Below are 69,562 nucleotides of genomic sequence, written 5' to 3'. Positions count from 1 at the left end.
ATCAAGAATAATATAGTCCCAGACAAACTCTCGTCCACTAAGGCTAGAAAGCTGCTGCCAGTTATTGATCAGCATTTGATATGTTGTGATCACTATGCCATTCTTTCTTTGGATTCTCTCTAGTTTTCTGTTACGCTCAGTCTTGCTGGTGCCATGAAAGTCTTTCACCCTCAGTCCTGGAGTCCACTTGGCAAACTCTCTCATCCAGTTGCTAACAAGGGTGGTTGGCATGACTAGCAGTACAAACTGTATGAGTTCAGCATCAAACATCCCAGAAAGGAATGCAATGATCTGGATAGTCTTTCCCAAACCCATGTCATCTGCCAATATACCTCCTTGCTTTCCATCACGGTAGAGGCTGTATAGGAAGGCCACACCTTCTCTCTGATACTCAAAGAGTTTGTTGTGCATCTCTCCATAGATCATTAGACCACTGTTACATACATCCACAAATCCCTCCTCTTCCTCTGTGGCAAGTGCCAGCTCTGCAAGCGTTTCCTCAAGCCTTTTGATTCTGCTCCTCAGCTTTTCACTGGGATGAATTTCATTTGCAAGATTGAAGAGTTTAAGAGACTCTTCCAGATTTCCATTCCTGGCCTCTTCTTTTGCCTGAGTCACATACCTGTAGAACACAAAACAAAGGAGCAATGTTTGCAGGAGTCAAACAATTAACACAAACATGCACAAGTCCATTTGTTTTAACATTATTAAGTCTGTTGTTTGTACAGCACTTTGAATATATTAACTGTCCAAGAACTTCATTATAGCAGAACAGCTGCTCTGCCATAGTTAAGGTGAAGACCAGCTTTCTGTTTAAAAGATTGACTGTTCTAAGTGCTCTAAACGCTATACAGTTAATCAGATTGCCTTGAAATTTAGTTTTCCTCATGGTGGGCACAGGATACAGTCAGTGATCCAAATTTGGGGGCATTTGACCCAGAGGTTGCTAAGGGAAAATAAAAACAAAACCGCTTTTTTTAAAGTTGACACGATCTGGCAACTTTTTTTGCCCACAGCTAGAGATCAAACCAGGGCTCAGATTATCACACCAGGGTCAAAAACACTTGAGAGTACCCCAACAGAGCACATGGCACCCAACAGCCCTTTGGGGGGGGGGGAGTCAAACTAAAACATTATTTGAAAAAGAGTTTGTCTCTCCACTCTTTGCACACTACAGCTCACATGCCCATTTACACACCTACAGAATTACAGTGAACATGTGCAGAGAGGGGCTAACCATCTGGAAAACCACTTCCATATCACAGGACCTGGGTGTCTGTGAGGATATGTTATAGTAATCAAATCCGTGCACCAACCCATGCACTGTTCTTCAAATCCAACCCAGAGTAATATCTGAAGTAAAAAAGCAGGCATGCTGCTCCAGTTTGCCTCCATCAAAGGGGGATTTCTATTTTTGGGAAATGTAATCTAAGTACAGCAGAATATTCAGCAGATGCTGAAATTGTTTTTGAAAGAAAATAAATTACACATGCAAATGGTCACTGGGAGGGGAAGGTGATTAGGGATGCAAGAGTATGTGGGAAGAGAGGTTTGGGTCTCCAGTGAGCAATGGGAGTATTATGGCAGGTAGATAAATGAGAATGGGTGGGAGAGGAGGGAAGGAGTTGGGGGGCTCAGGTGAAGGATTGGGGAAGTAGGAGGGGAGAAGACAGGAGAGGTTGGGGAATATGAGATGTAGCAGAGGAAGTTGGGGGTTTAGGGGTGGGGCTGTCAGTCTTGAATTCTCCCCTTCCTTGTGTGTGCTGGGATTGGGGGAGCCCTACCCCTCTGCAGGGGGACTGAGCCCCCTACCTGTTATATGTTCTAAAGTCTGGGGGACCCTGCTCCCCCTGGAATGTCTGAGTCCCTCTCCCTACCCCTCCACGTGAGCTGGGATCTGGGGTGCAGGGAATGAAGGTAACAAATTTAAACATCTGAAATCCAGAAAATAAATAGTTAAGATACATGTTCCCCCTGTGTGGGGTGGAGGGAGGCAGGCGGGGAGCTAGGGAACCCTGGCTGAAGCAGGGGAAGGAGTCCCAGCTGGGGGTGAGGAGAGGGAGTGAGGGGCCCAGCTGAGTGCTCAGCTTGGGCTACATAACCAGGTAGAGCAAGGCCCTCCAGTAATAGTCTGTGACAGACATGTGTGTACAGTAGCGCAGGTCAGGAGACAGCAAGGAGCAACTTCAGACATGTCCCTGGTTTCTGCAGGGCCAGCTCATGGCTTAGTGCAGTGGTTCTCCAACTTTTGTACTGGCGACCCCTTTCACACAGCAAGCCTGAGTATGACCCCCCCCCCTCTTATAAATTAAAAAAACATTTTTATATATTTAACACCATTATAAATGCTGGATGCAAAGCAGGGTTTGGGGTGGAGGCTGACAACTCACGACCCCCCATGTAATAACCTCGTGACCCCCTGAGGGGTCCCAACCCCCAGTTTGAGACCCCCCTGGCTTAGTGGGACGGGGAGGCGGAGGCGGAAGTGTTGGAGGGGAGGGGCGGGCAGGGGGTGGAGGAGATACACCAGCCTGCTTTCACCTGCTGATAGTTACTGTAACAAGCCTGCCATAAAGCTGTCAGGATTTGGGACATAGAACACGGATGAGATTTCTATGAGCAATCACAGACCAGCCCCGCCTCCCAGCGGAAGGAGCACTGAGCTAGGACCATGCCAGGTTCTGCGGCTGGGTGGCCTCGGGCAAGTAGCCTCTCCGTGCCTCAGTTTCCTCTCTGTACAACGGGAGAAGGCAGTAGAGCTCCGTGAGCCCCACTGCGGACCCAGGGGGCCCCCAGCCCTGCCCCTGCTCACACGCGAGGGAGCGAAGGCACACGCCAGGCTGAGGCAGAGCGATGGAAACGGGCAGCCCGCGGCGCTGACGCCAGAGCCCCGCCTGCCGGCGCCCCGGCCTCACCTCTCGTAGAGCCCCGCCGGGCCGGGCCCCGTCATAGCGCGCTGCTGAGGGGAGACAGCTGCCCGCCGGTCGCCGCACGATCTTTCAAAATGCCCGCCGCCTTCCCGACCTGCCCTGCGCGCGGCCGCCCCGTCAGCCTATCATCCGCGGCATGCAAATGAAAGCCGGTAACATCAGCCAATCGGCGATTCCCGGCCGCCGCAAGGGGAAGAGCCACGATGAGTCCTGGCAAGGGAGTGGGAGGAAGAGCGCGGGGGCAGAGGACGCGGGAAGAAGGAGAAGGTGGGGGTCAGAGGGGGCTGTGTGGACTGCGATTGATATTTTCTGTGGGTCAATGGAGCGTGATAGAAAAAGGTTCCCCACCCATGTCCTTAGGTTTTCAGTCAGAAACCAATGGGAGTTAGGAGCCTACGGACCTTTGAGTATCTGGACCAGATTGTTCCTTTCAGTGTGTTCTCTAATGTCACTCAGACTAGCTCTCAAGGTCTCCCAGCACACACCTGGATCTGATCCCAAAAGAGTGATCCCAAAAGAGGGAAATTATGTCGGTCAGTGGTTTTCAAACTGTGGATCGCAACCCAGTACTAGGTTGTGGAATGTAAGGCACTGGGTCGTGGCAGCTTTGGTCAGCACCGCCGACTGGGCAGTTGAAAGTCCCGTCGGAGGTGCTGCCCGGTTAAGGCAGGCTAGTTTCTACCTGTTCTGACACTGCGCTGCACCCCGGAAGTAGCCAGCAACAAGTCCGGCTCCTAGGCAAGGGAGCCACAGGACTCCATGTGCTGCCCCAAGCGCTGGCTCTGCACTCCGATTGGCCAGGAACCCGCCAATGGGAGCTGGGGGGTGTGGGGGGTGCCTGCAGGTGAAAGCCGCTTGCACACCTCTGCCTAGGAGCTAGACCTGCTGCTGGCCACTTCCAGGGTGCAGCGTGGTCTGCGGTGTCAAGACAGGCAGGAAACCTGCCTTAGCACCCCCACTGTGCCGCTGACCGGGAGCTACCTGAGGTAAGTCTATGCCCCAATACCCTGCCCCAGCCCTGAGCCCCCCCCCCAGGGCCGGCTCTAGGATTTTTGCCACCCCAAGCAAAAACAATTTTGGCCGCCCCCCCCCCTCCGGTTTTTTAATTACCCTACCCCCGGCCCCACCTCAACTCCTCCCCTTCCCCAAATCCCCAGCCCTGCCTCCTCCCCCCAGGCTCTCAAGCCTAGGAGGGAGGGAGGGAGGGAGGGGGAGAAGCGGCGCCCGCGCCGCGGCCACTCGGAGTCTCCCCCTCCCTCCCAGGTTTGAGAGCCTGGGAGTGAGGGGGAGACTCCGAGTGGCCGCGGTGCGGGCGCTGCTTCTCCCCCTCCCTCCCAGGCTCTCAAGTCTGGGAGGGGGAGCAGCGGCGCGCGAAACAGCCGCTCGGGATCTCCCCCCCCCCCCCCAGGTTTGAGAGCCTGGGAGGGAGGGGGAGACTCCGAGTGGCCGCGGCGCGGGCGCCGCTTCTCCCCCTCCCTCCCAGGCTCTCAAGTCTGGGAGGGAGGGGGAGCAGCGGCGCGCGAAACAGCCACAGGGCGCTGCTTCTCCCCCTCCCTCCCAGGCTCTCAAGTCTGGGAGGGGGAGCAGCGGCGCGCGAAACAGCCGCTCGGGATCTCCCCCCTCCCAGGTTTGAGAGCCTGGGAGGGAGGGGGAGACTCCGAGTGGCCGCGGCGCGGGCGCTGCTTCTCCCCCTCCCTCCCAGGCTCCCAAGGGCGCGAAACGGCCGCTCGGGATCTCCCCCTCCCTCCCAGGTTTGAGAGCCTGGGAGGGAGGGGGAGACCCCGAGCCGCCGTGGCACGCGAAACAGGTGATTCGCGCGCCGCTGCTCCCCCTCCCTCCCAGGCTCTCAAGCCTCGGAGGGAGGGGGAGCAGCGGCGCGCGAATCAGCTGTTTCGCGCGCCGTGGCAGCAGCAGCGGAGGTGAGCTAGGGCGTCCGGGGCACATTTTTAGGGGTGGCATTCTGGTGCCGGCCATGCCGCCCCTAAAAATGTGCCGCCCCAAGCACCAGCTTGTTTTGCTGGTGCCTAGAGCCGGCTCTGCCCCCCCCCCCCCAAACCTGGAGCCCTTTCCTACACCCCAACCCCCTGCCCCAGCCCAGAGCCCCCTCCCACATCCTGAGCCCCTCATTCCTGGCCCCACCCTGCAGCCCTCACCCCTGCACCCCAACCCTCTACCCCAGCCCTGAGTCCCTCCCACACCCCAAACCCCTCATCCCCAGCTCCATTGGGTCATGGGCATCAATAATTTTCTTCAACTGGGTCGCCAGAAAAAAAGTTTGAAAACCACTGGTGTAGGTGATCTGGATAGGAGGGCAGGGTTAAAAGGAGAAAGCTACAGTGTTGCCATGTTTCAGAGTAGCAGCCCTGTTAGTCTGTATCCGCAAAAAGAACAGGAGTACTTGTGGCACCTTAGAGACTAACAAATTTATTTGAGCATAAGCTTTAGTGTTGCCATGGTCATTTTTGGAAAAGTCCCAGGATGGCCATGGTACAAAAGGCAATAGTAACTGAAATAGAGGATTTTTTGGCCCTAGGAACCAGAATGCTAGAAAGTTGTGAATATAGTCATTAGTCCTTCGAGCGATTACATATATCCATTCTACTTCAGGTACGTGCACACCCAGTGCACCAGAGTCGGAGATTTTTCCCTTAGCGATACCCGTTGGGGTGGTGCATTTGTCCTCTGCATCCTTGTGCTGCTGCACAATCAAGAAAAGGACCGAGCCATCCCCGACCCCCCATCAATTCCTTCTTACTGCTCGAGATTGGTAGTCAGGGCTGTGACGTTGCACTCCATATGTTTTATGAAAATACGCTTATGAATGTGACTATGATGTAACTGGAATATGCTTTATGCAAAAGGTCTCTTGTAAGGTATCATTACAAAGCTTATCTACGAGTGTGTTCATCCTATTTGTTTGCATGTATTATTTCTATGTCTGGAGTTAGGAGAATAAGATATAAACTTGTATTACTGATGTAAACATATTAAGTGGAAGCCATTAAGGGTGCTTCAGAATCAATGAACTGTAAATGGCTCTGTTTACTTGCAAACTTTCCTGTGTACATGTAGGCCAGCCCAGGAAGAATGGAAGCTGGGATCTCACTGTGACATGTGACTGTGTCACATGATGCTGGAATCCATCTTAATCCTTGTCCTTTTCCATTGATGAGGTGGGGATGGGGACAAGCACAGACAAAAGATTCCCACCTTGTGCCAAAGCTATAAAAGGGGGTGGAGCAGGACAAAGGGGGCTGCCAGTCATGAGAAAACCCCTGCTTACCACCTGAGATGTCTGCTGGAACTAACAAGGACTGTAACGGGGGAAAGGATTGGGCCCAGACTAGGAAGGAGTCTAGCCTGTGAAAGAAGCTTATTGGAACATCTCTGAGGGTGAGATATTACCTGTAATCAGTTTCTTAATGTGTTAGGCTTAGACTTGCATGTTTTTGCTTTATTTTGCTTGGTGACTTACTTTGTTCTGTCTGTTATTACTTGAAACCACTTAAATCCTACTTTTTATACTTAATATCACTTTTGTTTATTAATAAACCCAGAGTAAGTGATTAATACCTGGGGGAGCAAACAGCTGTGCATATCTCTCTATCAGTGTTATAGAGGGCAGACAATTTATGAATTTACCCCGTATAAGCTTTATACAGAGTAAAACAGATTTATTTGGAGTTCAGGCTCCCAGAAAGGCTGAACACTGGGAAAGTCCCTGTTAACTGAGAAGCCCCTGGGCTGAGTGAATCTCAGCTTCAGTGAACTGCAGAGAGGCGTGGCCCAACCTCTGGGTCTGTGCTGGAGCTGACTGGAGTGTCTAACTCAGCAAGACAGGAGTGGAGGGGCACCTGTTCTGGCAGGAGGGTTGTTCTCAGTGGTATCCCAGCTCATCGAGTGACAGTCTTGAGGGGAGTCTCTGTGACCGAACCCTCACAAGAGCATGTCAGCTTGCTACTGTGAATTTTCTCCTTCCAGAGGGCTTATCTCCTGTCTGTAAATAGTTAGTAGTACTCAGTGCAGGTTTTCTTTATTTTTTCTTTATCAGTTTTGGACATCGGATCCCTACTATACAAGGAGTACCGTTGACCAGTACTGGGGCATGTCTCAATCTCTGCACTTTAAACTTGTGCTGGTTGTAAAAAATTTATGCCGATGAGTTACCCTCATTCCAGGTACTTAAAGTGTCTTGATGAGGGTCACAGCTGAGACCGTTGCCTGATATGCAGGGACTTCCAACCCCTGATGAAGCAAGATAGGGGGTGAGACTGTGTCACCTTCTTATGGAGGCTGTCCTGCATCCACCTTCTGAACCTTCTGTCACGCTGTCTGGAATGGCTCACAACTGTGAGTGCCGACCTCAGGGCATACTGTCAGAAAACAGGGCAGATACCTCCAGCTGGTGGTGTATTCTATAATTAGATTTCACCAAGCCAGTAACAGATATAAACTCCTGGAACTTTATACCAGTCTTACCATGGAGTCACAGACAGTCCCCTGAGACTCTCAGTGGTTTTCGACCTATTTACCATTGTGGGTCGCATATGCTGTCCACAATGTGTTATGTAGTCCACATCTAATATTACCTGTATGACCCTGAGGATGTCACATGGGCCGCAGCTGTGTGCTGATTGGGCTTCAAGCAGGCCACAGGTTGAGAACTGATAAAAGGTCACTTAAACCAAAAATCACACCAAATAAGGTTGTTCCCAGTCCCAAGAGACCAGTGATTTACCCCAGATCAATTGGTACTCTAGATCTTACGCTAGAAACAATGCTGATAGCCAGTTCTATAGTAAACTAACTAAAGGTTTATTAGCTAAGAAAAGGAAATGAGTGAGAGGTTAAAGCAGGTAAAATATATGTATAGGTAAGTCACTGTAATGCCAAATGGTGGCAGTGATGTAATAAACTGTGAGTTTCCAAAAAGTCCTTTCAGGGTTCCCAGATTGTCTCTGAGGATATCAGTTTTGCATTTGGTACACTTTCCTGTAAAAGTCCAAACAGTCCAGAGATGAAGGGTCTTTCCCTGAATTCATACTTCGAGCTTCTTCTCACAGAAAACAAGCTGACAGGCTCATTACCCACATGGGCTTTTCCTTTGATGACAGTGAATGAGGAACACATTTTGAGTCTTTAACCTCCAATCATCACAAACAATGACCACTTGCTTTGAAATTAGCTCTTTTCTGTTCTTCATTTGCATTCCACAAGGCATAGGTGCCCACTTCCCCTCTGCCCCGTGGGTGCTCCACCCCCCCGCATAGTCCCATCCCTGTCCCACCCTCGCCCTGCCCCAGTTCCACCCATTTCCCCCAAGTCCCCGTCCCTGCTACGCCTCCTCCACGGAGCGTGCCGCTTCCCCCCTCCCTCCTGGAAAGTCCTAAGCACCGCCAAACAGCTGTTAGGTGGCAGGTGGGAAGTGCTGGGAGGGGGGGGAGGAGCGGGGATGCGGTGCGCTCTGGGGAGAAGGAGGAAGGGGTGGGGGTGGGGGGAGCTTGGCTGCCGGTGGGTGCAGAGTACCCGCTAATTTTTCCCCATGGGTGCTGCAGCCCCGCCGGACCCACGGAGTCGGCACCTATGCCACAAGGTCTCTTCCTGTTTCATGGGTTGTTTAGTTACAGTGGTATACACAACGTAAATGTTTGCTACTACATTATAACAGGATACAGATAAGTAAAAACAATGCAAGTAACATCCCGTTTGTTTTCATGAAGTTTAAACACCAACTACACTCTTATACATTTAACAATTACTTTGACCTATATTAATACACAAGTGAGTAGGCTTGGGGCTTTGGCCTGAGCTGGCACCTGGTCTGCCAGCGTCACACCTTCCTGCTTGGGGAAGGTACTGAGTACTTCTAGCTCAGTTAGGAGTGCCCCTCCAGACATTGCGGAGAGTCAGCACTGAGCCCCTTGTCCAGTGCAGAGAAAGAAACACAGACCACATTCCTCAAAGGAGCCAAGCCACTCTAGGAGGTCAAGGTCCCTTGTACTGTCCATCAGGAAACAAGCAGGAACACAAGGCAAAGCATCCCCTGTGAAGAGACTCTGCCCAGAACCCTAGTCAAGGGTTATCGACCTGGTACTGGTGCCTGGGCCATTAAGGCTGACCCCTGCTGTGGTATCGATCCCTTCAATGATATAACAGCAGCAGCAGGGAAATCTCTCAGTACCAGGCAGTGGCATTGGAACAATTTGTATAGTGGGGGTGCTGAAAGCTATTAAACAAACCTGTAAACCCAGGATATCAGAAAACCACTTCAAGCCAGGGGTGCTGCTGCACCCCTAGTTCCAAGAAACGTCCGAGGCCTATGCAGCAGCATGGCATCTGCTCGGTCTCTTGATGCTGGATTCTCCAGTAGTGTAGGAGACAAACCGGCTGGAATTGCTTGATCCTTGGGCTTCTGTGATCCCAGGAACCCCTCAATGCCAACTAGCAGAGGGTTCCCCATACCGTAACTCACCTCAAACCTGATACATTCATTGCCTCAACACACTCTTATCATAAATATATCACAAAGGTGTCATGTAAGGTATGATATGTAAACTGGTGACACACTGATCCCAAAATCATTGCATGATGTACGTATGGGTTGTGCATGAGTTATAGATGTGTGCTGGAAATATGTTCTTAATAAAACTAACCTGCCCTAGATAAATGAACGTGTATTTACCTGTCTGACAGGCTTGGTTACAGGCAAAGAACAATTAAAATGTGATTACGTATAAGGTAAACAAAGCCATCAAACTAAACGAGTGGGGGAGAAAACTATTCAACAGAATTTGCACCCCAGGAAGACTTCCTGGCTCTTCAGGCAAAGACCATGGACTTTGAGTAATATAAGAGACGCAAAAAAGACTCAGTGGCAGGGAGAGCACAGCAGGCTGGGAGTCAGAGGCACTGGGAGACATTTGTGAGGCCCCATGAAAGGAGCTGTAAGTCAGGATTGAGATACGTTAGCAAAGGTTTGTGGGGACCTGGCCTAAATCAAAGGTGCTGTTGGATTTTGAGGCCCTGACGCAGTTGCTTCTGGGGTAAGACCAGGGAGCTGATCTGCTCATCCACTACCCAGTGACCCAGCTTCTCCCTTAAGAAGTAGGCAAGCCTTCTTATCTTGCCTAATGTAGGGTTACCATACGTCTGGTTTTTCCCGGACATGTCCGGCTTTTTGGTAATCAAACCCCCGTCCGGGGGAATTGCCAAAAAGCCGAACATGTCCGGGAAAAATACCGCCGGCCGGGCACTTCCCCTCCCGCGGCTGCTGTGCTCCTCCCCTGACTCTTCGGCTCTGTTTAAGAGCCGAGCTGCCCGAGCGCTACCGGCTTCGGGCAGCCCCCTTGCCTCCGGACCCTGAGCTGCCGGCCGGGCACTTCCCCTCCCGGGCTCTGGGGGCGCAGGGTCCAGAGGCATGGGGGCTGCCCGAAGCCGGTAGCGCTCGGGCAGCTCGGCTCTTAAACAGAGCCGAAGAGTCAGGGGAGGAGCACAGCAGCCGGAGCCCGGGAGGGGAAGTGCCCGGCCGGGGGCGCAGGGTCCGGAGGCATGGGGGCTGCCCGAAGCCCGAGCGCTACCGGCTTCACGGTTTGCCGGGCAGCCTCCAGACCCTGCGCCCCCGGCTGGGCGCTTCCCCTCCCGGGCTCCAGCTGCGCTAGGGAAGCGCCGGCCGGGGGCACAGGGTCTGGGGGCTGCCCGGCAAACCGTGAAGCCGGTAGCGCTGGGGCAGCCCTTTTCACGTGGCTGGGAGGGAGGAGGGGGAGTTAGGGCGGGGACTTTGGGGAAGGGGCGGGGCCAGGGCCCCGTGGAGTGTCCTCTTTTTTTATTTTTTAAATATGGTAACCCTACCTAATGGGTCCTGATTGGCTACTGCTTCCTCCCAGCCCTTTCAGCCACCAGAGGACCAAGTGTTGTTAGTTCTGCCAGTACCAGAGCTTGGAGTTCTGAACTCACTGCCCCTCTTTCCTACGTGACAATTCTCTGTGGGTGGGTGTGTCAGGGCAGAGATGCCTCCAGCAGGGGCAGAGAAGGCCTGGTACACCACGTCACAGGACCAAGATGGAAACAGCAGGGAGTGCTGTGGCCCTGGACAGTGTTTGCACTGGCAGCAGTTTGGAGGACATACACACTGCTGTATCTCAGGACAGATGTGAGGGCAGAGCTTTTCTGGGAGCCCAAGACTGCACTTACAGGGATGCTATGAGGCCAGGATTCAGGTGCACTGAGCTGCATGCATAGCACCCTCCTGTGGTACATCCTGTAACTGTCTCTAGTCCATGCTATTAGCCCCTCACTCTTGCAATCATAAATAACTAACTTTCCACAACTATTTAGAGAGAGAGACTGTAACATTTCAAACAGGACAGTGAAAAACTTCAGAACCTGGCAGTGATGTGCACATACACATGTCCATGTAACACGAGGTGTGTGTGTGTGTGTGTGTGTGTGTGTGTGTGTGTGTACACCAGGGTGTCCCAGATCAGTGTAGTATCAGCAGGCACCTAGCTGCAGGATGTGACCTGCTGGGCAGCAGTGATTTGTCCCATGCTCTCAGTGCCAGAGCTATCTCCTGCATTTGTACATCTTCAGCCACTAACACGGTCCCGTTGGGGTTGTTCACTGACTGGTCACTGCGGGAGAACCTTGTTTTACTGAGTAAGCTGCATGTCAGGACCCTGTTTGATCATTTTCCTCAGGGGCCTGAGTCAATTTGCAATGAAAGGCTCTGCCATTTCTTCACCAGCTTGGGTGTGGACGGCGCGGTGATCACAAGCCAGTGATCTGGGGTGGTTCAGTATGGCTTCAGGCTTCGGATTCACAATTCACGGCCAGTCACAAACAACAGCTCTGCTTCTTGAGCAAGGGCCAGCCTCTCTGCCGAGTACCTGTGACCTCAGTATCCTGCCAGTCATCAATAAGTAACAGGCAGGGGAAGGGGGGGGGGCGGAGGAGAGGGGAAAGGGGAACTTCTTGTGACCTCACAGTCCCACCAAGCCATGACTTCCTCATGGGCACAAGCCATTGACCATGTAACTACGAGGGACAGGAACCGTCCCACTCATCCAAATGGCATGGGGATGATTTATTTCAGGCCAGCCCTTCTGCCTGTCCACTTCTGCCAGCACATCGACTCATGTGACACCACTGGGCTTCCCACCAGTTTATCTTCCTAAAACAATGTGCCTTCCAACTGTCATCAGGATCCCTGGACGTACAGGATGCAGCTCCATCCGGAATGAGCACTCAGCAAGGGAATGGCAGTGGCATTAGGAGATAGACATTAGGAGGCCAAGAGCTTAGCAGTGTTCAAAGCAGTGTTGCATAGCAAGACTATCTAAAATTAGAGTGGTGAGGGTCCCAAATAATCAAATAATGCAGTGGTTCGGAAGGGAGTTAAACTCTTGTGAATCAGGGCATAAGCCAACCTCTAAACCATTTTTTTGCAGGGGGAGATTTGAGGTTTTCAGCCACATTACAAAATTGCTATAGAAACAGACCAAGATGGTTCATTAATTTTAATACCAGGAGGGACCACTATAGTCATCTAGTTTGTCCTTCTACATAACACAGGCTATAGAAATTCCTCCATCAGCTCCCACAACTAGTGGTTGTATTAGAGTACATGTTTTGGAAAGATAGTCACTCTCCAAATGCTTGGAGAATCCCTCAGGAAGCTGTTCCAATAGTTAACTACCTACCTCTTGTTAAAAATCTGCATCTCAAACCCAGCACAGTACTCCCCTAGGCACAGTGACAAAGATAAGGGCAACCTGGAGAGGCAGAAGTACTGGCTGCAGCTTAAGGAAAGGAAACTATCATAGAGCAGGAGCTGATGCAACAGCAGGAAAAGAAGCAGCCAAAGAGAGCGGGGTGAAGATCCGGCTACGTGTTTGCAAAGTCTCAACACCAGGAAGAGCTTCCCTAAAATACCTGTCCATTCTTTCACCTTTTACATCTTCTCACATAATAATAATAAAAAAACAAAACAACACCTTCGGGGGTTGGTGGTTCCAGGAACACTTTAACCTACAATGATAAAAACTAGTTTCACTCCTTCATACTTACTTGAATGACACAGAGATGATTTTGTGACTGAACCAGGGAATAATTTGTCGGGAGTCTCTGGATAGGATGTAGCAGTGTTTTTATTTGGTAATAATTGCAAATATTTCCACAAGTCATCACCAGGGCTGCCTAGGGTTTGAACAGCTGAGCCAATATCTGCAATTTGATTCTCATTTCAGAGCAGGCTTACCAAGCTTTTCATCCCTATTAACTACGGAAACCCAAAAGAGACACACGTCATTATCATTGCTGTAGGTGGCATGGCAGGCTCATTGGGAGAGTTCTAGAGCCTCCATGTTTGTAGCAGGGCTTTGCAACCAGTCCTGGTGAGGTGAGGGTCTTGTGGCAGCAGCCTGTGCCTGGGGTCTCACCCAGCGGGCCTGTGCGGCCCTGATGTGAGCCAGCATGTTCCTGGCAGCTCTGTGGCAGGGGGTATCGCCTGGCGGACCGGTGGCTGGGTCGCCCTGCTCTGAGCCCCCGTGCGACGCCCCGTGCCAAGGACATCAGAGCTGCGGGCCCAGACCTGAGTGAGGCTGGGGCGGCGGGGCGGGGCGGGAGGAGCCGGCGCGGTGCAGTGAGCTCCTCCGGCCGGCAGGGGGCAGCGGCCACCGCCGGCCCGGCTGGCGCCGCTCTGTCCGGCCCCGCTAGCTGCGCGCTCGGTTCGGGAGTGAGTCGCCGGGAGACGGGGCCGCGGGGAGTGGCCTGGCCCGGATCCCTTCGCTCTTCATGGAGCCGCCGCCACCGTCCGCGGCCTGGAGCCTCCATGTATCCGCCGGCCGGGAAGGGAAACCCGAGGGGACCCCGGCGTCTGGGGGAAGGATACGGGACTGGCTGAGGGGACCCCGGCGTCTGGGGGAAGGGTGCGAGGGACCCCGGCGTCTGGGGGAAGGGTGCGGGGCTAGCTGGGGGGATCCCGGCGTCTGGGGGAAGGGTGCGGGGGAAGGGGCTGACTGGCTGGGGGGACACTAGTGCCCGTGGCATTGCTGAGTTCCTTAGCTGTGTGCCTATGCTGTGGAGGTGAAAGCAGGACGGAAGGAGCCCTGTGTCCTGAGCCTCTCCCAACGCCACGGGCAGTGCGAGTGAGTAGCACACACGGGTGCCCCGGCTCCGCAGGGAGGTTGCCTGCCCACCGTGACTCTTGCTCACAGGCGCAGGGCACATTGGCAGAGTGAAGCACAGGAATTATTCAGTCTTCACCTGGGCTGTGTTGGCAGGGGCGGCTGTGTAGAGAGTCCCACCAGGGGTTAGTGTATTGGGAGAAGGTTGGCATGTCCCATGCTATTGTAGGGGGTGAGTAGGCTTTGGTGGGACTGTGTTCCTCTCCTCTATTGTTTGAGCATCTCTGCCCTTGCTCTGATTCCATTAGTATCCCTTGCTTCCAGTGTGTGGGCCTGGGTGATTGGTTAGTTCAATGATGTCTTTCTGGAATAGACTCAGCAGCATTATGTGAATATTGTTTTCTGAAGAGACGTCTTCTGGAGTATTGCTCTCTGGGAGATGGGGTACATCAGGGAAATCCCCATGGTGTCACCCCCAGGGTGATGTCATACTGGAGGTTACAGGAAACATTTCATTATTTGTTTTGGTTTTTATCTTTTTATAGTAAAGAAAAGAAAATTCAGATGGATTTTTTTCCCCCTACTTGCTGTTAGTGGGTAGGCAACTATCTGGAAAGTTTGCAGTGACTCTTGGGGATGCTTTGCTCTGGGTAGCTGAACTCCTGTCTTGCATTTGGAATTAAAATCAGATCATCCCTATGCTCTTGAGTGCTGAGGTGGAACTCTTAATGTCAGACTGACAACTATTGTTGTGAGCCTATTACAATTAATAGTTAAAGCTTTAACGTTCATGAAACCAAATTAAAATCCATGTGAAAAGAGAAAATCACTCGCGTGTCTGAAAAGGCGATTGAAGGTTTTTTGACTTTTTTTCTTTGAGGAACATAAAGAGGAGAAAATAGGAACTTATATTGGAGCTTCCCAGGAAACGCCCTTTCCATGCAGGACTTAAGGGTAGATCTTCCCTGCACCACATACAAGTAGATGGAACAGCACTGAGGCCTGCTCTACAAACAGATTTTTGTGCCAATTTAACTAGTTCACTTAACAAAGTGATTTTTTTTTAACTAAAGTCGTTATTCTGCTATAACTGCTAGTGTGGATACAGCCATAGTGTTATACTGGTACCTTGTGTCCATATAACTTATTCCCATCCAGGAATAGCTTTACCAGTGTAAAGGCCCTTTATGCCGATATAACTGCCTCCACAGTAGAGGGGTTGTATCACTAGAAGAGTTAAAGCTATACAACTTTTGTGGGTAGCAAAGGCCTGAGAAATGGAATGGCCCCTCCACTGCCATCAGCACATTTGTTCTTGGAGTCTTCCCTCTCACTTTGGAGTGCTGTCCTCTAAACCAGGGGTTCTCAAACTTCATTGTACCATGACTCCCTTCTGACAACAAAAATTACTACACTACCCTAGGAGGAGGGGACTTCTGAAGCCTGAGCCCCGCTATCCAGGGCTGGAGGGCCAATTCCAAAGCTTGGTGGGGCCGGAACTGAAGCCTAAGGGCTTATGCCCCAGGTGGGGGGCCTGTAACCTGAACCCCGCCACCCAGGGCTGAAGCCCTTGGGCTTTGGCTTTGGCCCCGGGCCCCAGCAAATCTAATGCCAGTCCTGGCAACCCCATTGAAACGGGGTCCCGACCCACAGTTTGAGAACCGCTGCTCTAAACAGACAGAAAAGTGTCCCTGCTTCCTGGTGCCCAGTCAACTCCCCAACTCCTCTGGTATAGTCTGTGGACCCATGGCCAGGGAGTTTAGCATGCTTCCTTTATCATGTGCGGATCAGGGAGCATCTTTGGGAGCGGTTCCTCCATATGCATATTTTTGCATGCATCTCCCCGTATGTCAGGGGTCGGCAACTTTTCAGAAGTGGTGTGCCGAGTCTTCATTTATTCACTCTAATTTAAGGTTTCGTGTGCCAGTAATACATTTTAACATTTTTAGAAGATCTCTTTCTATAAGACTATAATATATAACTAAACTATTGTTGTATGTAAAGTAAATAAGGTTTTTAAAAATGTTTAAGAAAAATGTTTAAGAAACTTCATTTAAAATTAAATTAAAATGCAGAGCCCCTGGAGCGGTGGGCCAGGACCCAGGCAGTGTGAGTGCCACTGAAAATCAGCTTGTGTGCCGCCTTCGGCACGCGTGCCATAGGTTGCCTACCCCTGCCGTATGTCGTGTGATAAATGCTCCTCCTCACTGTCCTCAGCAACGTAGAGATAGAGAGCAGGGCCTGTGGTCTATTTGGTTCCAGGAGAAATACAGCCATGAGGTCAGCAACACCTTTTGCTCTAGAATCTTTTTGTTTTTGTGCTGTTATGAGGCTTCTCTCTGTTTCCAGGTTGATTATCCATTCACAGGAAAAGGACCCATCTGACCAGGATAACATTCCCATCAACAGCCGTTTTAGATGTGTGCAAGGTACTGACCCTCCCACACCTGCCCCTCAGCCAGAAATCCACTGCTGTTTTTCCTAGCTGTACAAATGGGGACTTCCCCATGGAACTAAAAGTCAGAGCTTACAATTACAGCTTCCTACTTCTTTCTTCTCCCAAACCGGTGTGGGGATTTGGTCCATCTCGATATAAATGTTGATGTGTGGATACTTGGCTAGTTCAGCTGTCAGCATGAAGGATGGCATATGGAGCCCTTAGAGGGGTGCGTTTTGGTGGCTCCCATGATGGGAGAGGGCAAAAAGCACAGAACAGGCTGGTTCTCATGAGATTCCAAGTCCCCACAGGACTTTCAGGGTAGGCTTGAGGTCTTGTGGGATTTGGCATGGGATTTGGAGCCATAAGATTTTTCATGGATCCACAGGTCCGGTGCTATGACCCCAGCTTTGGAACAGCCTCTGGGAGGATCCCATCAGTGAGCGAGACCCCCTAAGGGTCTCACTCTTCCTTGAGGGTAAGCCCTGCAGCTTCACCGCCTCCCTGTGCTGGTTCTCTGGTCCTTCAGCACTCCTGCTTCCCATCGTGAGCTCCGTTCAGTGAGTCCCATTGAGGCAGACCCCTGTACAATCTTAGGGAGCTACGCCCCTCCAACAGCATCTGCAGTGACATTCAGCCAGCGTTGTCAAAAACAGAAGGGTTTGTTAGTCAACTGGAATACAGCATAAAAAGTCCTTGGTAAGGACAGATAGAAGAAAGTTACAGCATTGTCCGTCCGAGTTAACCCCGGACCCCAGCCAAGCCATGTCCCCTCCCTTGGCTCCTGCTCTGTCCCTCCTTGTTCAAGTTCCCAGGCCAGTCCCATCTGGACCCTCCTCAGGCCTCTGTTGTCCAGCTGGTCAAACATGGCTGGCTTCCTGTAGAGGGGGTGGGCCATCCAAGGTCATTAGTTGCTATGTGACAAATGTCCCAGTGTTTGGCTTTGCTATTGTCTTCATGGACTTGGGGCCCCAACCCCAGATAGCTAGGCATCAGTCACACTTGCCTCACTGGGCCTCCCCAAAGAGCAAACAGCTCTTTTCCCCCACCTAGAGAACAATGCCGCATACTGAGGCACAGTATTCATACAAAAGATTACAGAAAATTCCCACTCTATGACAAGAGCTCACCGGATTTTGCACATGATTTGGAGCCATGAAAAGAGCTATGTGTTCAGAGCCACTTCCTGTGTGCTGGTTTCCAGCAGTCAGCCCACCCTCGCTCTCTTATCCATGTAGCTGCAGGCTTATGCTAGTCACTGCTTTGGGGTGGGAAAGGAATTTTTCCTCATGCCACCAGATTTGCCAAGGCTGGCTGGCTTTTTTCACTTTCCTCACAGTGAAATCTAGGGTTTGGGGTTGGGCAGCTAGAAGGCACAGTTTGGACCTATGTGAGCGTCGTTTAGTTGTTGCATATTTGGCAGGTGCCCAGTGCAGGAACTCGCTAATTTAGGCTCCAGATCCAAAAAGGTAACATAGTGGGCATCCCAAGGGCATCTCCTTATGAGAGGGGGGCATCGTGTCTAGCCCCCTGTGGGCAGCAGGGGCCGGGGAACTATCTCAATGTGCTTGACGGCAGTGCTGCCTAGGGATTGAGGTCCCCTCTTGTTTCCGCCTCTGAAAGGGGGTGGGCTGCTAGTGGGCAAGTGGAGGTGCCCAGAGACCCTCCTAGTGTGATGATTGGCTCTCACTGTGCTGGGAGCCCCCAAGAATTGGCAAAGGATCAGTGGGGTGCCAGTGACTGCCCTGGGCTGTCCCCCAGTGCAACCTTATGTAATTTGACTAATAAAGTTGCGACCTGGTTAAAACCCATACCACGTGTGCTTGCCTTTTTCCATGCTGTGAGCACCCCGATATCCAGCATGAGTCAGTAGTGACTGAAAATCAGGGGCTATTTGTCCCCTTTTGTGACAATGTGGGTTGGGGAGCCTTGGTGTTGGTGTCAGAAACTACTGCCTGGAATGGCATCAAATGGCCCTCTCTACTGGCAGCTCCACAGAGGCCAAAGATAGTATGGGAAATGGGGTCTGAACGGACTGAGGGCTTGTCTACATGAGGAAATTTACCAGCAGAACTATACCTTATAATTTTCCTGCGATACTTCCTGGGGGGGGGGAGTGGGGGAAGAGAACCCCTTTTCTGCAGTAATTGTCCACAAGGGGCATTATACCAGTATAGTTATGGTATGTTTCTGCTTGTAAATTTCTCCATGTAGACAAGCCAGAGACTTGTTGGTGGACCTGTGTATGTGGGGAGCTAGCACTGCTGTTACTGCTCATGCTGCACTTGGGGAGTCAATCTCCAGGACTGGCAGGCTGGTACCTCTCATTTTAAACACACCGCTGTATAACTTCCCTGAATTTGGAGACCCATTTGCAGGGGGACCTCTGTCCAGTGTGGCCCAGCCTGAGGGGTTGTAACTCTCTCCAGTAGTGCCACTACTAGTGGTGAGAGACATGGAAGGAGTTGGTTCCTTTGCTGGGGCCTGGGATCTCCTTGTGTTGAGGGCAAGCATTGTGCTTGTGTTGTATGTACTGAGTCTCTGCTCTTGGACAGGGTGAACTTTCCTGATCCTTCTCTCTTGTTTTCCAGAGGCTGAAGAAACTCTGTTGATTGATATAGCGACAAACAGTGAGTCTGTTATGATGAGAGCTTTCTTCAACAAATATATCATCTCTCCATCACTGACACACATTCCTTCCTGTTTCACCCACTCTGCCTCCCCCTCTTGTCTCTTCCCCTTGTGCCCTCTGCTCTACCCCTATTGCTGTCCCTGTGCTAGTTATGGATTGAAAGGCTGTAGAGGGGTTGGCTGGCTTTGTTACTCTTTTGGAAATGCTCATTACCACAGGGAGTGTGATCTAAATACTTAGATCAAAAGGTGTCACTTGGCTGAGTTTTGACTTCTCCCTTAATGCTTCTCCCAAAACCCCTCCCTGTGAGCCTGTTTGACTTTTCCCTGAACTTAACTTGCCAGCCTCTCGCTTTCCTGCTTCTGTACTATATTATTGCTCTACTCCGTGCTGCCACAGAAGCAGCCCCATGGTTGGAGTGCAGGAGCAGTAGATGATGCCCACATTGGAAGTGTAACCTGATCAGGGCCTCTTAGGAGGTTTTCATACCTTGCAGGGTCCCATGGTGCTTTGCATGCAGCATAGACAGGTATAGGTAGTCTTTACTTTGCTTTGCACAGTGGGAGGTGGGGAGGTGGATATTAGGAAACACTATTTCACTAGGAGGGTGGTGAAGCCCTGGAATGGGTTACCTAGGGAAGTGGTGGAATCTCCATCCTTAGAGGTTTTTAAGGCCCAGCTTGACAAAGCCCTGGCTGGGTTGATTTAGTTGGTGTTGGTCCTGCTTTGAGCAGGGGATTGGACTAGATGACCTCCTGAGGTCTCTTCCAACCCTAATATTCTATGATTCTATGAACAGATGCACTTGATGATTAGGTTATCTTTGTAGCGTGTGGGCTGCTTGTCTTGGGGATCTGGAATCACTCTAATGGTCTGAAAATGTGTCTACTGCTACAAATACCATCTTGGATCCCTGTCCCCATTTGATACGGCATTTGGTGCTTGCAGTGTCACTGTTTCCTTTGTGAAAGCAGCTTCCCCTGTTATTTGTGAGTGTCTTTCACACAGCAGCAGGGGAGAGAAGTAGTTTTAAAAATCAGGAAAATGGCATTGGAACCCCCTCCCACCCACAAATTGGTGGGAGTCTCAGGGGCACAAGGAGGACCCGACACTGCCTCAAACTCACTTTTTAAAATAGACTAAATGTCAAGATAACAGCAAATAAATGAGGAATTCAATCATGAGCCCAGAGGAGCAAATGGCAGCTAGTGGCTTGTTCACTGGAGGGGTTTAAAAGTCAAGAAGCCGAACCTGTCTGTGTCTTGGTGTGTGTGTTTTGTATGTCTGAAGGTGGCTGCAAGATCAGAATACAGGGAGACTGCACACCAGAGCGCCTCTTTGAGATCCCCGATGAGGAACGCTGCCTGGGGTTCCTCACCGAAGTGCTGAATGTACAAGAAGGTAACCACACTTACAGCCATGTGTGTGTCTCTGGGGCTCAAGAGCAGTTTCTGACAGCGATGTTTCCTTCTCCAGCCCAATCGAAAGCGCCTCTTCCTGAGCACAGCGAGCCAGCCAGCTGGTATCAGGTGGAGAAAAACCTCCCAGCTCCTCCTCAGTCATCTGTTTCAGGTACTGGAGTGAGTCCCACCTCTGCAGTCGCTACCCTGTGTTCAGGGCACAGTCATAGGGCCCTTGTTTTGAATAGTTGAGTGAGATACATACAAAACTATGGCCTCTGCAGGAGCTTTGATTTTCATTGTTCCTGTTAGGTAGGAGCCTGGTTAGTGCTTTTCCCCCATCCCCCCACTAACTCCCACAAAAAATCCCACCTCCTGCTCCTAGTGTGGTGTTACCATGGATTGATGTCTTATTGACATACTGTATCTCCCTCTGCCAAAGTCCCTCTTGGTTCATAATTGTCTCTCCACCCCTTGGTCTGTCCATCTTCTCACTCTCTGCTCCCCCTTGCCTCTGTCAGCATCTCTTCCCCTCACCCTCTTGGCACCATCAGGGTTGGTATAACACTGCTACCCCTTGCCACTCCCACATTCCTGTGGGGATCTCTCTTCCCCCTCCTGGAGTTAGGTTGCCCCCTCTAGGTTCTTGTTAAGCTGTTTTCTGAAGAACATCTGCCTGGGCCTCAATCTCACCAGCCAAGCTTCTGTCATTACAGGGGTTCTAGGCTTTGAAGATCATTTCAATGCCATAAGTTTGGAGAAGAAAAGAAACTTACAAAACCAGCAAATGGGATCTCGCCGGGAGCCCCCGCCCCCTCCTCCTCCTCCGCAAAATAGGCAGTAAGTAGCATCCCAGAGCTGTTGCCTTTACTCTCCAGTATCCTAGGCAGTAACCCCAGTTTGAAGTCTATGGTTGTCTCCTGTCTAGGTTTCATCGAGAGAGGGAAAGTGTGGCCAGAGACCAGCCAAAAGTAACCAACACCATGCGCAAGCTGTTTGTGCCCAACACGCAGTCTGGGCAAAGAGAGGGTCTCATCAAACACTTGCTTGCCAAAAGAGAGAAGGAATACGTCAACATTCAGAGCTTCAGGTCAGCGCTGCCTCCAGAGCCATAGCCACGAGGCACAGTGTATGTAGGGGTAGTGAGAAGCAGAGATTTTCCCAGCTTCTGTGGGCTACTGCCTTGAACCCAGCCCAGGTCTCAAAATCAGCTTCTGCTGATGGATGGCCTATGCGAAACAAGTAGTGGGGTTTCAGTCCAGTTCGTAGGTGGCCACAGTACAACCCTACAGCCATCATATTGGCACTTCCCGGTGTCCTTATGGGTAATCTCAGCCCAGGGGCTGAGGGTTGAATTCCCCCAAGCAGAACTGAGGCATGTTGGCAGAGGTGCAGTAACGGGAGCTTGCACTGCTGTTGCCCATGCTGCATTGTCCTATGAATACAAAGGGCTTCATGGTTGCCAATCTGGTGCCTTTTTGCCAACATGGAATTCACTTTCCGCATGCAGAAAGCATGGTGTGTATCATGTAGCTAGGCCCCCAGTGAGGTGTCCCTTGCGTTGCAGAGCTCTGTGACACCTTAGTACGTTAGAAATGTGGCATGCGCAGAATTCTCTGTGTTTTCCAGTCTTTGACAGAGCTCTTCATGTTATGTGTAGTTCACACTCCTTAGCTAGTTCATGGGCCTTTTTACACAGGACCCTCATGCAATTCAGACACTCCCTGTCTTGATGATGTGTGCATTAGAGAGTCTGGACCTATTCAGTAAAGCCCTGCCCCAGCAGCATGGCTGCTCTTGTGTGTATTGCAGGTTTTTTGTGGGAACGTGGAATGTGAACGGCCAGTCTCCGGACAGTGGATTGGAACCCTGGCTAGTCTGTGACTCAGACCCCCCAGATGTCTACTGTATTGGGTGAGGCGTGAACTCCTGTTCACTTACACATACACATCTTCAGTCTCGCTCCCTTCCCTTGGACACTGGTGGATTTTATTTATTTCAAATTCCCAGGCTTCCTAGTGGACTCCAAACTTTACACTGGTGCCTAGCATGTACCCTGGGACTCAGAAGGGAGGGGAATCTCCTTCACAGGGCTGGAGTAGTCAGGACGATGCAAAGAAGCAGCCAAAAGTCAAGTAGATTTCTTGAGCTAACAGAGACCCAGCTCATCCCCGGCATTAGCAAAGCAGGCCAGACTAATGCCCCTCAGGGAAATGGTCTCTGGAAGGGGCCTGTAAGACACTGCATGAGAGCCATGGTGCCTTCTTTTGAGCTAGGCCCAGTTGACCTTCCTCCAGGATGAATGACCATAGAGAGATTCAGACTGGACCTCCTGCAGTGCCATCTTCTGATGGGGGTACAGAGGGGAGACTGGTTTGGGGGAGAGGGGAAGTGTCCTAAATAGACTTGTTTTTAGGTTCCAGGAGTTGGACCTCAGCACAGAGGCTTTTTTCTACTTTGACTCTGTGAAGGAGCAAGAATGGCTGGCTGCTGTGGAGAAGGCCTTGCACCCCAAGGCGAAGTATAAGAAAGTGAGTCCTACTCAACCATCTCCTCTGGCATCCAAGCTGGTGGGACTGGGAAGGGGGTCAGGAATGAAGCTCACACTTTCCCAACTCAGATCGTCCATATGTCACCCAACCAAAATGGCCAAGAGCAGAGTCCCCATGGATGTGTACCTGACACCGCTAATGGAATAGTTTCCCAGGCAGGGAGAGTCACTGTGGGACTAGAATAAATCTGGAGATAGTTGTAGGGCAGAAAAATCCTCCAATAACACCTCCCTGGCCGTTTGGTGGGTGCCTCATGAGTGGGGCAACAACAACCAAAAAATGCCTCCAGAGAGCTGACGGGACATGTACTCAGTGTGAGCTGTGCGCCCTCCTACAGGCAGGCAATAAGAGGCAGAGGCGGGTCAAATTCCACATTTGCCTTGTTCTGGTAGCGCCGCAACTATAAAAAACGGGTGTATCTTGTTCTAAGTAGCCAAGTGAATAGCTTTTCCTTGAAGGAACAAAATTGCTTGTATAGGGGAAGTTAGCTAGGAGACTGTGTCTTGGGAAAGAGTAACTTTAGTTGTAATGTTGCTAGCTGGCTCCTTCCCGACGTGTCAGGACTGAGTCACTACAGCTTTTCTTGCTGGCGTAGCAGGCCTTCTGGCAGGTGGCTCTGTCTTAAGACATCAGTTAATTTCCCCTTTCTCCTCCCCCACCATGTTTTGCTGTGACATCCATGCACTACTATTTTTTGTAGAGTCCTGTGACACAAGTTACAGGTGCTGAAAGCAGGCAAGTTGAGCACTTGGGGAATTGATAAAGGAGGCCTGGTCTCCCCCCTCTTGCGTTATTTAAATTTAAAAACTGTGTTCTCCATCACATGTATAAGGCTGATCACACAGGAGATAGCTGCAGGCAAGGTGGAAGTGACTGAAATCATAGATAAGGTTCATGGTTAAAGATGCAGAGTTCAGAATCCTGCAAAATATTACAATGTCTCTAGCTCCTCCTCCAGTGAGGGATTGTAACACCTGCTGATGGGGCATTTCTGTGCACCCTCTTGATGTGGAGGTGATGTGGAGGTTTCCTTCCCATTAACATTAATAACACTTTGCACTTCTCTAGTGAGCATTTCAAAGCACTTCACACTGGTCAATTATGCCTCACAACCTGCTAAGCTGGGGGAAGTAACACCCCCATTTAGAAGATGGGGAACTCCTGGACTGGGAGGTAAAGTGACTTGCCCAGAGTCTCCCAGAAGAGACAGTGGCAGAGCCAGGATCCATTCAGCAAGAGACGGTGCACACAGGTGCCATGTTAATGGTTGTAGGATGAGTTGAACAGTGGAGAATGATCTCCTTTCTTCCGTCCTGCAGAAGGAGCAAATGCTCTCTGGGAGGCAGGCAGTGCGTAGGACCCCAGAGATGCTGCTTTGTGGTGCCTGCAGGTCAGGCATATCTGACTCTGTGGATGCTTCACTTGCTGGCTGTTTCCCCTACATTGAAATCACTCATGCAAAGAGTTGGGAATTTAAACAGTGAGCTCCACTGCCAGTTTGTTGTACTTCTGTATAAGCACAGGGGGTGAGAAATCGGGGATTGCATTACAGCTGATCTGGAAACTCATGGAATTTTTATTTATTTATTTTGCAGGTGCAGGTGGTCCGTCTGGTTGGGATGATGCTGGTTGTGTTTGCCAGGAAGGATCAATTGAGTTATATCACAGATATCATGGCAGAGACTGTGGGGACTGGAATAATGGGGAAAATGGTGAGTGCTCTTGGTCAGTGGGTGCATGGCCTCTGAATAGCTGACTCTGGTGTATGTTTGTGTGAAATGTGGTCTGTGGTACAGTGTCTTGCCTTACTCTCTCATCCCTGCTGCCTCTTTTCCTGTCAGTATGCCTCTTGTTTTCATTGTCTCCGTGCCTTTCCCCAGCTCTCTCCTGTTCAATCTGTTACCCAACCTCTTTTGTATGTGTTTGTGTAACAGTCTCACCAGTAACTCTGTCCCCAGGGTAACAAGGGCGGTGTGGCCGTGAGGTTTGTATTCCACAACACCACCTTCTGCATCGTCAATTCCCACCTCGCTGCTCACGTGGAGGACTTTGAGCGACGGAACCAGGATTACAAGGATATCTGTGCCCGGTTAAGCTTCCTGCCCCCTGACCAGGGCCTGCCTCAGCTGAGCATCATGAAACACGAGTGAGTCTCCACTCCACATTCCTTCTCCAAGGTCTGTGAAATCTTAGCTAGAAATTGCTACCAGCAAGAGCCCAAGTGTAGACAAACCTGCAGATTAATCGACAAGGTGAGGAAAATGCCAGAGTCTTGTCTACACTAACACTCCTGTTGGTGCAGTTGAGCCAGTGATTGCACTGGTGGGCAGTGTTCTTGTAGTGGTTCACAGGGCCAGCCTGTCTCTAGTACCCTTCTCTTGCAAGAAGTCTGTAATGTGCTCATCTCAGCAGCTGGCACTCTTGAGTCAAAGGCTGATTATTACATAGTTGTGGAAAACCTAGGGTGTTTCTAGAACAACAGACAAACTGTGGGTTTTATTCCAGGTTTTTCTGGTTTGTTCATTTTTGAGCTCTTGTTACTTGGAAGGATTTACATGAACAGCTCTCTGTCTGAAAGGTTTTTGATTCTAGAAATGGGCTCAGATTTCAATCTGTGAATATAAATGTTGTAAAAGGCTAAGAAAATTGAGAGTGTCAAAGTTTTTGTTATACCTGTTGGGAAGTGATGAGAAGGCTATAGGACTGTCTGAAAGTCCATGTGTGAGGGCAACAGGAGGAGTCATTGGTGTGGTGATTGCAGAGAGGGGTGTGATTAGCGGGTGGAACAATGAGATAGGACAGCCAGGAGCGCCGCAATCGCCCTAGGCGGCGGAAGATCCCGCCCCGAAATGCTGCCCCGCACAGAGGTGGCGGAAGGTCCCGCCGCCAAAATACCGCCGCAGTCGCCGCCCCCCAAATTGTAGCACCCTAGGCAACCGCCTAGGTCGCCTATGGGTTGCGCCGGCCCTGAGGACAGCTGCATTTAGATCTTTGTGGATTTTTAAGAGACCTGCATGTGCGTCCTACCAGCTCAGCATCAGTCTGTGTGCTCAGCATAGGTGCATTGGGTTGGTCAGATCTCGGTAATGTATTAGGTACTGGAAAAGCAAACAAACTGGTAGACTTGTATGGGATCCGAGGGCAGAAGCAAAAGGCCTAACTGTTCTTATGCATGCCTTACAGAAGTGCAAGCTTTTCCTTGTGGGTGCTGTGTGCGCCTTGTGTTGGTGGGATAAATACCACTGTGCAGTGAATCGTGTTGTACCTCTTATTTGTTTCATTTCATGAAAACATTGGTGGGTTTTTCCACTTTGTTTTCAGGCTGAGGAAAACGTCAGCAGCCCTTCCCGAGGATCGTGGTGGATTCTCCATCACTGGCATTTTAAAATCAGGATTGGCTGTTTTTCTAAAAGATCTGCTCTGGTTCGCACAAACATTATTGTGGGGCAGTTCTCTGGCCTGTGCTGTCCAGGGGGTCAGACTGGATGGTCACAATGGGCCCTTCTGTCCTTGGAATCTCTGAGTTGTTAGCTAGCTAACTGCTCGATTCCATATAGATCACCCACCTTTGGGATGCTATCTCTGTAGACGATTACAGGAGTGGCAGCTACTATCATATTTTGATTCTCTTATCTGTTCTGTTGTGCTCTAGCTATCCCGAGAGACCCCCTTTTCAACCTGACATCCCCATCTCTCTCTCCCAAGGGAGTTCTATATGAACTGTGGGCTTTTCTTTTCCATGTTTGCCTTTGTGTGTAGTGTTGTCATCTGGCTGGGAGACCTAAACTACAGGTTGTGCCTCCCTGATGCCAGTGAGGTGAAAACTCTGATCAGTAAGAATGAGCTTCAGAAGCTGTTGACGTATGACCAGGTGAGTGAACTTCAGCCATGTGGGTCAAATTGGGTCATCCTGTTTTAATATATCCCTGCGCTTGGGCGGGCTGGCATGTACCCTGTGGTGACGAGATCTAGGGCTGGTCCACACTAACCCCCCACTTCGAACTAAGATATGCAACTTCAGCTACGTGAATAACGTAGCTGAAGTCGAAGTATCTTAGTTCGAACTTACCACGGGTCCACACGCGGCAGGCAGGCTCCCCCGTCGACTCCGCGTACTCCTCTCGCGGAGCAGGAGTACTGGCATCGACTGCAAGCACTTCCGGGATCGATCCGGGATTGATTTATCGCGTCTAGACAAGACGCGATAAATCGATCCCAGAAGATCGATTGCTTACCGCTGGATCTGGAGGTAAGTATAGACATACCCCTAGACACGGCTCTCGGGTGTTTTTGTTACTTGCCGTTTTAGTTCCCATTAAAAATATTAAAAAGTGTCTCTGGCTGAAGGATGTGATGTTTAGGCTGTAGGAATGTGTATTAAAGCTAAGAGATACACCCTGCATACTCAATAGCTCCTCTCACCAGCTCTTGAGGACAGAGGGGGAACAATGACAGAGGTCAGTCACAGCTCGGAGGGACCCTGGAAAGTGTGTTGCAGGAGCACTGGGGTTTCCTGCTTGTAACTGAGGCCTTGTGTGCTCCTCAACAAGCTGGACCTGAGTTCTGTGATGGGCATGGGCTGTGCAGTATGTCCCTGCAGCACATTGGAAATTCCGGGGCAGCGTTAGATACATTTAAAAAAGGGGGGGGTTATCCAGTGAAACACAAAAGGAATAATACACTCAGTGCAGTGTCCCTCAGAGCATTTATGGTGATAGTAAATCTGACTTCATGCTGCATCTTACTTCTTAATTTCCAGGATGCCGCAGAATTTTGTATTGAAAATAACAAACTGAATTTTTGATGCTGTTAGGGGAACTTAGGAGCTTTTGCAACTGGATAGGAGATTTATTAGAGCTGGTTTGGCGTTGTCAGCCAAGTGCACCAGCTGTAGGTTTCTGCTAAAATGATCACCAGTGAAGTAGTTAGCAATGGAGTTGCTTAACTGTCATCATTAGGTTTCAAAGTTAACACTTGGTTGAGATGAACGGAGCAGTTCATATCTCTCTTGTCTATTGGTTCATGCTGTCTACAGACTCAGGCAGGCCGCGCTATGTCAATTTGCACCTGGTTTGTCTTTTGAAGGTTTTCTTTGCACTCAGAGCAGCTCTGTTTTGTAATGAATGTGTCTGTCTGGGGGCACGGTTCTGTCAGAAGGGGTGGGTTCTGAGACAGAGTCCATGGCTGTGGAGTAAAAAGGCCCTGCCTGTAACTCTGCTCTGCGGAGTTGTGAAGACTTTGCTGTTGTGCTGATAGGCTGTACCTTTTTGCCTCTAGTTGAATATTCAGCGGACTCATAAGAAAGCTTTTGCTGATTTCACAGAGGGAGAAATTAAATTCATCCCCACGTACAAATTTGACTCTAAAACAGACCGCTGGGATTCCAGGTAAGTCTGTTGATGATGGCCTGTTAACCTGTGATGCCAACAGTATCTTGCCACATAGCTTCTTTCCCTGGCTGAATTATTAGGCTCTGATCCTTCTCCTGGAAACACGTCTGGAGCCATCAGCATGACATTGAGTAACCTAGTGGATCCTTCATAAATGGACTAGACATTACCTGGGACAGAGCTCTTTGCTGACACAGAATGTCAGTGAGGCTAATGAATGAAACATACAGTTGATATTCCTCTGAGAGGCGTGGGGAGTACCTCTGAGGACAGAGAAACAACACAAAAGGCACTTGAGGGTTAGGAGTAAGTGCAGATAGTCTCAGAAAGAGTCAGCTTTGCTGTAGTCTGGTGGGCCTGGGGACAGAAGAGTCAGCCATGCCGAACTCTGGTTTAGCCTTCAGCACAGGCTCTTTGATTCCTCTGCCACACAAAGGCAAGAAATATTAACAGGAAACAAAAATGATAGTCCTGACCTAGGCTGGCACTGCAGGGTCCTCTTCCCCCAGTAGCTCAAGGATCATGGACCTCTCTTAGCCTCAGGGGCACCACGGGGCCTACCTGCCCTGTTGCAGCCTTCTGCTGCTGCTCAGGAAAGTGTCTCTCTCTACTGGCTCTCCCTCCTCCCTTACAGAACTGGGTCCTTATATCTTCCAGCTGGGAATCAGAGGCAATCATTAGCTGCTGCTCAACTGGATCCCAACACCTGTCCATTGGGCTTCTCCTTAGGCCAGGGCTTGCTGCTCCCTGGCTCTGCAGGCCCTTAAAGGGGAAGATTGCCCTGCTACTCTTGCCCATGCAAGCTCATCTGGGGAAAGATAATCCAAAACACAGAGACTCGAGGACCCTGGAAAGCAGGAACAGCTGACTAGACTTTCAGCAGTGGGGGCAGTGGGCAGTAAATTAAACTGTAGCTTGCACCGGAGTGTGGCAACAAAAGAAGCTAATGCAAATTGGGGCCACATATACAAAAGCCTCAGGTTATGGTGATAGCTCCCGCTGAGCCCATTCCACTTCTTATCACTGCAGTACCAGCAAGATGTTAACAGGCACTAAGAAGAGCAACCCCAGTGATTGCGGGGACGATGAATAGATCTGGGGCACTAAATCCATGTATATGGGCTAGCTGACAACTGGGGCAGGGAGCCTAACTAGGTATTAGGAGGGTGCCACCCCCAGTGTAGGACTGTAGCCCTGGTAGGGGGCAGAGAGAAGAGAACAGAAGTAAGGGGATGCGATTTCAGAACGGTACCATTTTGGATGAGGAAAGTGGTGAGAGCCCCATCACTCAAGATGCTGCCTTAGGAAGTGTGTCCTGCAGGGACCAATCTGGCTGAGGAGGGGAATGGTCAGATGGACAGGAGGACTGTCTGATTTCCCTGTAACTTGTATATCTGCAGCGGGAAGTGTCGTGTGCCAGCCTGGTGTGATCGAATCCTCTGGAGAGGGGGGAACATTAATCAGCTCCGGTACCGCAGTCACATGGACCTGAAAACCAGCGACCACAAGCCAGTCAGCTCGTTGTTCCTTATTGGGGTAACTGTCACTTGATGTGCTGGGGGAGAACGCTTGGTTGAAGTTCCAAGTTAAAGGATCCATCTGCTGAAGCAAGGGATACAAACAACCATGTTTGTATTGATATAAAAAGGAGGGGGGTGAGCAGAAATGAGTAATAGCCGCTGGGCAGCCTCACTTACCTCAGTCTCTGCAGCAGGGGACTCACAAGAGCTGCTGTTCTCATATGCAGCACAGGTTGGCTGTGCAACCAGAGCAGTTTTGTGCCATGGTGACACAGACAATGGTTGGAGTTTACACAGCAGACATAGAGTATTCAGCAGGAAGGCTCCAGCCTTTGATTGCGTTAACAGATTTTCTTAGGCTCTGACGTGTGACCCAACGTGTCTGCCACTGGGACCGGTGCGCTGAGCTGTTTACAGCTGGCTCCTCAGGGCCATGAGCTACCTGTAAACAATCGCACCCACTCCCATGATGCTGCTTCTGCTCTACTTGGAGAAACAGGAACTCTGGGGTGCTTCTGGCCTGGGGGGGCTGTGAATGGCTGAATATAAGCTGTGGGAGGGAAGAGACTTGAGATCCCTGGCCTGTTGGATGGAGCCAGCATGTGTGTCCAGTATTCCTCTCCCCCACTTCTGAACTAGGGTGGTCTCCTAGACATCTCATTGCTTTCTCCTCTTACCCAATCAAGCAGGCTGAAATCCTGAGGAATTTTCGGTAAGACTGCAGAGTGCCTGTGCTACTAGTTGCAGGCTGCCCTTAGAGCATTTCCTGCAAATAGCAGATCCTTCCTGGTGCCCGTTGGCCAGAAAAAGACACCATTACTGCAGGTATAATAACTTGCATGAAATTACCCATGAGACTTGGAGGAGCAACTGGGCCAATCTTCAGTCTTCAAAGCTGCACACGCGAAATGCCCAAGAATCTCCTCAGCTTCTGCTGCAGTTATTTACAAACCACTAAGGGAGTTTACACTATTGAGGCCTATACCTTCAGTGAGTATGATCTGATCTCCTGCAGGTGAAGATTGTGGATGAGCAGAGGTACCGGAGGTTGTTTGAGGATATTGTTCGCATGATGGACAGAATGGAGAATGACTTCCTTCCTTCACTGGAGCTTAGCCGGAGAGAGGTGAGAACAGAAACGGATTCTTTGTCTGCTTCCCGAAGACCAGCAGCTGCAGAAGGGCTAGAATTTCTCTAAAAGGACTCTGAGGCTCTGGTCTACACATAAAACTTAGGCTGACCTAGCTGCGGCGCTCAGGGCTGTGAAAAATTTCACGCTGTGAGTACCACCATTAGGTTGATCTAACCCCAATGTAGACACAGGTAGGTCAACAGAAAGATTCTTCTGTCAACCTAGTTATCACCTATGGAAAAGCTCCTTCCGTCAGTGTAGGAAGCATCTACGTTACGGTGCTGCAGTGGCACAGCTGCACGGCCTATAGCAGCTATAGTGTAGACATGGCCTGATAATGTTTGTCCACGTTGGAGTTTAATAAAATGTGCCAAAAACTAACTTCAGTTACCTCCCCACAACCAGGTATTGGGTTAGAAATTGTGCATTGCCCAGACCTCTCAGCAAGCACGCTGGTAGGGTGCATTAACGTTGTAGTTATGGTCCTGAAAAATGCAACTTTATGCGAAACTATGTTAAGCGAATCCAATTTCCTCATAAGAATTAATGTAAATGGGGGGTTAGGTTCCAGGGAAATTTTTTTCCCCAGACAAAACACATTATATACATATACAGTATAAGTTTTAAACAATTTTAAACAAACAGTTTAATATTGTACACAGCAATGAATGATTGTGAAGCTTGGTTGAGATGGTGGAGTCAGAGGGTGGAATATTTCCCAGGGAATGTCTTGCTGCTAAATGATGAACTAGCACTCGGCTGAGCCCTAAAGGGTTAATACGTTGTTGTTAATGTAGCCTCACACTCTACAAGGCAGCATGGACTGAGGCAGGAGGGAGGAAACACAATAGATGCAGGGCAGTAGCTGCAAACACTTCCCTGCAAAAACTGAACATGATGATGATGAGCCCACGTTATCCAGCTGGAGCGCACCAATCCCTCCTCCTGACAGCACATGCACGGCTGCACAGGTGCTGACTTTCCAAAGTGCTGGGGGGGTGCATGCATGAGTGAGAGAGAGCGAGAGAGAGACGTGCATTGCCCCTTTAAGTACGCTGACCCCACTTCAAGTACATTGCCCTTTTAAGCAGATCAGCCAGTTCAGACAGGAAGCAACAGTTTCCAGCAAACTCCCTCCTTTCTGTCCCTGAGCCCTGTCCCCCTCCTCCACTTTGTGGAGAGGGGGTACGGATCGGGGACATCAGCACCCCTCTCCCCCCCTCCTCCAGCAAGTAGGAAGCTCCCAGGAGCAGCTCCAAGGCAGAGGGCAGGTCAGGAGCAGCACGGCAGTGGGGGGGAGGGACAGCTGAACTGCTGCTGGGCAGCTGCCGAGCCACATACCTTACAGGGAATTTAGGGGTTCTAATCCCCACAAGGAGGGGCTGCTCTTCCAGAGAATCCTGCAAGCAGTGAGCTGCCAAAGATGATATAAGGGAGCACTGCGCAACTTTAAACGAGCATGTTCCCTAATTGATCAGTGACGTAACAATAAAAACAACGTTAACTGGGACAACTTTAAGTGAGGAGTTACTGTACTTCCCATTGTTGATGGAGATGCGGAGTCCTTATACCTAACTACGGTTCCCTGCAGGTAATAAGAGTTGTTTTCTCTTTGCTCTGCAGTTTGTGTTTGAGAAGGTGAAGTTCCGGCAGCTACAGAAGGAGAAGTTCCAGATCACCAACAACGGGCAGGTCACCTGTCACTTCTCCTTCATCCCCAAACTCAATGATAGCCAGTACTGTAAACCATGGCTTCGGGCCGAGCCCTGTGAGGGGTACCTGGAGCCGAGTGAGTTTTATGCACTGTCTCTGTAGTGTCTTGGCTAAGGCCACCACCATTCTGTCCTTTCCCTCTCTCCTGCTGTTTGTCACCATTCCCACCCTCACGCACCGTCTGTCTCCCTTTCCCCTTTGGATTTCTGCCACTCTGACCAGCTTTCTCCTGTGCTGTGTGTCTGTCCATGGAGGTCTCCATTACTTTTCCACTGTGGGGTTCTGCGAGTCCATGTGTGCCCCTTGCCTGTTTCAGATGAGACTGTGGACATCTCCCTGGATGTGTATGTCAGTAAGGACTCTGTGACCCTCCTAAACTCGTGTGAGGACAGAATTGAGGATATCCTTGTCCTTCACCTGGACCGAGGCAAGGATTACTTCCTCACCATCAGTGGGAGCTACCTGCCCAGCTGCTTCGGCACCTCCCTGGAGGCTCTGTGCCGAATGAGACGACCAATCCGCGAAGTTCCTGTCACCAAACTTGTCGATCTGGTAAGGAGCAATGGTCCTGAAGCTCCTGGGAGCTTGCTCCCTGAGATTTGCACTGTGGTTTATTAACCAGACACTGAACTGCCCCCCTCCTAAAAATGGCCGCACTTCCCAAGGGCTAACCTCCCTCACTTGGGTAATGGTCCTGGCTTGCCACTGCTTCCCCTCCACATGCTGCACCCTGGCTTTCCTCACATTCCCCTAAGGACTATTCACTGCTCTGTGCTTTCAACCCCACCCTCTCTTGATGGCTTCGCTTCTAATATTTAATGGGCTGAAAAGCTAATCCAGACCCTCATGGTCATGTTCCCGCTGCTTCTGTAGAATTGCCTGGGTTTCCTTATGGAAACCTTTTATTTTAGGGGGTGCTGATTATGATCAGCTCAGGGCACAGCGTAAGAGGAGTCTGTCATTTCCAAACATTGCCTCCAAGCAGTCCTGTGAGTAGCTGTTAGAGAGGCTGTCAGAAAATGCCAGAGTCTGGCCCTGATTTGGGTGCACAAGGAAATACAGGTCTTTTCCAAATGCTGCCAGTGACTTATCTGAACAAACTGTTGGGCTCTTCTAAAGCCAAAATCAATTCCCCATATTTATTCTGGCTCTGGACTTATGGGGCTTGCCCCGAGGCTAGGAGAGAAGCTCAGAGAGAGTGATAGCAACAGACAGTATCGATAGCACCCTCAACACACATGATGGCTTCACACCAAGCATGCACATTTGGCAGATGTGCTTGTTCGATGTATGAGCAGAGTGATCTTTGAGTTCCTCCTGTAGATCCAGAGATTAGGCTGTAGGAGGTCATGAGAGGAGATCTGTTATCTCTCTGGTGTTGTTGGGTTTAGATAGTGAAACTAGCCTACTGCATCAAAAGCTCTGCTCAAATTAAGGCCAACTTGACTTAGACTGTGACCCGGAATGGAGATAATCTCCTAAAAGACAACAGGACAGAATGGTTGAAGGAGGGTCTGGAAATTGGATTGGTGTGGAATAGCGAGTGTATCTGGAGATGTATTTGTGCCTGGTTCTCTCCAGTTCTGAATGTGCTTGCAGGGGCCAGGTGATAATGATTTGTTGTGGTTTAAGAACCAGCACCATTTCTGCTGTCAGCTGGAATGCCAGTCCAGGACCCAGAGCAGCCTATTGGAGGGTTTGCATCCACAGGAGCAGATGGCGTTCACACAGCAAAATTGAAAAAATAAAAAAACTGTAACTGTACTGACCACAGAAAGGGGACAGGCAAGCAGAAGGCCAGTGCCCTGGTGGGACAGGCAGTAAAGTGAGCCACTCTCTCTGCGATTAAAAAACGAGGAGTCCTTGTGGCACCTTAGAGACTAACAAATTTATTTGGGCATAAGCTTTCATGGGCTAGAGCCCACTTCATCAGATGTATGAAGTAAAAGATACAGGAGCAGGTATAAATACATGGCTGTCGGGTGTTGCCAGAGCCTAAGATTATGTTGCCTATCTCTGCTTCCGGTCACCTAGTGCTGTGGAAGGGGAGCCCACTTTGTCTAGGTTTTGGGGGTTCCTTACCCCAGGCCCCCTTGGGCTTTGCTGCCTTTCCATGGTGGCTGAGGGGTCCCTATGTACACAGGCTGGAAGGTGCGGGAGAACCCTGCTAGTTGAAAGAGGAGGCGTTATCATGTAGTACTGTTAAGTTGAGGCTGACTTGCTCTGGGCCTTTGGAGCATACGTTTTCCTGCCCCTAATTTTGCACAAAGTTCCTCATGGCTGTCTTTAACTCACCCGCTGCCACGCACGCAGAAATAGTCACAGGAGAAACTGGGCAGGTCAGATTTTACAGGGACACTTGATGCCGATTGTGAAGACTCGGGGAGTGGGCAGAGAAATCTTCCAGATAGGCGCCTGTTTCCACCTCTGGCCATGGGTGTCTGCTGTGTGCTAAGCAGTACTACAAGGTCACTAGGGGTGCTCACTGGAGTCCTAACAGGCCTTTACATCATGTGAGCAGCATTCCTGCTAATTGGGATCTAAATCTCCTGCTGTAGCTTTAACAGCAGTGGTGTCAGCAAAACATGTGAGAAGTAGCTGCCAGTCAGTGCTGGTGGGGTCTCAGGCTGCTGAGTCTGTTTCTTTTCTGCTTAATCATAAATCAGATTCTCTCTGTTAATGATGCTCTCCCCTCTCTCTCCTCTCCTCTCCTCTCAGGGAGAAGACAGCTTCCTAGAAAAGGTAATGCAAGCCAATGCTGAGGGGGCTTTCTCAGTAGTTTTTTTGTGTACTCGCTGTAAAAAATGAGAACTCAGACTTTTCCCATTTTCCTGGCGAGGGCAGGGGGAGACTGCTGCAGAGGGAGTGTCGGCTCCAGATGTGCCAGAAGGCACTGCTGTGGGCCTAGAACAGACAGGTACACTCTACAGTACTGAATTAGCCCCTGCGTCCCCTCCTCAGAGCTGTGGGGGAAACAATCAACAAAGTCCTTATTCCACAATGACACTTTTGGACACAGTAATCCTTCCTGATGGGCAGGGGATAACACCTCTTGTGGTGAATGAGTAATTCACACTGGGCAATGCTTCTCCCCTGCCTGGGGGGATTTACAGTCTGAGCAAATGTTTAAACCTTACCTTGTACCATGGGAGCAGCTGTTCTAAGTAGGATTAATACATGCAGCATCCTACAAGCAAACCACAAACACTAAACACATTCTTGTTCCACAAACATTCAACACATTCTTGTAACACTATCTGTTTTAACTGTACTAACCCACAGGCGAGCCAGAGTCCAGCTATGCATTTTTCAGTGCCCAGTGAGGCCTGGGTCTTGGCATGAGTCGGCACCTGCCAGTGTTATGCAGCCATCACATCCATGTAATCCCTTAGCCCTGGTCTACAATAGGAAATTAGGTTGTTATAACTGTCGCTCAGGGGTGTGAACAATCAACCCCCCCAAGCAACACAGTTAAACTGCCTTAACTCCTGGTGTAGACAGCAATAGTTGATGGGAGAATTCTGTCAGGGAAGTGGGCTGTAGCCCACGAAAGCTTACGCTCAAATAAATTTGTTAGTCTCTAAGGTGCCACAAGTACTCCTGTTCTTTTTGCGGATACAGACTAACACGGCTGCTACTCTGAAACCTGTCATGATGCCAACAGGAGAACCCCTCCTGTCAGTGTTGGTAGTGTCTACACGGAAGCGCTACAGTGACGCACCTGCTTGCTAAGTGTAGATGAGCCCTTAGATGGGATATTTCGTAACAGCCTGTAGTGTAGATTCAGCCCTGGGATAAGGATTTCAAGCTCTGGCCTTTGCTTTACAGGATCAAAGTTGTAGTTGGAGCATGCTCACTGCAGTGAACATGCTGCTCCAGATCTGTGGCCTTGTGTGTTTAGAGCCATGAGAGAGAGAGAGAGCCTTCACCTGCACATGATTTCTAGCACTTTAAAGCTAATGAGTCCTGCTTATTCAGACAGCCTCTGTGAAAGTGCATCCTGTGATTGAGGGGAATCCCTACGGCTGCGCACGGGAAACCCTACCCAGCAGGGCTGGAAAAAGGCAGTTGCCAAGCAAGTGCACTTGGTGATTGGATTGCCACGTGCATGTGTGTAGAGGGCAGGGTTTGCTCTGGATGGCAGGTGCATTCCCAACAACAGTGCCTGCGGGTCAGCGCTGTATGCAGCTTGCGGAACTCCTCCAGGGTGATCTAAAACCGGGAACACACACTGTGGGTGAAGCCCTTTCCCTTGGGAAGTGAATGGAGAGTCCAAAGCAATGTAGTGTCTCAGCTGCTTCACGTGAGTAGCAAGGAAAATGAGGCAAAGGGAGGTGTGGGCACTCTATACAGAGTGGAGCCTGAATATAGCTATTCACCACCAGCAGGGTGGGCATTGGAGGCAGCGAACTGGGGCAGTTCAGCAGGCTTGAAAACAGGCATGTCAGAGTGCTAAGGGCGTTAGTGAATGACTGTGCTAAACCCGCAGTCATGGGCAGCTAGCTGGTCGGGAAGGAAACAGCAATGGGATTGAACCTGGACAAATGAAAGCCAGTACGTCTGAGGGGAGGGGAGAGAACGTGTGATCTAAACCAGGGATTCAGCTATAGAGCAAAAGGGGCCCGTAGTATGAGAGCACGCTAGGGCTGCTAGCAAACAGCCAGTTCTGTAGCAGCCAGTGGGACCTTGGGGCTGAATGTGCAGAAGCACCACGTGGCAGGCCAGACGAAGTCTCACTACGCAGCGCTTGAGCCCCCAGACAGCAGGGAGCTGGCATCCTGTTCCGGATGGTTTGGGATGTCGGCCTTTTAGAGTGAAGAGAAGAGCAGCAGGGGCTAGATTAAAAGGAAATATTTACTGGGACTTGCAGCTACAGTGGGGGAGCTGGAGACATCTACAAATCCCGGGGGGTGTAACTAAGGGGATGGCATTGCCCAAAGGAACAATGAGCAGGTTCTCTGCTGCTGAGATGTGTTAGCCTGACAGAGGCTTGGAGATGCACAGGGAATCCCATCACCATGTTGGCAATACCTGCCCAGTGTGTATTGCTGGGCCCCCTTCAGCATTCTCTGGGGCAGGGGAATGCTAACTCCCTAGCTTGCAGTGATCGTGTAGCTGTGTCAGTCCCACTTCCCAGGATACGAAAGAGACAGGGTGCGGGAGGTTCTTCTTATTCAGCTTCCGTTGGTGCGAGAGAGGAGGGAGAAGCTTTTGAGCTACACAGAGCTCTTCTCAGGGCTGGCTAACTGCTTGGCTGCAATTTGCTGGTTTCCTTTCTAAGGACGGCTGATGTGGGAGCGTGAGCAGCTCCTAAGGCAGCAGGTGACTAGCTCTCTGCAGGAGCAGGCTGGATGTAGGAGGCGGCAGCATGTGTCCAGCCCAGAGTGCTGTGGGTCTCCTTGCCTGAAGGTGGAGCTGGGCAGGAAGTTAGATTTGGCTCTTGTCTTTGGTGGGGGTGGGGAGAAGAAGTTGAGGAGGGTTCTTTTGGGGGGATAGAAAAGTGCCCCCAAAAGAAGGGGCTGTTTGTGGGTGTTACCCCTTCTCCAGGTGCAGAGGGAAATCTAGGCCATTGTCACATCTTCCGGCATCTCCTGGCATGCTGAGCGTCAGCCGGCTTGCCAGGCTTGCTCAGAGGCTGGGGATGGCATTTGGCAGTAGCTGGTTTGGGTGAGAGCTCTAGAGCCAAAGGTCAGCATACTGCGCGGGAGCTGGCTAAAGCTCCCTGATCCTGGGGCCAGGCTGTTCTGCCCCACGGCCACTGGAGCAGCCTCACGGTAGTGCTTTGGCCACACGCTGCCTGCCAGCAGGGAATCCTCAGCATGGATACCTGCCAGAGCAGCAGAGACCTGTGCCTGTCACTGGTGGGGTTTGTGGGCTGTGGCCTGGCTGGAAATATTGCACTGAAGCCTTTTGCATTCTGCTGGAGACAGGCGGCCCGGAAGGGAGGCAGGTTTGTATTGGCCTCTCTAAAGGGTTATTTTCCTGCCTAGCCCAGGAGCCTTTTGCATTCCCACCCTTGCTACTAGTGGGTCAGGTGATCCACGCAAGCCAGCCTGGTCTGAAGGGGGCTAAGAGGGTGGGTGTGGAGGAGGGTTAGGGTCTAGGGGAAGCTGCATGGTGCAGATCTCATGTGAGGGGGAGGCTGTGCTGTACGTGGCCCTAACAGAGGGTTGTCACCCGAGTGAGCGGGGGGAAGGAGCGGAGCCTGTTGGAGTGGCAGCTGGGCTGGGGCGCAGTGGCCCAAAGCGGGGCTGGGGTGGCTGGGTGCTGGGAAGTCAGGTGGGAGCTGGCTGGCCTGGGTGAGTGCCAGTAGGGCACATGCTCTCCCAGGTTCTGGTGGTGGTGTTGGTGTCTTTGCTGTAGAGGGACTGGGGGCTCCCTGACCCTGGGTCTGCTCTTTCCCACCAGGAGAAATCACTTTTGCAGATGGGCCCCTCTGACAGCGAGAGACCCCTGCAGGTGCCCAAGGAGATCTGGCTACTGGTGGACCACCTGTTCAAGCACGCTTGCCACCAGGTGAACAGAAAGGGACCGTGCCTGCACGGAGAGCTGGTGACCGGGGGAGACACCCCGGCTCAGTGAGTTGGTAGTACTCCGACCATGACTCAGGCTGGGTGTTTGCAAGGCCGAGGCTGGCTCCTCAAGGGCTTGGCCATCGCGCCTGTGCTCAGCCTCAGCCCAGGCTGTCCTGGAGCCCGTGTAGCCTCCCTCGGCTGCGCTGTCTGCCCTGCAGCTCTCACGAGGGTGCCCTGACTGCACTGTCATTGGCAGGAGGACCTGTTCCAGACGCCTGGCATGCAGGACGAGCTGCAGCAGATCATCGACTGCCTGGACACCAGTATCCCCGAGACAATCCGTATCCTTCACAGTCCTGAGGGTGGAGCCTGGCTCCCTGCCCCTCCCAGGACTCAGCTCACCATGGAGACCCTGCTCTCTTGCCTTCCCTGGGGCAGGCTCCCTGCTGGGGGAGCTGCCTCCATCTCACCCCTCTGCAGGGAGCCACTCGAAAACACCAAAGCCCCACAGGGCCCCGGGTCAGAAGAAGGGGACCATGTACAGGAGATGGCTGTGCTCTGCACAGGAGGTGCTGAGCGATGCCTGCAGGGAGCTCTGGGAGGAGCCTGATGAGAGAGCAGAGATGCAGGTGTGGGCGTGAGGGTGGAGGAGGAGACAAGAGGAGACAGGGTGGGGGTTGGCTGGAGCCCTTAGCAGCAGCATTTTAGATTTTGGGAGGGGAGGGGGGAGGCTCCAGCATGGAGCAGGGCTGCAGCAGGGATCTGGGGAGACACTAAAGCCCATGCTGAGGACGCGTGCTGGAAGTGGGAAGTGAGGAGGATAGTTGAGCTGTTAACAGCGAGGGAGATGAAGGGGCCAGATGGGAACGAGCTCCGTTTTGGAAATGTTCTGTTTGTGATGAGACATCCAGGAGGTGTGCACGGCAGGGGGTGTGCACGGGCTATGTGTGCGCGCATGAGGGAGTGCAAAGCAGAGGAGCCAAGGGTGGGTACTGCAGGGTGTGTGTGGTTGGAGTGCACGACAGGACTGTTGAGGAGTGCACAGCAGGGGGTGTCGGAGAGGGGTGGGGGGTGCACACACACATGGAAGGTGTAAGGCGGAGGTGTCAGAAGGGACAATTATTCCCCCTCCCCTGCCCCGAAAAAAAAAGTGTCCTGATTTTTTACACTTGCTATCTGGTCACCCTACCCCCCTCACATCCCCAGCTGTACACACCCCCACTGTGCACCCCCCCACACACACACCCTGTTGTACACACACACACCCCTGCCGTACACCTCGACACTCCACCCTGCCGCCCCCGCTGTACGCACCCCCTCTATCACCCCCACACACACCACCTGCAGTACGTACCCCCAGCCCCTCCGGCACCCCCTCACATCCCCTGCCGTACGCACCCCCGTCCCTTCTGACACCTCCGCCTTGCACCTTCCATGTGTGTGTGCGCCCCCCACACCGTGTGTGTGCACCCCCCATCACTGCCAAAGTCCAGGGGCTGGCGTGACAGTGCTTCCTGGGGCAGCTCCCAGCAGCGCACCCGCCCGCCGGCAGGAGCCTGCAGGGGGTTTCTGCGTGCTGCACCGGCTCCCTCCTGCCCAATCAGAGCTGCGGGGACGGGGCTCGCAGGCGCCGGCAGCGGGCAGAGCACCCTCCGCCCCCCCACCCCACTCACCCACCCGACCCAACCCTAGGAGCCAGAGGGACCTGTCGGATGCTTCGCGGGAGCCGCCCCAGTTAAGCACCGCTGGGACTCCCCACCTTGTCCCCCCGGCAGGTCCCTCTGGCTGTTAGGGTCGGCGCCCCGTGCGCGACGCAGAGCGCCGAAGAGCGCCTCCCCGGGCTCCCACCGTCCCAGGAAGCGCAGTGAGTTGGCGCGGCTGTGAGCTGGGGGAGAAGCCCACCCCAAAGCGGCGGTGCAGCGCCACTGGAGGAGCCGCCGCCACCTGGCTCTGGGTGGCTGGAGGGGGCCCCGGCACCGCCCCACAGACTGCATAGCTCTGCTCCCCAATCACCACGCAGACAGCTCCCTGCGGCGCACGGGCTCCGTTCAGTGTTGGGCGCCGTGCGTGCCAGCCAGCTGGGTAAATAGCTCCCTGGCCCCCGCCACGCCGCCCCCACGCAGCCACCCTGCCCGGGCTGCTGCCCGCCAGCAGTCATAGAATCATAGAATATCAGGGTTGGAAGGGACCTCAGGAGGTCATCTAGTCCAACCCCCTGCTCAAAGCAGGACCAATTCCCAACTAAATCATCCCAGCCAGGGCTTTGTCAAGCCGGGCCTTAAAAACCTCCAAGGAAGGAGACTCCACCACCTCCCTAGGTGACCCAACAAGGGCGTTTGGCCGGGGATTGCAGCCTGCAGTGGCTGGAGGCGGGGAGGGCACCGAGAGGTCCGCGGCAGAGAGCAGGGGCAGGTGGTGCCTCGATGTGGGGCAGTTTCCCATGTGTGCCCCTCCCTCCCCCTGCCAACTATCTCCCTCAGCAGGAGTGGGGGTGGTTATAAAGCCAGGCGGGAGAGTCGGTGGCCACTTTGGGTGAGTCTGCACCACAGTTTAAGCGCAGGGTTAGTGGGACTTGAGTCAGCTGAGCTGTGTTAGGGAGCCCTGGGCTTAGGGTGACCAAAGGTCCCAATATTAGAGGCTTTGTCTTATATTTGGCGGTGATGGGGAGCGGTCCCCAATATCGGGACAAAGGGCGTCCCGACCGATGTGCGGTCGGGATGTGGGACAAATGTGTTAAAATCGGGACTGTCTCGATAATATCGGGACATCTGGGCACCCTAGAGCGGGGTGTCGGATGGGGGTGCATATGGCAGAGGGTGGGTGGCGGTACACGGCAGGGGTGTTTGAGTGGGTGGAGGTGAGTACGGCAGGCTGTTGGGGGGGCCCATGACAGGGGTGCTGGACGGGGTGGGGGTGCGTACGGCAGGGGGTGGGGGGTACATGGCAGGGGTTTTTGAGTGGGTGGGAGTGAGTACGGCAGGCTGTGGGGGGGGGCCATGACAGGGGTGCCGGAGGGAGTGGCAGTGCGTACGGCAGGGGGTGGTGGGGTGCACGCCGGGGGTGCTGGAAGGGGCAGGGGTGTGTACGGCAGCGAGTGGGGTGTGTGCACAGCGGGGGTGTCGAAGGGGATGGAGGTGCATACGGCAGGGGATGTGAGGGGGTGACGCAGGGGGTGGGGGGGTCGAGTGCATGAGTGTTGAGGGGATGCACAATGGGGGTGTAAGAGGGAGCAGGGGTGTTCATGGGGCATGTTTGCAGGGGTCTCGGAGAGGGACGGGGTGTGCACAGCGGGGGTCTCGGAGAGGGACGGGCTGTGCACAGTGGGCTGTGCAGGGCCCTGGCTGTTTGAATAGAAGGGGGTAGAGGGAAGCACAGTTGAGGAGGCTGCCTGGGGAAAGGGGGAGCCCAAAGCCAGAGAAGGGTGGGGGAGGAGGCTGAAGGAGGGGTGGCAGAGAGACACCAGTCATGGGGGCAGCTGGGCACTGTGCAGGGCGGTGCTGGAGGAGATTGCTCCTTGACTGGGTGTGGCACAGCGGGCAGCAACCACTCGGTGGCTGAGGCACTCCTCATCTTCCTGGAGGCTCTGCCGGAGCCGGTCATTTGTTATGAGCTGTATCAGCGATCCCTGGACTGTTCCCATGACAGTCGGCTGTGTCGACAGGTGTGCGCCTCCCTCCCCCGTCACAGGGCCGCTGGGGCTCCCCCCGCTGCAGTTAGCAGCACTGGCCTCTGAGGCTGGAGCAGACTGTGCCACTGCCCCCTCGCCCACCCAGGCCACCTGACTGCAGTTAGGGACCCTCTGGCCCAAGGCCCTCTCCTGGGGTGGGCGGCCAGTGTTCTGTGGTGGCACGTGCCTGCCGTGGGGGCTGGGGAAGCTGGCTCGGGAGGTTTTGGTCCAGCAGCTGCAGGCACATACATCTCCTCTGACGTGCGCCTGAGGCAGGGGCTGAGCCTGGAGGGCTCCTCCTCACAGGAGTCCTGCTGCTGAGGAAGGCCAGTGAGGCCTGGCAGGTGGTGCTGGGCATCCTGGAGCTGTGGCAGTCTGGGAGGGGCACACAGCCTGATCTGGACCGGCAGGAGGGGCCGTAGCAGACTGTGCGGGCATGGGGGAAGGAGGAATGCATGCTGCTGGGGAGCTTACCTTTCCCCCCTTGCAGGTGATTTCTCACCTGCCCCGGTGTCACCGCAACGTGTTCCGCTACCTAATGGCTTTCCTGCGGGAGCTCCTGAAATACTCGGAGGACAACAATGTCAGTGCCAATATGATTGGTAAGAGCCCAACCCGCCCCTGTGCCTGCTTCCGTCTACGTAGCGTCCACACAAGCCCTTGCCCGCGTGTCTGATGCAGGATTTTGCCTCTCTTTGCAGCCACTCTGTTCACCAGCCTCCTTCTGCGACCTCCACCCAACTTGATGTCAAAACAGACTCCACAAGACCGCCAGCGTGCCATCAGCTTCCTCCTCGGCTTCCTGCTTGGGGGGGACGAGGAGTGACCTCCCTGCCCCCGATGCATGGGACCTACTGCCTGTGGTTTGGTGGGGGCCAGGCCCACCCCATAGCCCTGGAGGTGGGTGGGGGGAAGTCTCTAAGCTATGCTACAGGTTGTGTTTATCGTCAGAAAGGAAGTGGCCTCCCATTCTTCCCCCTGCTGTACTTACACTGCAGAGGACTTGTACACTCATCACACTGCCACCCAAGCCAGAGCCCTCCACGGGACGGGGGCTGTGCGTGAGCCCGGCTCTCTGGGGATGTGCTGGTTCATCCCCCAGCATCCCTTCCCTGCCAGTGGAGTTATTTATGGGAAGGGCAGACCAGGAGCTCCCTGAGGGCCTGGAGGTTGGCCACGGTGTCCCCTGGCTGGACTCTGCTGCTCTGTGTGTATATGTATGTGTACACACTGACACCTGTGTGTCTTGCCAGCTGTGCAAAGGAGCTTCCCTGAGTGTGCATCTCTTGTCTTGTACCCAGTGTGTGCCAGCAGCAGCACTGAAAGGTTTAATCAGTCCTTTGGCCTCTCCAGTCCCTTCAGCGCTGCATAGCCTTTCCTCTCCGCTCTGTGGTTTGTGTGATGCGGCCTCTGCATTGCTCACCCTGCCCTTCCCCCAAGCAGGGTAGCCTTACTCTGGCTTGTTGGCACCTGGCCCAGTGCTGGGGCAGTGAGCAGGGGGGCCCTGGCCCGGCTTCTGGGGTGCCAGTGGGGTTGCTGGTGGAATAATGGGGTGATGGTGCAGCCTCACTGGGGAAGGCTGCAGGGAAGGGGGGGAGGCATCTGCGGAGTTGGGTTGGGGGGGGACAGTTTAGTCTCCTGTGAGAGCGGGGCGAGGGCTCAGCCTCCTGGGGGTGGGCTGGGGTAGCTCAGTGGGGCTGTGTGGGCATTTGGCAGGTCAGAATGCTGCAGCCAGGGGCTGCGGCAACCCTACAGCCTCCTCCCCGCTCGCCCATGGTACGCTCCAGCCCTCCGCTGTCAGCCACCAAGGAGGGGATCCTCCTTCTTGTGTGCGGTGCTGGTTGGGCCCCTGCCCCAGCCCTGTGCTTTCTGCTACAGCTGAGCCCAGCACCTTGCTCCTGCCTCTGCATGCTGGGCCCACTGCTGTCAGTGCAGAGCCCTTGCCCTGCTCTCCAAGGGGATGGAAGATCCCTGCCTCTTTGGCACTTGTTCCCCTTTATGTGCTGATGTTCTCCCCTCCTAGGGCTCAGCTTCAGGTGGAGGGACGTGCCATGTGCCCTGCCCAGTGCCTGGGGAAGAGACTAGTTGGGGGCCTACATCATTCACCCCTCTGCTGCTCCGTTTCCCCTGGGGCAGGGAGGAAGAGCTGAAATGCTGGGAGAGGGGGTGCTGCTCCCAGTATCAGTGCTGGTGGGGTTCTCCGAGCTGTGTGCCTCCTGTCTGTGTCTGAGGCTGGGGAGGGGTGCATGCGGGAGGGGGTCACCAGAACACTAAGACCTACCAGCTTTGGCCACAGGCCCAGCCCGGGCAGCTCCAGCACCAGGAGCTGAGCTGTGGGCCGGAGCCACAGGAGAAAGGAACCTCAGGGCCCAGGCAACTCAGTAGTTTGGGGGAAGGGAATGGGTCCTGGTCAGCAGCAGACCCTGGGGATTCAGTGTCTCTGGTAAGTGTCTGGAGGAAGATCCTACCCCCCCCCCCACACACACACACACAATGCCAGGAGAGGGGAAGGCCCATATCCCCCAGCCCCCCAAGAGAGGGCTCCGCACTCAGGCTGTCCCGTGGGGCTCTCCCCTCTGTTTCCTGTGCTGCTGTGTGTGTTGTCCTGTTGCTCGGAGCTGCCCGGGGCTCCTGTACCTTGGGCTGTTTCTTTTTTATTACATAATTTATTAGAAAACTGTTTATTCCAAATAAACCTCCATTGTGCAATGAGTGAAGTGGTGTTACAAGGCCCCAGACCTGCCTGTCCCCTGTGCTGCCCAGCAGGGCAGTAAGTGCTTTGGGCTGTCCTAAGGCAGCAGCTTGGAGCTGCACGTCATCCCCGGGCCTACGTGGCATGCATGGCACCAAGGGGCTTATGCTCACCACTGCTGCCAATGGCACCTGCTTGCGGAATCTGCAGCCCAGCCCAGCCTGGGATGGTGTTGGAGTGTCTGCCGGCTCACCTCTGCACCATGCACCAGGGTGCCCATGCTAAGGCCTGGGCCTCGCCATCCAGCTGGTATCCCGGACAGTGGAGGAGGCTGAAGGTAGCTGATCCGAACTGGAGTGCTCCCAGGTCAGGCTGTGGAGTTGGCACTGCCAGGCAGGGCTTCAGGACTGGCTCCCTCACCATCACTCAGCACTGCCAGCAGCAGCTGCATGTTTTCTGGGATAGGAAACCTTCCAGGTGTTGGGGAAGAATGGCTGAGGGGCAGCCCAGTTGAGGGTTCCCAGTGAGCAGAGCGCTGCGGCTGATGCGGGCACTTAGCAGAGCTGGCCCTGCAGCATGCTCCAGCCTCTGGTGCACTCCTGCTCCAGGCCACTCTACCGAGATAGGGAGCCCCAAAGTCTGCTCCTGAGCCTGGCCCTGCCCCTGCCCCAAAGAAGGGGGCTGGGATTCAGCTTCTTGGTAGGAGCTCCCATGTGCCACCAGCTTCCCAGCACCTTGCTCCCCTTTCTCCCAGGGCGAATGTCCTCATGAAGCTGCCCTGCTCCCCAGCAGCAAGAAGGGCAAAGTGCAGGTGCTATAGGTGTGGGGTGGGGAGCCTCCACACAGCAGCAGGAGGCAGGAATCCTGGCACTGTGTGCCCACCCCCGCCAAGGAGAAAGTACCTGGGTAGGGGAAATAACTACCTTGGCCTCCTCTCCCACTGCCTGTAGCTCAGACAGATAGGGGGCTTTGACTGTGCACAGACCACCCTGCAAAGGTGAGGCCAGGTGCCTCCTACAAGGATTACTGAGTGGTCTGGGCACTTGCTAGCTAGCATCCCCTGTTGGCTGGGATGTGACCCACACCCACCCACTGCCCCCTGCGGGGACCAGCTGAGCTTCATCTACCCATCTGCTCTGTATCTGGGTATGGCCTGTGGTGAGTGGTCTCAGCCCTCTGCCATGGCTGGGGCACTTGGCACAGCCTCACAGGCCCTGCCATCCCCCCACATTGCCAACCCCTTTCAGCCATGCAGGGAGCGTGGCAGAGATGCCATGTTGGGCAGACCTGCTCTGAGCCAGCAGCCTCCGCACCAGGGCTCCCCAGGCTGTGTGCAGCTGAGCCTGCGCTCGCCAGTTTAGGGTCTTTACACAACAGCAATAAACAACCCCCAGGGCACAGCACAGAACTGTACCCAGCCATGCCCAGCAGACTGCTAGTGGGTGCTTCGGTCATGAACACTGCCGCCACCACAGGGCTCCCAGTACTGAAAAGGATCCTGGCCTCTCCGTACCTGCTGGGGAAAGTTTTCCTGTGGCCCTGCAGCAGACGGGCCCTGAGAGGAGCTGGCCCAGGACCTTTCAAATCCACAGAGAGAATGCAGCCTCAAAGCCCTGGAGCAGAGCTTTCCTGCCTCCCCCACGCAGCATCACAGCTTCCCAGGTGGGCCAGTTCCTTTCCCTTCTGTGGGCTCACCACCTCTGCACCCCCAGTGCAACCCTGCTGCAGGGAACAGGGCATGAGGGCAGCAGCAGGGACAGAAGAGCAGGTGGCCCCAAGGGCTCATGCACCCCCCACATTGGGAACCCCTGCCCTAGAGACCCACTGCCTTAAACCCAGCCCCAAGGGCCATAAAGGCTGCAGGCTGTTAAGGGACCGTAGAGCTGGGGAGGCTCCAGGGGCTGGTGCTGGATCAGGCTGTCCCAGCTTCCTCCCAAGGGTTTGACTTGTAGAGCCCTACGGGCCAGATGCTGCATCCAGGTAACTCCCACTGCACACAGTGGGAATTGATCAGTGGCAGCAGCTGCTTAGCTGGGCTCAGCTGCGATGCAGGAGGCTCTCATGGCACCTGTGTACACTCTGCAGGGGTGGCCTGTTGGGGCTTGCAATGGGCAGGGGCACCGGAGACCCAGGGATGTCTTGCCCACTGGCAGAGGGCACAGGGGTGCATTAGGGTCACAAGGAGCCCCTGGGTCTGGTATTTACATACTAGTGTGAGGTCTCTGTGGCTGTCATAATCATGGTGAGATGGATGTGTGGACGCCAGGGAGGAGTTAGGTGTAGCTACTGACGGTTCTCTTCATAGGGTCTGGAATATGTGACCAGCCACCGGAAGTTGATAAAAGAAGAAAACTTGGTTAAGTTTCCTTCTCTCAGGTTGTCTGCACATACATTGAGTGTTGCACGCTTCCTAGTGAGCGCCAAGTTACAGTCTGAGCCACAGGCTCACCATGTGACTGCCCAGTCTTCAGGGAAGATTTCAGCCAGGGAAACCCAAGTGGCGGGGTGGGGGCTAGCCTGTTCGCAAGTGCAAACAGTGGAGTTTTGGACTGTAACTGTAGGGCCTGAAACTCATGCTGCATCCTTCCCCTAGGAAGTTAGCCAGCAGGGGGTTTGCACAGAGCCGTAACTTGCTATTTTTGCGCCCGAGGCAAGAATATAAAATTGCGCGCTCCCCCCCTTGCTCCTCTGGCCTCGCCGCCCCCCCTTGCCTCCTCCGGGTATGCCGCGGCCATGCTGCGCCCCCCCCCCCACGCTCCTCCGGCCGCCCCCCCCCTTGGCTCCTCCGGCCACGCACCCCCCCTTGCCTCCTCCGGGCATGCCGCGGCCATGCTGCGCCCCCCCCCCCCCCACGCTCCTCCGGCCGCCCCCCCCTTGGCTCCTCCGGCCACGCACACCCCCCCCCCCTCCTCCAGCCGTGCTGCCCCCCCCGGCTCCTCCGGCCGCGCTGCAGCCATGCTGCGTCCCCCCTCGCTGCTCCAGCCGCGCCACCGCCCCCTTGGCTCCTCCAGCCGCGCTGCGGCCATGCTGCACCCCCCCCACACTCCTCCGGCCGTGCCCCCCCTTGGCTCCTCCGGCAGCGTCATGCCATGCCCTCCCTTGGCTCCTCCGGACGCGCCGCCCCTCCCTTGGCTCCTCTGGCCATGCTGCAGCCATGCTGTGCCCCCCCCCCCCGCTCCTCCGGCCGCGCTGCCCCCGCCCCTTGGCTCCTCTGGCCGTGCTGCGGCCATGCTGCGCCCCCAATCCCCGCTGCTCCGGCCACGCCACCCCCACTCCTCTGGTCGCACCGCACCACTCGCTCCTCGCTCCTCCAGCTGTGCCGTACCCCCCCGCTCCGGCCGCAACCCCCCCTCGTGCCTACCTCCTTTGACCGCACCGCGGCAGCGCCAACCCCCCCCCATACTCACTTTTTTTTTTGCTTGGGGCGGCGGCAAAAAAGTTAGAGCCGGCCCTGCGCTCCCCGCCCCAGCTCACCTCTGCTCCGCCTCCGCCTCCCTGGGCCTGAGCGCGCCGCCAGTTGCTTCTCTGTGCTCCCAGGCTTCCCGTGCGAACAGCTGATTCGTGGGAAGCGGGGGGTGGAGAAGCAGAGCGGGGTGGAGCGTTCAGGGGAGGAGGCGGAGGCGGAGCAGAAGTGAGCCCTTGCGCCCCTCCCCTTTGTGCGCCCGAGGCAAGTGCCTCACTTGCCTCGCCCTTGTTACGGCACTGGGTTTGCTTCACCAAAAAAGTCTCACAGCCAATGAACCACTGCAAGAAGAACTTGGGGTGAAATTAATTAATTGGCCAGGAGGGGAACTGGTTAGTTAAGTTTAGGCTCTAGTAGGTATGTTGTGACTTTAGCTTATATGTAACCCTTGGTTTCTGCTGGCTGGCATTTGAATCGCTGGCCTTTGTTAAATACACTTAGGTCTGTTTATTGAGAAAGCAAATAAGTGTAAGTTCCATGGTGTGTCACTGCTGAGCTGGGGTGTTGTCAAGGCTCCTTCCCCACTCTGAACTTTAGGGTACAGATATGGGGGCCTGCATGAAAACTTCTAAGCTTAACTACCAGCTTAGATCTGGTCCGCTGCCACCACTCCCAATATGCTAATTCCCTTCCCTGGGTAGCCTTGAGAGACTCTTCACCAATTCCCTGGTGAATACAGATCCAAACCCCTTGGATCTTAAAACAAGGAGAAATTAACCATCCCCCCTCCTCTCTCCCACCAACTCCTGGTGGCTCAAGATCCAACCCCCTTGGATCTAAAAAACAGGGAAAATCAATCAGGTTCTTAAAAAGAAGGCTTTTAATTAAAGAAAAAGGTAAAAATCATCTCTGTAAAATCAGGATGGAAAATAACTTTACAGAGTAATCAAACTTAAAGAGCCCAGAGGACCCCCCTCTAGCCTTAGGTTCAAAGTTACAGCAAACAGAGGTAAACACCCTAGTAGAAGGTACATTTACAAGTTGAGAAAACAAAGATAAAACTAACACGCCTTGCCTGGCTGTACTTACAAGTTTGAAATATGAGAGACTTGTTCAGAAAGATTTGGAGAGCCTGGATTGATGTCTGGTCCCTCTTAGTCCCAAGAGTGAACTCCCACCAAAACAAAGAGCACAACCAAAAGCCTTCCCCCCACCAAGATTTGAAAGTATCTTGTCCCCTTATTGGTCCTTTGGGTCAGGTGTCAGCCAGGTTACCTGAGCTTCTTAACCCTTTATAGGTAAAAGGATTTTGGAGTCTCTGGCCAGGAGGGATTTTATAGTATTGTACACAGGAGGGCTGTTGCCCTTCCCTTTATAGTTATGACAGGTGTGCTGTTCCTTTAGCGACTAGGGTTACCATCCGTCCGGGTTTCCCCGGACATGTCCGGCTTTTTTAGCTTTAAATGGCCGTCCGGGGGGGATTTGTAATAAGGTAGAAATGTCCGGGATTTCCCCCTTCCCCTCATGCAGAGTGCGGCGCGGCTGATTGGACGGCTAGGCCTGATTGAAAGCCGCTCGCAGCCACTGGGGCCTCTAGCAGCCAGAGTCCCACCCCCTCCGCAGAGCAGCCCTTATTTGTTTGGCTGCACGTGGAGCCCACAGCTCTCCCTCGGCCTGGTGGGGCGGGCAGGCAAGGGACAGGGAACAGGGGGGGTTAGATTGGTCGGGGATTCTGGGGGGGGCTGTCAGGAGAAGGGGGTGTAGAGAGCGGTTGGGGCAGGCAGGGGACAGGGAATGGGGGGGTTAGATTGGTCGGGGGTTCTGGGGGGGCTGTCAGGAGAAGGGGGGTGTAGAGAGCGGTTGGGGCAGGTAAGGGACAGGGAACAGGGGGGGTTAGATTGGTCAGGGGTTCTGGGGGGGGGGCTGTCAGGAGAAGGGGGTGTAGAGAGCGGTTGGGGCAGTCCGGGGACAGGGAGCAGGGAGACTTAGGGTATGTCTACATTACGAGAGTAGTTCGATTTTACTTAAATCGAATTTGTGGAACCGATATTACAAAGTCGAACGTGTGTATCCACACTAAGGACAGTAATTCGACTTTGTGAGTCCACACTAACGGGGCAAGCGTCGACATTGGAAGCGGTGCACTGTGGGCAGCTATCCCACAGTTCCCGCAGTCCCCGCTGCCCATTGGAATTCTGGGTCGAGCCCCCAATGCCTTCTGGGGAAAAAAATGTGTCGAGGGTGGTTTTGGGTAACTGTTGTCATCCAACCGTCACTCCCGCCCTCCCTCCCTGAAAGCGCCGGCGGGCAATTAGTTCGCGCACTTTTCTGGTGAGTGACAGCGCGGACGCCACAGCACTGTGAGCATGGAGCCTGCTGCGATCATCGCTGCAGTTATGGCCGTTGTCAACACCTCGCACCTTATCATCCACCTTTTCCAGAGGCAGATGCTGAGAAATCGGGCGAGGAGGCTACGGCAGCGCGGTGAGGACCTGAAGTCTGAGAGTGGCACAGACCTGTCACAAAGCACGGGACCCCGCGCCGAGGACATCATGGTGGCAATGGGTCATGTTGATGCTGTGGAACGGTGATTCTGGGCCCGGGAAACAAGCACGGACTGGTGGGACCGCATAGTGCTGCAGGTCTGGGATGAATCACAGTGGCTGCGAAACTTTCGGATGTGGAAGGGAACTTTCCTGGAACTTTGTGAGTTGCTGTCCCCTGCCCTGAAGTGCAAGGACACCCGGATGTGAGCAGCCCTGACTGTCCAGAAGCGAGTGGCCATAGCCCTCTGGAAGCTTGCAACGCCAGACAGCTACCGGTCAGTCGCGAACCACTTTGGCGTGGGCAAATCTACCGTGGGAGTTGCTGTGATGCAAGTAGCCAACGCAATTGTTGAGCTACTGCTGTCAAAGGTAGTGACCCTGGGAAACGTGCAGGTGATCATAGATGGCTTCGCCGTGATGGGATTCCCAAACTGCGGTGGGGCTATAGATGGAACTCACATCCCTATCCTGGGACCGGACCACCAGGCCAGCCAGTACATTAACCTAAAGGGCTACTTTTCAATGGTGCTGCAAGCACTGGTGGACCATAGGGGACGTTTTACAAACATCGATGTCGGATGGCCGGGCAAGGTTCATGACGCTCGTGTTTTCAGGAACTCTGGTCTGTTTAGACGGCTGCAGGAAGGTATTTACTTCCCGGACCACAAAATAACTGTTGGGGATGTGGAGATGCCTATAGTCATCCTCGGGGACCCAGCCTACCCGCTAATGCCCTGGCTCATGAAGCCCTATACAGGCGCCCTGGACAGTGAAAAAGAACTCTTCAACTACCGTCTGAGCAAGTGCAGAATGGTGGTGGAGTGTGCTTTTGGACGTCTCAAGGGGAGATGGAGAAGCTTACTGACTTGCTCTGATCTCAGCGAAACCAATATCCCCATTGTTATTGCAGCTTGCTGTGTGCTCCACAATCTCTGTGAGAGCAAGGGGGAGACCGTTATGGTGGGGTGGGAGGTTGAGGCAAATAGCCTGGCTGCTGATTACGCCCAGCCAGACAGCCGTGCGATTAGAAGAGCCCAGCGGGACGCGCTGTGCATCAGGGAGGCTTTGAAAGCTAGGTTCCTCAGTGAGCAGGGTAACCTGTGACTATTACGTTTGTTTAAAGAGAAGCTGAACCTGCCCCCGTTTCTTTACCCAGTTAATGTTGACTATCCTCTCCAGTTACATACCCCCTTCACCCCGTTCCCCCCCTTCCAACACACGTTTAAAAATAAAATAAATGGAACTTTGTTAATGAACACCGTTTTCCTTATTACGGATTTCGCGGTAAAGTGTTGAAATTGGGACGCAGACTGTGGTGGGGAGCGGGCGTAGTGATGGAAAGAACGCTTCTAAACTCGAGGAATGACAGGCTCCTGCTCCTAGAGCGGTCCGCAGTGGTGGACTAGTTGTTTCAACGGAGCCTGCCACCCCTCCTTTTCGGGACTCTGTGTGTGGGGGCTATGTGACTTTGTGGCGGGGGAGGACGGTTACAGATCCCCTGCTGCGTGGCTCTGTGATCCAGGATAAGGACCGCTGCATAAGATCTCTAACCGCCCTCCCCCGCCACAAAGTCACATAGCCCCCCCCACACAGAACATGAAAACCACCTCCCAGACTGACCAGGGTGCCTAGTGACTGCAATGTGTGTGTGACCTTCTGCTGAACCTGCCCCCGTGTCTGTACCCTGGTAAAGGTGACTGTCCTCTCCAATTACCAACCCCCTTCCCCCCCTTCAAACACACTCTCCTCTAAAAGAACATGACGGAAACAGTAATTAACAGAAACATATTTTTTATTAGCAACTACACAGTTAGGGAATGAAACTGGGACGGGGGCTTGGGTGAGGCGGGAAGGAAAGGACTTATCAAATTTTGGGGAATGAGAGCCTTCTGGTACTTGAGCAGTCTGCAGGGGTGGAGTGACAGTTTTCACGGCCCCTGCCGCCCCTCCTTCTTGGGACTTTGGGTGAGGGGGGTATGGGACTTTGTGGTGGGGGAGGGCGGTTAGAGATAGACTGCAGCGGGGCTCTGTCCTCCTGCCTCCGGTCCTGCAGAACATCTACAAGGCGCCGGAGCGTGTCCGTTTGCTCCCTCATTAGTCCAAGCAGCGTTTGAGTCGCCTGCTGGTCTTCCTGCCGCCACCTCTCCTCCCGTTCGCTGTGTGATCGCTGGTATTGCGACATGTTCTCCCTCCACTGGGTCTGCTGGGCCGCCTCGGCTCGGGAACAGCCCATAAGTTCTGAGAACATGTCGTCCCGTGTCCTTTTCTTTCTCCGCCTAATCTGCGCCAGCCTCTGGGAGGGGGATGCCGGGGTAGGTCAGGAGACAGTCGCAGCTGTGGGATGGGAAAAAGGGAGTGAATTCCTCACAAAGATAAATTTTTGTGAACAATGAACATAGTCTTTCTCTGTGAACAAGACCATGCACAGCACCTATCACATGTGCACTCAGGACAAGGTCGAATTTTCGGCCTTCGCATTCAGTGCCTGGGGTCTTGCAGTGGAGATCAGACAAGCGGGGCAGGACAGCGGAATTCGGGTAGCAGGCTGACATGGTAAGCCGTAGACTTTTGGCTGCTTAAAACTTAAATTATAGCAGTGCCCTCCTTTCACGTTCAAAGCAATGCTCCTACCGTTAGCCAGTTCCTGCTGCCGGCAATCCGGCAAGCATGAACTCTGCCCCTGTCCCACCCCCTCGCGGCTTTCCCCGGGAAAGATCCCTGTATGCTGCCCCTCTCCCGCCTCCACCGCGTGGCTGTAAACCGCCGGTTACAGTTATGTAAAGGAACAGGCAAGCAGTCCCAATAGTAACATTCCCCTAATTCAAAGCAGGTCACCATGAGCGACATCACTCTGCTGAGGATTTCGGAGACAGAGAAAGACCGCATGCTGCGTGAAAGCCAGCAAAAACCAGGGCCATATGCCGCCATGCTCTGCAAGGCAATGATCCCAGAGTACTTGATGATAGCCTGGCGCGGAAAAGTTTCCTACCACGGAGGACACAATAAGGCCACTCTCCCCAGGAACCTCATGCAAAGGCTTTCCAATTACCTCCAGGAGAGCTTCGTGGAGATGTCCCATGAGGATTTCAGCTCTATCCCCGGACATATAGACCTTATTTTCCAATAGCTGCACTGGCAAGGACTAAACAGTAGAGCGCCTAGGGCAAACTAATCATGATAAACCGGACATTGTTAGATTCTTTTGCAGTAGTTGCACTGCCAAGGACTAAAACGTTAAGCGCCTAGGGCAAACTAATCATGAAAAACCCATTGTTAATATTCCTGTTCTGTTCAGAATAAATGTTTGCATGTTTAAAACACTTACCGACTGATCCTTCCCCTGATTCAGGGTCCGGGTTAACGCCTGGGGAGGGTTGGTAGGGGATCTCTGTGAGGGTGATGAAGAGATCCTGGCTGTCGGGGAAATCAGCGTTGTAAGCGCTGTCGACTGCCTCGTCCTCCTCATCTCCTTCCTCATCTTCCCTGTCCGCTAACATCTCCGAGGAAGCGGCCGTCGACAATATCCCATCCTCAGAGTCCACGGTCAATGGTGGGGTAGTGGTGGCGGCCGCACCTAGAATGGAATGCAATGCCTCGTAGAAACAGCATGTCTGGGGCTGGGATCCGGAGCGTCCGTTTGACTCTTTGGTCTTCTGGTACCCTTGTCTCAGCTCCTTGATTTTCACGCGGCACTGCGTTGCATCCCGGCTGTATCCTCTCTCTGTCATGGCTTTTGAGATCTTCTCGTAGATCTTTGCATTCCGTCTTTTCTATCGCAGCTCCGAAAGCACGGACTCATCGCCCCACACAGCAATCAGATCCAAGACTTCCCGATCAGTCCATGCTAGGGCCCTCTTTCTATTCTGAGATTGCATGGTCACCTCTGCTGGAGAGCTCTGCATCGTTGCCAGTGCTGCTGAGCTCACCACGATGTCCAAACAGGAAATGAGATTCAAATTGCCCAGACAGGAAAAGGAATTCAAATTTTCCCGGGGCTTTTCCTGTGTGGCTGGTCAGAGCATCCGAGCTCGGACTGCTGTCCAGAGTGTCAACAGAGTGGTGCACTGTGGGATAGCTCCCGGAGCTATTAGCGTCGAATTCCATCCACACCTACCTTAATTCGACATGGCCATGTCGAATTTAGCGCTACTCCCCTCGTTGGGGAGGAGTACAGAAATCGAATTTAAGAGACCTCTATGTCGACATAAATAGCTTCGTTGTGTGGACGGGTGCAGGGTTAATTCGATTTAACGCTGCTAAATTCGACATAACCTCCTAGTGTAGACCAGGCCTTAGATGGGGGTGGGGTCCTGGGGGCAGTTAGGGTGGCGGGGGGCAGGTAGGGGGTAGGGGGATTCTGAGGGGGGCGGGAAGTGGGAGGGGGCGGGGCTGGGGTGGGGCTAGGGCGGCACCCCGTGTCCTCTTTTTTGATTGTTGAAATATGGTAACCCTATTAGTGACAGAAGAGCTTGGAATTGGGCAAGTGTCCAGTGGATCAGGAGCAGGGTGCTGCCCGTGGGTGGTGGTGTCAGGGAGCTGATCCCCAGCAGGCACAGAAAAGGCTCCCTTGCACAAAGGGCAGGTAGTAGCGAGGTGCCCCACAGCCCTGGGTACTCCCGCAAAGTGCCACAGGGCATGGCCCAAAGTGGCAGCAGCCTCAGCACTCCACTCGACTGCCCGCTGCCCCCCAGGCTGTTGCTCACACGCGTGCAGTCCCCACTGCCTTCATGGAGCCCATGCACCTCCAGATCTGTGGGGAAGGCTGCTCAGCTGCTATGCTAAGCTGGGTGGAGGTTGGGGCTCACCCCAGAGATGGCTGGGCCCCAGCTTTGTAAGCTAGAATGTTTCAAAGGAGCACCTGCTTTGGAGACACAAGTGGCAGCACGTTCCACAGTGTCTCCTCAAGTGCCACCTGCACCATGGGCCCAGCTGATGGATTTTATGGGTGTGGGAGCTGGGAGTGGTGCCATGGAGGTTTTTCGCTAGTCACTGAGTTCATACCAGCCCTAGCAATGGGGACCCCAGCCCTGCGCTGGGGAACCTTCCTTCTCCCGTTCAGCTTCCCGTTGTCTTTGCTCGGTTTGTGCTGTGGTTAGTGGCAAGGCACATGTCGTATCACACCCAGCAGCATGGGTGTGAGTGGCACATTACAGAGAGAACTGAGCCGCTGTTGCTGCTGAAGGAGCTGCCGGTCCATGGCTGATGTGCCACACTGCAGGACTATGGCCAGGAGGCTCGTGCATAAGGCTGCTCCTTTGCGCATGGTGCCCATCACGTGAGCACCCTCCCCTATGAGGTCAGGCCAGCAGGGGAGGCTGGGCCATTGCTGGAGAGACAGGGCTTGTTCTGCCCTCTCCCCAGCTGCGATGGGCACCAGGCCAGGGCACTTCGAAGGCTGCTGAAATCTGACTTAGTCAACTGCCTCTTTCCTCCCCCCGCATTGCAAATCTCTCAATTTACAGATTAATTTACCGGCTGGGGGGCTGTAGGTGCATGTGGGGGAGCGTTGAGGGTGGAGATCTCAGGGCACGGGGGTGAGATATTGAAGCTGAGGCCTTGGGGGTGGGCGGGGGGTATGACTTGAGAAGAGCAATTCCACGCGCAGCCAGCAGGTGGCACAAGAGCACTACTTTCCCTTCCCCCTACACCCAGCCAAAGGTAAGGCCCCGATTCAGTGGAAAACGGCTGCATATTCCCAGCCTGCCTGGTCCCTTAGCCCCTGCTGCTGGGCAGCGCAGCAGCTTCACAGCCCAGCTGCCTGCTTTCCCCAATCCGTCTGAGCTAAAGCCCCATTGCAGCCCCCAGGACATTGCACAGGTCCACACACTGGGTCTCAGCGTCCAGACACGGGATTTGTGCTCTGGCTCCCCCCACCCCCTCTGCCGCTGAGCTGGAGATGGCATGGAGCCTGGCAACAGCCCCTCGAGGCACAGGCCAGAGGGTCCCACCGGGATCATCTGGATGGATCTCCTGTACACCACGCCCCAATGTAACCCCCACAGGTAGGTCCTGTATGCGCTCAGCAGGGCAGCGTCACTCCCTCAGTGCACCCACTGCCTGCCCCTTGCACCACACCAGTCTACCCTGGTGCTGGCTGCTCTTGCGATGGTGTGGCTGGTGTTTGGAGCAGTCCAGCTGCCTTAGACTGTGAGTGCCCTGGGGCAGGGTGCCGTATCTTTGCTCTACGTGCATACAGCACCCAGCACAGCAGGGTTCTGCCCTGGTCTAGGCCCTGTCACTAGACGATCCAGCCCCCGGCCCTCTCCGCCAAGCAGGGAGAGCTGCATGCCCTGAGCCTGCTGAGGTTTGAGAGAAGCAGTTGCAGAGAGCCCCGGGCAGGCCCCATCCACCCTTTCCAGAACACTCCCCCGGCTGGGAGGCTGGGAGCCCTGGTGCAGCTGGATTCAGCCGGGTCATGCACAGTGCCCCGTTGAGTGCCCCCCGGTGTAGGGAAGACCCTGGCACTGGGGCCAGTCCAGCACTGACAGGAGCCTGGGCTAGTGGGGTGTTCGTCTCTCCTCTCTGTGGCTCTCCAAGAGCCAGGCTGCTCCGAACTCCACGGGGAGTCCGGGCTGCAGAGCTGCGCCTGCCCCCTCACAGCGGGAGAGCCTGGGCAGATACTGGCCATGGCATGAGCCTGTGCCCTGGCAGGCAGTGGCTGGGCCAGCAGCACAGGCCAGACGTGCCCAGCCTCTGCTTTGCACGTGGAGCCCAGGGGCTGGGCCGGGGTGGGAGGCAAAGATCCTGGCTGAGTGGCTCCTGCTGGTCTGTGGGCTGAGTCAATCCCCTGCCCCCCTTCCTAGCAAACCCTGAGGCCAAGCTGCAGGTCCCATGGTGGTAGGGTTGCCAACTTTCTACTCACACAAAACTGAAGACTCTTGCCCCGCCCCTCCTCCGAGGCCCTGCCCCTACCCTGCCTCTTCTTCAAGACCCGCCCCCGCTCACTCCATCCCCCCACCCTGTAGCTCGCTCTCCCCACCCTCACTCACTCGCTCATTTTCACTGGGCTGGCTCAGAGGGCTGGGGTGTGGGAGGGGGTAAGGGCTCTGGCTGGGGGTGCTGGCTCTGGGGTGGGGCCAGAAATGAGGAGTTCAGGGTGCGGGGCAGAGGCTCCGGGCTGAGGCAGTGGGTTGGGATGCAAGAGGGGGTGAGGGCTCCGGCTGGGTGTGTGGGCTGTGGGGTGGGGCCAGGGATGAGGGGTTTGCGGTGCAGGAGGGAGCTCTGGCCTGGGGGTGGAGCCAAGGGGGTTGGATTATGGGAGGGGGTATGGGTTGAAGCAGGGGGTTGGGGTGTGGGAGGGGGTACAGGCTCTGGGATGGGGGTGCGGGTTCCGGGGTGGGGCCAGAAATGAGGGGTTCGGGGTGCGGGAGGGGGCTGGGGCAGGAGGTTGGAGTGTGTGTGGGGGGGGGTGAGGGCTCCGGCTGAGGTTGAGGGCTCTGGTGTGGGGACGGAGATGAGGGATTTGGGGTGCAGGAGGGTGCTTCAGGCTAGCGCTGAGGGGTTTGGCATATGGGAGGAGGCTTTGGGCTGGGGCAGGGAGTTGGGGTGCGGGGGGGGGTGAGGGCTCTGGCTGGGGGTGTAGACTCTGGGGTGGGGCTGGGGATGAGGAGTTTGGGGTGTAGGAAAGTGCTCTGTGCTGGGACCGAGGGGTTTGGAGGGCGGGAGGGGGTCAGGGATGCAGACTCTGGGTGGCGCTTATTGAAAGCAGCTCCAGAAAGCAGTGGCATGTCCCTCATCCAGCTTCTAGTTGGGGGCATGGCCAGGCGGATCTGCACGCTGCCCCGTCCACAGGCGCTGCCCCCACAGCTCCCATTGGCCATGGTTCCTGGCCAATGGGAGCTGCAGAACTGTCTCTTGGGGCAGGAACAGCATGCGGAGCCCCCTGGCTGCCCCTATGCGTAGGAGCCGGAGCGGGGACATGCTGCTGCTTTCGGGAGCTGCGCAGAGCTTCAGGGGGCAGCATTGCTCATCAGCCTTCACCTGGCACTGCCCACAAAGGCCACTTGCTGGCTCCTAGCTGCTGTGTGGCTCCGAGGTGGGGGTCAGCCTGGGCCAGGGCCTGCCCTGCCACCCAGGAGCATCTCTGCAGCCAGCTTCAGTTGTCAGGTCTGGGGACGGCAGATGTCCCCTGCAAATGGGCTGAAGAGTCAGGGGCCTAGAACACGCCTGGACCCCAACAGCTGGGCTGAGGCCTGAGCTCATGTGAGACCCCTGGCCCCAGGGGCCTTGAGCAGCTTTCGTGCCTGTGTTTAATCCCTTGGCAAGCTGCAAGCGAAACTAAAACCGCCCTGGGGAGCTGTGGCCAGCCAGCACGAGGCCAGGCGGTTGAATCCACCCTCAGCTTGTCCCAGGCAAACGGCCTATGTGAACAAGCCTTGATGACAAGGACAAACCCACTCTAGCCCCAGCACTGCGCTCAGAGTAGCACCCCAGCTGGACCCCCACAGCCAGGGCCGGCTCTAGGCACCAGCGCTCCAAGCATGTGCTTGGGGCGGCACTTTCCAAGGGGCAGCACTCCGGCTCCTTTTTTTTTTTTTTTTTGCTTGGGGCGCAAAAAGCCAGGAGGCGGCCCTGAGCGGAGGTGAGCTGTGGCGGTGGGGAGTGCGGGGAGGGCCGCAGGAAGTAACCTGGGGGGGGGGGGCAGAGGAACCGCTCCCCCCCAGCTCACCTCCGCTCCACCACCGCCTGCTTCCCCGAGCGCGCAGCCACTCCGCTTTTCCCCCTCCCTCCCAGGCTTGCCGCGTGAATCAGCTGTTTTGCGGCAAGCCTGGGAGGGAGGGGTAGGAGGGGAAATGTGGTGCGCCCGGGGGAGGAGGCAGGGCCTGGGATTTGGGGAAGGGGTTGGAATGGGGCGGGGAAGGGGCGGAGTTGGGGTGGGGCCGGGGGGGCACAGGAAATTTTTTTTGCTTGGGGCAGCAAAAAACTTGGAGCCAGCCCTGCCCACAGCCCCCTGCCCCAGCTGGGACCCCCCCAGCCCTCTGCCCTAGCCGCGACCCCACATCGCCGCAGTACCCTGCCCCAGCTAGGGCACACACACACACTTAGCACCTACCCCAGCTGGGACCCCACACCCCATAGCCCCCTGCCCCAGATGGGACCCCATAGCCCTCTGCAGCTGGGCACCCCCCCACTGCCCGCAGCATCCTGCCCCAGCTTGGGCCCTCCCCACACATAGCCCCTACCCCAGTTGGGAACCCCCACCCCTCATAGCACCTCTCCTCAGCTGGGACCCCTGTTACAGAGCCCCCTGCCCCAGCCATGACCCACTGCCAGGGCAACACACCCTAGTTCAACCTCTGGAGTAGCCCAAGATGTCAGCCATCATGTAAGGGCTAGAAACTGCACACCAGGGGCCCAGCGAGCTGGGTGCTTCGGGGCATCTGGCCCCGTTTTACTGCCTAAATGAGGGCAGAGCTCTTGGGAAACTCTGGTTCCATGTGCCCGTCCCCGCCGAGCACAGCCCTACCTGTGCAGTGTCCTGCCAGCCGCTTATGGGGCTGCACTGGGCCCCAGGGCACATGGGCCTGGAAAATTAGTCATGGTGGAAGGTGCCCAGACACTGCAGTGATGGGCACTGGCTAAGCCCCTGCTGCAGAGAACAGAGTTGCATGTTGGAGCTGGGAGCCTGACTGGCCAGGACGTCCCAGCTAAAGATTTGGGTGCTTGAGCGGGGCCAGCCCACCCTTCAGGGGCCTTGCCCATTGCCTGGGCCCCAGCTGGCCCCCAGAGCCTGGAGCACAAGGTGAGTGCTCTCCTCAGCCTTGCCCCGCTCTGCTCCCCAGGCACCCCGTGCGTGGGAGGGAGAGCAGCTGGGGCGGCAGTGGAGAAAGCCGAGCGTGTCCTGCCGCAGGAAGCCTCAGGCAGTGTCATCTCCAGCTGCTTCCTGCCACCTCTTTGCAGGGCTCCTGCAGGGCCGCTCCCGGCCCCCCGCAGCAGCTGGGTGCCCTGGCCAGCATCCCGGAACCCAGGCATTGTTCTGCACGCCAGCCACATTCCTTGGGTTGAGGAGAGGAAATGCCAGAGCAGGCGGGACGCACCAGAGGGGCCGCAGGGCGGTGCACGGCCGCACCAAGGGAGCAGGCAGCTGGCAGCCTGGTCCCGGTTCCTCTGTGGGGCTGCCTCCTCTCGGTCCTGTACCAGCGAATCCTACCAAGACTTCATGGCCTCGGAACAACCAGTCTTCCCAGTAGAGCCCCCAGTGGGAGTCAGGCAGTGGCCAGCCATGGACTCATCCGGACGCCTCCAGCCATCACTGTGGCAGGGAATCAGGACAAGGGCCTTGGCCTGGCTGGAGCACAGGCAGCGCAGGGCTGGCTCTGGCATGAGATGTTCTGGTATCAAGGGGTAGGGGAGTGTTGGTGGCTGCAAGGGGCTGAATCTATGGGGCATCCTGGGATGCAGGCAGGCTGTGGCATCAGAGTTGTGGGGAGCAGTAGGTGGTGCTGTGTAACCCAGTCTCTCGGGCGCTGGTTCCAGCCTGTAGGTGGTGCTAGGACCCAGTCTCTCGGGCGCTGGGACCAGCTCCCTCTGACATCTCTCTCCTGTATTGTGCTAATCCAGGGATGCTCCAGGACAGTTCCAGAGTCAAGGTGTGACCCCCCACACCGTGTTTGGGTCTCTGACTGAGCCCAAGCTAGGCCTGTCCCCTCTGATGGTGCAGTGGGCACTTTGCTTTCATTGCTGCTGACCCAGCCAGCATGCAGCACTCCCCTCTCAGGGAGGAGCCAGGTCTGAGGCCGCCACCTCTGTGTGGCAGAAAGGGCATTTCACAGCTAAAGTGGGGTTGCCCTGGGCTCCTGGCAAGCTGCCAACAGTATGACAGAGCTGGGGCACGTGCCACTGCAGGAGAATCAGGCCCCAGCCTCTCCTGGGCCTTTGCTCGCCGCCCCCGCCCCTCCCCCGGCCCTGGCACAGGCTGGGAGGAAATGGAATGAGAATTGGAGCCACGTTGCTCACAGTCTGATTCAGGCAGGGCTAGTGCACAGCAGGGAATGAGCCCTGTGGGGAGGCCCACCAGCATCGGGCAGCTGTGGCTGCATGCCTGCCCTGGGGCCATGGGACCAGCTCACGTGTATGTGTGTGTGTAACGGAGGAGGTGTGTGTGTATGTGCATATGCTCACAAGGGGTGTGTGTGTGTGTGTGTAAGTGTGTGCATGTGCCCTCAGGGTGGAACTGTACATGTGCTCACAAGGTCTGTGTGTGCCTGTCTGTCTGCTCACAGGGTGTGTTTGTGTGTGCTCACACCATGCGTGTGTGTGCATGTCAGCTCACAGGGTAGGGGCTTGTGCACTCACGGTGTGTGTATGTGTGTGTGTGTGTGTGTGTGTGTGTGTGTGCGCTCACAGGGCGTGGTGCATACACATGCTCACGGGGGCATGCACGTGTGTGTGCCCACGCTCGCAGGGTGTGTGTGCGCTCATAGGGTGTGTATGTGTGTGCTCACATCCATTCACAGTCACAAGGTGTCGTGTGTGTGGACATGTGTGCTCACAGAGAGGTGTGTGTATGTGTGGTCACGGTGTATGTGTGTGTGTGTGTGCGCCTATGCTCACAGGGTATGGGTGTGTGCATGCACATGCTCATGGGGGCGTGCATGTGTGTGTGGGCATGTGTGCTCACAAAGGGCTGTGTGTGCACGCGTGCTCACAAAGGGGTGTGTGTATGTGTGCTCATCGTGTGTGTGTGTGTGTGCGCACTTACAGGTGTGCAACTGTATGTGTGTGTGCGTGCTCACACGGTGTGTGAGTACATGGTGTGGAAGCTGCCAGCTCTGAGCACAGCCTGGAGCTGTTTCCTGTGTTAATCCCTCTTTGCTCTACAATCCTCAGAGACAAGCGCCCATCCCATCCGATCAGCCCCCCACCCCCCAGCACGGAGCCGCTCCCGCTAATCTGCTTTCTGCTGCAGTGAATCATTTAAACCTGCCCCCCTGGGTGCAGCACCCACATTATGCTGCCCCTTGGCAGGGGGGTCCACTGTGGCAATCCATCCCATTCCCTGCACCTGGGCATGGCTTCCCTTTGTCTCTCCCCAGCCCCCTGCCATCTGCCTTGCCCTCTCCTGGCGTCACTCCGGCTGGTTCACCAGCTCTGCTGGCCTCCTGGCTGTCTCATGGCCACGCCACCAGCCTCCTTCTCTGGGTCTCTGCTGACACTGACTCTCCCCTTAAGCGTGTGACTCATTGTGCTCTCCTGGCAGGGGCACCAGTGCCCAGGGGCTCGTTCAGTGCCCACAGAGCTCTGTTCTCCTGTACTCTGCCCTTTTCCCACGCCATTAACTCCTGGGCTCAGCCATCACCTCTGGGCTGATTCCTCAGATCCCCTCTCTGCTCTGGACGACCCTCCTGTTTCTCGAGCCTATCGCTAGCCACCCCGAACTGCAGCTGCTGGGTCTCCCTCCCGCCTACTTCTCTGGCCATGTCTCTGTGGGCATCCATCTGCACTGGGTTCCAGCCACTCTTCTTCCCTTCCACAGACCTCTGGCTCTGCCTCCTGCAGTGTGGTCCACTCCTCCTCCTGGTCCCCATGTGCTGTCCACACCAGACTCCTAAGGCCCCATCTCTGTGCCCCCCATGCCTGGAAGGACCTCTCCTCCGGCATGTGCCAACTCCTCTGTCTTCCCTGGCTGGGCCCTGTTGGTCTCTGTGGGTGCCCTCAGGCCAAGCACCTGCCCGGCATTGCATGCCCCTGCACAGCCCTGAGTATGCTGACAGGTCTATGCCAGTGATGCCTAGTAAGGGTGCTGCTGTCTGGTGCCAGCCCCGTTGCCCGGGCAGTGCCCCACTATGCTCTGAATAGGAAGCTTTTCCCCGTCTCAGGGCACTGGCACTGAGTCTGCCTCCCCACCATGGTGGGACGTGGCTCCTTGGCCCCTGCAGACAGGAAGCCATGAGCAGAGGGAAAAGTGGAGCTCAGTTGCTTTTAAGCACAGTGCGGAAGCCAAGGGCTTCGGAAGAGCCCTGCCAGGAGGAGCTGGCCCTATCTGCGTGGCCTTGGAGATGCAGTGGAGCAGGGCTGCGGGCGGACAGCCAGGCCAGGAAAGGCCAGAGATTCCAGCGCTCCCTTCTGGGCTTCCCGCACGGGGAACCTTTTCCGCTCCACTCCAGCTGGACAATCCCAGCCTTGGTCCTCCCGCGCCCCGGCTGAGTGCAGGCAAACACAGCACAGCTCGGGTCAGAGCCCAGCTGTGTGTCTGGTGGACAGAGACCAAGGTTGCACGATGTTCAGTGCTATGGGACACTCTACCAGGCTGCCCCCATGTACCCTACAACCCAGCCCGCAGGAACCCCTTGTGTCCTGCCCCCGGATGGTGGGGGGGTGTATATGCCTGCTAGGCTCACACTCTCTGTACAGGCTGCCAAGTGAGAGCACAGCAACCTGGCTGCAGCACAGACAGCCCCGGCCAGGCCACTGGGCTCGGTGGGGACTGAGGGGCGCCCCAGGACATGCAGATAGGAGCGGGGACACCACTGCTTTAAGGCAGCTTCAGAGGGGTCAGGTCAAGGTCCTGCCCCTTTCCTCCAGAGCAGAGCACAGACCAGGGCCTGCCCCACCAGCTCCCTTTCCCCCAGAGCAGGGCGGGCACCAGGGACCAGGGCCTGCCCCACCAGCTCTCAGGCCAGGGAGTGTCAGAGCTGGGGACCCCTGTCCCTCCATGTGGAAGACTGATAGGCAGGGAGCACTGAGTGACGTGCTCCAGCCAATGGGACTTTGAGCAGCAGCTGTGTACTGCAGAGGTTAGCTGTGAAGGCCCCGGGGGACTCCCCGCTCCAGGCAAGCTGGACCAGGGACTCGTGCCTCCAGCCAGCCTCTGTGTCAACTAGAGCGAGCCCTCCAGCAAGAGACAGCCCGCCTGGGTCGCCAGCCTCCACATGCTGCCTTAAGCCCACCCCAGTGCAGTGACGCTGGCTGTTAGCAGCAGGGGAGGCGCTGGGTGAGGGAGGGACAATGCCATGGCAAGAAACTAGCCTGTGCTGGTGTCAGCCTGCAGGGGGTGCTGTGACCCAGCCTCTCGGGGCGCTGCTGCCGGCCTGTAGGGGGCGCTGTGACCCAGCCTCTCTATGATGCTCTAGGACTGGCTGTCTTAAGGGCCATTCTGGGGGAGGAGGCCCTTGCAAGGTGGGGTCCCCCCTCTGCCCCAGCCCCATCCCTCCAGGCCTTTCCCCAGCTCTGAGAGAGGATTGAGTGGCACAGCCCCTCACCCTGTGTGGAAGGGAGGCCTCAGTGTCCCACCTTCCTTTGGCAAGGGGGGGGGGGTCTGCCCTCCTGAGACAACAGCGCACCCTACCCTCTCCCCCAAACTAGACCCATCCCGCACGCTCCTCAGATGACAGCGCCCCCCCCCCCCGCCCCCAAACTGGACCCATCCCTCCCCCGTCCCCATATGACTGCAGCCCCTCCCCGCCCCAGCCCCCAAACTAGACCCATCCCGCCCCCCCACCTCAGCCCGAAAACTGGACGCATCCTGCACCCCCACCCAGATTGCAACCCCCAAACTGGGCATGTCCCACCCCACAACCCTGAAACTGAGCTCAGCCTGCACCCCTTCTCCCACAACTGGGCCTGACCAGCACCACCCCCTCAGGTCTCCTCCCGGCTTGAGGCACCAGGCGATGGAGGCGCTGGGTCCCCTCTTCCCCCTGTGTGGCACACGGGAACAGGGGCACTGGGTCCCCTCCTGGGGTACCTAGCGGGGAGACCGGGGCACTGGGTTCCCTCCCCTCCCGCCGGGGCACCTGGCAAAGGGGGGGGATGGGGGCGCTGGGTCCCCTCGTCATCCACCCCGGGTACCTGATGGGGGGGGGACGGGGGCGCTGGGTCCCCTCTCCCCCCCGGGGACAACCTGTGGGTGACTAGAGGTGCTGGGCCCCTGGGGCGCTGGGTCCCCCTGGGGCAAGTGTGTTAGAAGCTGCAAGGGCTGGGAGTCCAGGCCTTGCCTCAAGTTTTCTCGTCATCCCTTAGACTTCCTAGGGCTCAGCTTCTGTAGTCCCCAGAATCTGTGTCATTCCCCCCACTCCCAGAGCCACACCAACAGGAGATGGGACAGGCCAGCTTCCCTAGTTTCATAGCATTTACGGGCAGATGGGATCATTAGATCGTCCAGTCTGACTTCCTATGTGTCACAGGCCCTGACATGTCACCCCAATACCCCTATTTTGAACCCTGTGACTTCAGTTAAACTAAAGCCCTTGAGATATTACACTATTGTGAATCACAGACAGAGAACAGGAGCAATCCAGGCATCACCAGCACCCAAGGCCCCTGCAATGGCAGGGAATTGGTTACGGGTGATCCGACCAGGCGACCCTCGCCCCATGCTGCAGCGGAAGGTGAAAAACCTCAATGGTTCCTGCCACTCTGGTTAATTCCTGCAGGGAATGGCCCTGAACACTTGGGGGCCTGTTTAACTTTGAGATCCCCTTTTCTCGGTAGGCCTTATCTCTGGTTTCAGGATCCAGTCTAGCGATGGGGGACTGTGTCTCTTTACACGGAGTGAATGAGTGTCCCTGCTACAGGGAGTCAGTGTACACACTGCAGTGCTAACACAGCTGATCGCTCGGGGTTAACACTGTCGTGTCTGGTTGCTGTGCAGCCAGGTTGGCTCTCGATTCCATCGTCCAAGCGTTTCCCAGCTCAAGTCTGCATCCCAGAGGTGATGCGGGGGTGGAGGGGAGGCATGGGGGGCTCAAGTGCCCCCCCAGATTGGCCTGCCAGGGGCAGGGAGAAAGAGGGGCTCTATCTTTCTCCCTGTGCCTCCCCCCACCCCCGTACTTTTGGCTACATTGGCTGCTCTCCCTGGCAGCCGGGCGGGGAGCAGGGCAGAGCCGCATCTGCTTGAGAGCCTGGCTGGGAGACAGCAGGGCTGCTCCCTGTCTGGGCTCAGCTGGGTGTGGGGGAGAAGAGGGGACTCTAGCTCACTTGGCCCCAGTCCCTGCAGCATGGCCCGGCCCAGTTGCCAAGGACAGGGGCCGAGCGATCCAGAAACATGCTGGGGTTGGGGGACTCTGGCTCACTCAACCCTGTTCCTGGCAAGTGGGGCGGCAGCGAGCTGCCTCCCACCTGGGCCCTGCTACAGATACAGGGGCCGAGCAAGCTGGAGCCCCACCCCCTCCTGCTGGCAGCCAAGCCCAGGCTGCCTCCCAGCCAGGCTCTCTCAGGCAGAAGCGGCTCTGTCCCGCTCCCTACCCGGCTGCCAGGGACAGTGGGTCAAACTTGCTTGGGGCAGGGGAGAGGCACAGGAAGAGAAAGACAGAACCCCCCAGGCCCCTCCCTGCAGGTAACATGGGATGGGGAGAACGTGGCAGCCCAGGGTTGGGCGGGGGTGGGTGGGGGGGGTGTCACTCGGCAGGGGAGACATGTGGGCCAGTCATATGTCCTCCCCTTTAGCTTGGAGCTTGGTCCCAGGCTGTTTAACATTTTTATCGATGACTTGGAAGAAGGCAAAAAATCATCACTGATAGTTTGCAGACGATACAAACATTGGAGGAATGGTAAATAATGAAGAGGACAAGTCACTGATACAGAGCGGTTTGGATCACTTGGTAAATGGGGCGCAAGCAAACAATGTGTGTTTTAATATGGCCAAGTGCAAATATACATCGAGGAACAAAGAATGCAGGCCACACTTACTGGATGGGGAGCTCTATCCTGGGAAGCAGCGACTCTGAAAAAGACTTGCATGGTATCAGAGTAGTAGCCGTGTTAGTCTGTATCCACAAAAACAACGAGGAGTCTGGTGGCACCTTAAGGACTAACAGATTTATTTGGGGTTAAGCTTTCATGGGTAAAAAACCCACTTCTTCAGATGCATGGAGTGAAAATTACAGATACAAGGATAAATATATATTGGCACATGTATAGGTGCTGACTTCCCCTTTTTCTCGTGGGTGCTCGACACCCCCCCCACCCCCAGCCCCGCCCCCACTCCACTCCTTCCATGAGGCCCCACTCCTGCCCTGCCTCTTCCCACCCCTTTCCCACCCCCATTCCAACCCCTTCCCCAAAGTCCATGCCCCAACTCTGCCCCCTCCCTGCCAACTTCTTCCCCAAATCCCCAGCCCGGCCCCGCCTCTTCCCCACCTCCTCCCCTGAGCGTGCCACGTTCCCGCTCCTCCCCACCCTCCCGGAGCATGCTAATGCTGCCAAACAGCTGTTTGGCGCTGGCCGGGTGGGAAATGCTGGGAGGTAGGCAGAGGAGCGGAGATACCGTGCGCTCAGGGCGGGAGGAGGAGGTGGGGCGGGGAGGTGAGGGGAGATTGGCTGCTGGTGGGTGCAGAGCACCCACCAATTTTTCCCCGTGGGTGCTCCAGCCCCGAAGCAGCCATGGAGTCGGCACCTATGGGCACATGAAGAGAAGGGAGTTACCTTACAAGTGGAGAACCAATGTTGAAGGCCAATTTAATCAGGGTGGATGTGGTCTACTCCCAATAATTGATGAGGAGGTGTCAATACCAAGAGAGGGAAAATTGCTTTTGTAGTGAGCCAGCCACTCCCAGTCCCTATTCAAGCCCAAATTGATGGTGTTAAGTTTGCAAATGAATTGTAACTCTGCAGTTTCTCTTTGAAGTCTGTTTTTGACATTTTTTTGTTGAAGAATGGCTACTTTTAAATCTGTTATTGAGTGTCCAGGGAGACTGAAGTGTTCTCCTACTGGCTTTTGTATGTTACCATTCCTGATGTCTGATTTGTGTCCATTTATCCTTTTATGAAGAGACTGTCCGGTTTGGCCAATGTACATGGCAGAGGGGCATTGCTGGCACATGATGGCATATATCACATTAGTAGATGTGCAGGTGAATGAGCCTTTGATGGTGTGGCAGGTGTGGTTGGGTCCTATGATGGTGTTACTAGAGTAGATATGGGGACAGAGTAGGCAACGGGGTTTGTTACAGGGATTGGTTCCTGGGTTAG

At 54.7% G+C, this 69,562-nt stretch overlaps 2 protein-coding genes across 2 annotated transcripts in view; one reads left to right on the top strand and one right to left on the bottom strand.

Annotated features, from left to right (window-relative positions):
- Positions 1-2,950, bottom strand: part of ERCC6L (ERCC excision repair 6 like, spindle assembly checkpoint helicase) — a 6,139-nt gene extending 3,189 nt beyond the window's left edge. The window contains exons 1-2 of the mRNA XM_065411266.1: positions 2,916-2,950; positions 1-622 (exon numbers count right to left, since the gene is read on the bottom strand). The exon at positions 1-622 is cut by the window's left edge and continues 3,189 nt beyond it. Coding sequence (XP_065267338.1) covers positions 1-622; positions 2,916-2,950 — 657 coding nt within the window. The remainder of the gene's footprint in view (positions 623-2,915) is intronic.
- Positions 2,951-16,247: 13,297 nt separating this feature from the next.
- On the top strand, positions 16,248-43,837 carry OCRL (OCRL inositol polyphosphate-5-phosphatase). The gene is made up of 22 exons (XM_065410334.1): positions 16,248-16,482; positions 19,082-19,120; positions 20,413-20,523; positions 20,599-20,694; positions 21,239-21,362; positions 21,451-21,612; positions 22,335-22,436; positions 22,939-23,053; positions 24,670-24,786; positions 25,033-25,220; positions 26,834-26,945; positions 28,352-28,461; positions 29,865-30,000; positions 31,000-31,110; positions 32,740-32,905; positions 33,146-33,381; positions 35,548-35,571; positions 39,238-39,345; positions 39,601-39,685; positions 42,878-43,005; positions 43,502-43,613; positions 43,713-43,837. Exons 1-22 carry the CDS (start codon positions 16,248-16,250, stop codon positions 43,835-43,837), a joined length of 2,742 nt encoding a protein of 913 aa, XP_065266406.1.
- Positions 43,838-69,562: the final 25,725 nt, after the last annotated feature.

The sequence above is a fragment of the Emys orbicularis genome, chromosome 9 (assembly GCF_028017835.1).
Source record: "Emys orbicularis isolate rEmyOrb1 chromosome 9, rEmyOrb1.hap1, whole genome shotgun sequence".
In the NCBI taxonomy this organism is placed as follows: Eukaryota; Metazoa; Chordata; order Testudines; family Emydidae; genus Emys; species Emys orbicularis.
This window is presented reverse-complemented; position numbering and strand designations above follow the sequence as displayed.

What these genes read in the sequence shown, in the direction of transcription:
- OCRL (XM_065410334.1), top strand. Translation starts at nt 16,248, where the DNA reads ATGCTCCTCCTCACTGTCCTCAGCAACGTAGAGATAGAGAGCAGGGCC. An exon ending in AAGACAGCTTCCTAGAAAAG is followed by an intron (nt 35,572 to 39,237) that starts GTAATGCAAGCC and finishes CTTTCCCACCAG; the next exon opens with GAGAAATCACTTTTGCAGAT. An exon ending in TGTCAGTGCCAATATGATTG is followed by an intron (nt 43,614 to 43,712) that starts GTAAGAGCCCAA and finishes CTCTCTTTGCAG; the next exon opens with CCACTCTGTTCACCAGCCTC.